The sequence below is a fragment of the Acanthochromis polyacanthus genome, chromosome 10, assembly GCF_021347895.1.
Source record: "Acanthochromis polyacanthus isolate Apoly-LR-REF ecotype Palm Island chromosome 10, KAUST_Apoly_ChrSc, whole genome shotgun sequence".
NCBI classification, from domain to species: domain Eukaryota; kingdom Metazoa; phylum Chordata; class Actinopteri; family Pomacentridae; genus Acanthochromis; species Acanthochromis polyacanthus.
The window spans coordinates 27376010-27448098 of NC_067122.1; the positions used below are offsets into that span (position 1 = coordinate 27376010).

Sequence of the window (72089 nt, forward strand, 5' to 3'; positions counted from 1 at the left end):
GATATACCATGCATTCGAGAATATTGTCTATTTCAGGAGTAATACCACACAGGCAAATCCAGTTTTCAGGGGAAATAAACTGATAGAGTGAAACTGGAGGAATTGATCTGAAATGATGAAATGAAATTGGCCAAATTTGCTATGAGGATTTTAATTAACTAAGGTTCGGTTCACTCTCTCATTGAATTATTGGCTACTGCTAGATAGGCGCAATAAGCAACTGCCACCAAACCTGATAAAGGGCTGTGATTTTGCTCTGCACCAGAATTTAGGCCCTACTGCTAATGGAGGAGGTGCCCTACGGCTTCAGGCTGCTAACTCGGTAATGAAGGAGAAGTTCCATGTGCAGTAACTCCACTGAAACACCCAGGTTGCATATGTGCTACCAGAAATCCTGGAAACCTGAATCCTCTCCATTGGGATTCAGCTTTTAGCCGTGTGTCAATCAATGGATCATGGTCATAACGCTGAAGCTGTGACCACAGATACATTTTTGAGAAACTGTGCCTTGGGCTAAAAAGTAATTTGGTGTGAAAGTAAAGAATTAGACCTCGGAGATGTGGCTAGCATTAAAGTTAGATGTGATTAAAGCTACAGGCATCGATTGGATCTCTGTTACGAGGTACCAAGCCTTGGGATGTTCTGCAGAATAGTGGAATCTCTCTATTCAATTTCGTGATTTTCCACTGTAACACCACATGGTGATTTCATTTGCTTTACACATTTGCAAAAAAGTGGGGGGAAAAAAGCATGATCTCACACTTTTGCTGGCCAACTCCATAGATTCCAAGGATGCCTAATTGATACACGTTAGGTAATGGCTTGGTTTAAATTAAAAACTACAAGTCAAGTGGAACTTTCTCATTTATTATTCAGTGAAGCACATCGTCCTTGCTTAAAGGCTTTAAGAGGCAAGATAAGAGGCTTTTTAATCTGTATATGGGAGACATACCTCTGTTTCAGCTCTCACTAGCAATCAGTCAAGAAGAAGCGAAATCAGAAAAGACAGCTTTCATGTGTGTTTATGTGTCTGCCGCGTGTTTATCCATTTCGCCTGCATGTTCACATTTTCGTGCACGCTTATTGAGAGAACAGAGTGTGTAGGAGAAAAGAGGTATTCTGGTTATTAGGGGGAAAACTGTTGAAGAGGTTAGAGCCCTGCACTCCAAGCTGAAGCCACTTTTGCTTTCATGTTAGCAGCTGTCCAAGCCCAAAATGGCCAATTACCATCATTTCTCTGCTACTGGTGGTAATGTTAGTGAGATAGTCAGAGAGAGAGAGAGAGAGACAGGAGGAGAGAGGCTGAGAGAACCAGGAGCAGATGAGGTAGAGGCAGCCGAGATAAGCCGGAAAATAAAACCATATTTCCACAGCATGGAAATCAGACAACATCCACCATGACAGAAGGTGAATCCATCATCTGCAAAAGGAAATAGATTCAATTAGATGGGTCCCTCTGGTGTGTGAATATACACAGAGATTGTTTTTATGGTAATAATGATTGTAATTGCAACGTTTCTGAGTTCTTTCACATGAATTATACAGTGTAATATATAAATACACGTGTAAGAAATACAAAGGAAAGAAAGAAAGAAAGAAAGAAGGAAAGAAAGAAAGAAAGAAAGAAAGAAAGAAAGAAAGAAAGAAAGAAAGAAAGAAAGGATGTGGTATCTGTGTATATCTGGATGCAAGTGTTATTATTATTACTGAGGGTGAGATGCAGACTGACGTTTCCCCAGAGACTCCTTCACTGATCTGTGTCTCAGTGTCTCAGTCTGATCTTTGCCAGGAGGTAAATGCTGTTAGAGCTTGAAAGATTGCCTATGCATTATTTCTTATGGGAAATATTGCATTCACTTACAAACAGCATGATGTTTTAATCACACTCTCTCACCGTCTAATCAAAACAAGCCAATCGAAGCACACACCGTGAATGCTTTAAAAGTAAATACCACTGAATTATTTTCGACTCCCTCCGTTTTTGATAATCCCTCAAGGAACACGTTGCTTCGCGGGAGGACAACCGGTGCACCTCATAATTCCGCGGAAAACGACAAACAAGCCGCTTCAACCACAGGCAAGGTGCGGGTGAAAGAGACATTTTCAGGTTAGATGAAAGATTTCCTCGTGTCTTTTCATCAAGATTGATAATGTGGCGCGCAGTATTACATGTGGGTGGCTTTGGTTGCTACTGAAAAGGAATACAGAGTCTGTTTTCTGACCTTTCATTCGACTGGCTAGACTTTACCATTGGGTTGACATCAATATCAGGACTGCCGTGTCTGACAGAAAGAAAGAAAAAAGAAGGAGAAAGCAAAAACCTCACACCACTTCGTTGACAGAATAGAACTGTGGAGTTAAGGCAAACAGTGGCAGAGGGGGGCTCGAAAACACCCATATTGGAGAATGAGGAAAAGTGGTAAAAAGGTATTGCAGACCTGCATGACAAAAGAAGACAGAAAGAAAGATAAAGTCCTATGAAATATATTGTTAGTTTCAAAGGCGAGCTGCTGAAAGAGGCTCTGCAGTCCACCCTGAATCTGAGGTCCAGTTAACTCTCATTTTTAGGTCCTGCCATGATAAGTAATCAAGCACTCTTCATGCTGAGTTTATTTTCATTTGATTAATTCTAATGTGGCTGTGCCCAGTCTGTGAATACAATGAGGGTTGCATGTTTCACTGCCTCCATCTGTCCTACTAGAACATGTCTGGGAACACAACATCACCAGAACACCAGAACGGTTAATCTGCCTTATTTACTTCTCCCAATATGGCTGCTTTGTCACACACATCATTTGTCCTCCAGGATAAATATTTCCCCAGCGTCGGTGCACACTAAATGTTGATTTATCCTCAGCCTGTTAAACTGGCCAATCTGCATATGGCGTGTTTGTGTTTTGTCAGGATGCTTCCACTGTGACAATATATACTATAATTATCATCTAAGTGTGGCAGCAGAGCTGGACTCCATTCACTGGTCTGCGGAGACCTGGGTGTGTGTGTGTGTGTGTGTGTGTGTGTGTGTGTGTGTGTGTGTGTGTGTGTGTGTGTGTGTGTGTGTGTGTGTGTGTGTGTGTGTGTGTGTGTGTGTGTGTGTGTGTGAGCTAAGCTGTCGTTTTGTGCTATGCGCTGAAGATATCTCGTTTGACAAAGGGCTGATTTAATAGGAGAACAATTTAATGTTGTCTGATTTCATTGTAATGAACAAGATCTCGACTCATTTTGCTCTCCTCAAAGGGAGAGAAATAAGGGGGGAGTGAGAGCGAGAGAGAATGAGAAAGAGATGAAGATCTGATTCGTCGTCTAGCTATTTATGTTGCAGAAACAAAGAGAATTTGGAGCAGGCCATTTAACTTAATGCTCTCTCTTCTTTGCTAACGATCTGAAGATAATTAGTATTACTAATCAAAACACTTGTGTCTCCTCTCCCCTGTTGTGTCATCTTCCCCCAGGGCCATTGTAAACTGTCTATTGCTATGAAGGGCACTCAATTGTTCCTTTTATGTTTCCATTGGATATACATGAGCACAATCTAATGTATTTCCCATCTGCACTGTTTATTGTTGCAGCCTTGATGTTCCCAAATTCATTGTTTTCGTGTGAGTCACCAAATATCACCTAAAGCCCCTAAATCAACACTAGTTTTTCCTGGTTTGCTAACAAATATATCAGCATTCTTAATTGGATAAATGAGAGTTGAACAGAACCAGATTTCTAGCATTAGCAGGAGAACTATTCCTTCTACAATTCAGCTCAGTGTTGAAGCAATGGCTCAGTTAATGGGTTAAATTCAAATAACTACTCGTCATTGAAATAATTTACCTGATAAAAAATGTATGCTTTCTTGCTTGTCTGTATTTCATCTAATCTTAAATAGGTTTTGCTGCAAACAAGAATTATTTTTTCATTATCATTTAATTAATATAACACTTTTTCAATTAACTGATTATGTAAAAGACAATTCAACTGAGTGCTATGAACTTGTGAAAAATCTCCAGCACAGGTTTCTATGGAGCCCACGGTGACTCTAAAGATCCAAGGACATCTCACACTGGAGAAGCTTGAAGCACATAAGGTTTAACATTTCTGTATGATAAATTACTGAAAAGATAATTGTACTGCACAGTACAGCACATGTTCGCCATAACAATATTATACATATCGATTTTGGAAGGTATAAAGTTCACTATATTTACAATCATATTAAAGCATGATAGGATTAAAAAAATGTTAATTTGAGCAAATGTTGCAGATTCATCCAGTAGCTGTTAAGAATAAATGTTTTTTGAAAGTAGACTGCAGAAAAATTTCACTATGTGAATCAAAACCAGGGTGTTCTTGCTGTGAGGCAGCATTGCTAACAGCAGAGCCACTGATGAAAAAGCATCACAAAACACAGATAAAACAGCACAACTTTAAGCAGCACGGCAACTGGCATTATGAGCTACCAAGCTGGAAAGGACAGGAAACCGAGTGCTGGTTTCTCCAGAATCGGTCTTGTAGCTGTGTTTCCCTGAGATGACTCTTCACTCAGGATGGTGGATATTGGCAGAGTGGAGGGAAATCATTGTGTGTGACTTCATCTCAATAAAATACAGCCTGTCACGGATTATAGATTAATTAGTTTGTCTTTACCTGAGAGCAATGAGTGGGATCCAGTGGTGAAAAGACCAATTTTACACATCTCTGATTAAATAGTGTAAAATTACTTTTTTGGAAATATGAGCCTGGAGGAAATTGTGGAGTTTTGCTTACTGGGCTGTGCTTCCTGAAGTTACAGTTGGAAAGCAGTTTCTATATAAAGCCAATTGATGGAGTGAATTTGACTTAGAAATGAAAAGTAAAAATGCCATATGTGCCTACAAACAAGTGGTCCTGGATATTAGACTGAGGAGTTATCCATAAGACACCCAGCTATATCTTTGGATAAGGTCTTACTTCTGTTTGCAAGGAAAGGAGTTCTGTAAAGTTTTCAAGGTTTATTTCATTGTGAAGATAAGGCAAAGCAATGGCTTCACAGGATGGGGCACTATAGGTCCTTATAGTGTTATTCAGTGAATGTTGAATACCCAAACAAAACTTTTAATGAACCCTCCACTGGCCAAGAAAGTGCTTTTTGTTTAAATTTCATAGTACTTTGAATTCCTTGCATAGGCTACATTATGAATCCTCACCCAGCCACATGAAGCCACCACGCAAAATGTATCCATCCACTGCAAGGTTTTGTCTTTACATATTTCATTTCACGAGACAAATGTGCACAAATTAATCAAACAGCTTCTAAATAATATGAATGATCAGGAATGGAACATCTCAAAAGTTTCTATTGTGCAGTGTTGTGGACTGTCACTAGTATATTACAGTTCCTTTGGAATTATTAAGGTTACAGGTCATGCATCTACTCAAAAAAAATATGATTACTTTAATTACTTTGAAAGTGCATCACTGTCTTCATATTAACACGGAGCAAAACCTGCATGTGGAATGTGAACAGTAGCATTTGCAGTGAAAAACCTACAGATGGAGTTTTAATTCTATTCCTGGTGCATAATATCTGAATCAGTTAAAAGTTACCCGTATTGAATCTTGTATTGAACCTCTTCTTGTTACTTTTCTGTAAAGAGTGAAAACATGCATGAACAACTTTTAGTTTTGCCTGTTAAAATGGTCAATATTATTGGGGGTAGATAACATCAGCTGTAGTAAATTAACCTCCAGTAACAGCTATATTGAACTACTGTCTGTTAATGCTTTCTCTCTCAAAAAGACTGCAGCTGTCTGAACTCTTTCACAAGTTTTGGTATATCTGACCCCAAGCTGATGTGAAATTCTGAAAATGTGAGGTTACTTAGTTTGCTGTTTTACTGTAAGATGTAACAGTTGCTGTAGACACTGAAGATACCGGACAGTAATTCAGTTATAGTCTGCAAACATGCAAAGAATTGTATGTGGAGAAAGTTTGTGTTTGAGGTGGATGACAAGGAAGTTAAAGACAGTCACAAGTCTTGCAAAAAGGGTCACATAACATTTTGAACAAAAGGAGGAAACATTGTAAACTTTTCTAATCATCTCAAAAACATACATCCAAGTCTGTACACACAGAATTTCGACGTTTCACCGCTCCAATCTGTATCAAACTTACCATGCGTGATCAGAGTCTGGCCCTCATTACATCCATAGGTCAAAATGCAGCCACAATAATTGCGCCACCTTGTGGATGGATAGGAAGTGTGCTGCATATCCAGCCTGTACATGCTAAAATTTGCCTAAAATTTTACATATCTGACCAGAATTTGGCCCTGATGACAAGACACATGAAGATTTACCTCACAGCAATACATAATGTACAACAGGAAGTCGGCCATTTTGAATTATGTGTCAATATTTGGATGACTTTTTTTCTCCAATGTTTGCACTTTTTCCAAACCTATAAACTCAATTAGATGATGAGGACGTTATAGACAGTCAAAAGTCATGCAAAGAGTGTCACATAACATTTTGAACAAAAGGGGGAAACACCTTAAATTTTTCTAATCATCCCAAAAACACACATCCAAGTCTCTAAACACGGCTCATTGTGACCATGCCTCAGTTGTTAACTTGATGTTGTAAAGAGGTTTAGCATCAAAATGTTGATGTTCTAAAATGCATCATCATCTATATTGTTGGAGCATTGAGGTGAAGGTTAGTATTACATAGTTTGGCTAACAGACTGGAGCTTATAACATGAGTTGGGGAGTTCTCATAATGTCAGTCAGCCACTGTCATTACAAGCATGGGAATTTTTAAGTAACAGAGTTTATCTTGAAATATTTCCTCAGAGTGGATTCTTAGTCACCCAGGTCATGGTAATCTTTTGTGCATCAGTAAAAAGCAACTGGACTTCTCTTTTTGGTTTTTGAGGACATTTCACCTCTCCCTACTCTTTTTCAGCTCTGCATCAAAGATGCCTCTTGGATCCGAAATGAAACATCTTCACTAACCAAAAAGAGAAACCCACTTTCTTTCTCCTGAAGCTCTTAAGATTGAATTACAATCATTTTATAGATTTTTTTCTCCGGTATTGAGAATCAAAGAATTTCAATGGCCAAATTCCTGGTCTGATGTCCCATGGAGAGATGAATCACTCTGTGACATCCCTCTCTGAAGGCAAGTGACCTGTGTTTTTGTAATTCTGCAGAGGTGCGATTCTTCTCCGGGGAAATGATATAGCTCATATAATTTGCTGCAACACGGGAGATTTCAGGACGACCATTACTTGGATCAAGGAGTTTATGGCTGAAAAATTGAGTGCTGAGGTCAGTAGTAGAGGTCAATATTACAACTGTTATGTCTTTATGTCAGTACAATCAATAGCAATCAACGTTTCATACATATGGCTCCTCATCTCGACTTGTCAGGTTGCAGCTCTGACTAGTTTAAATAATGTTACTACACACCAAAAGTAAGGGGTTTCCAGTCACATATCTGGACTGAATTTTTGGACTGTAGCTATTTACAGGGGAGGACTGTGAACTAAAAACATACTGGCAATTTGTTGTCAAGTGACTCTAATTCAATGCACCAAATTCAAACATGTTTATCAATCAATAAATCTGTAACTGTTTTGTTCTCTCTGCAAGTGTCTCTGGATGTGGAGCTACACATCTCTGATCTGGAGCTACAGGCCTCCCCGACTTCGAAAGTGTTTATTGTTCTTTTATGCATTGTTCGTCTGTTCTCCATCTGCTATTCTCTAACGTTTACCTTCACCCCAACTGGTGGAGTCAGATAGCTGCCCTCCCTGAACCTGGTTCTGCTGGGGGTTTTCCCTTCTTGTTATGGTCCACAGGAGCATCTGAATATCGCCCGCTCGGTGGCTGTGCACGAGTGGGCTACTAGGTGGCCACATGACAGCCCTTCAGACCCTCAGTCCGGTAGAGGAATCGGACAAACGTAGCGGCTCAGTCGCAAATGTTCTCTTTTATTACGAATAGTTCAACATTCAGCCAAAAGTAATTTAAACATTTTACAAAAGTTTCGCAAGGCGTTCGACCTCCACTCCTTACACAAAATGTGCATAAAGTATAAGTCACATCTACTTTATGCAAATGAACTCCGATGCGACCCGCCAACGTAGCTCAAATCGCGCCACAATGCAGTCAACATGCAACGTGGTGCATTTCACCTAGCCAATGAATGGGATGCCAGAAATTGATGAATCCCGTGGACACGTACCACTAAGGGTAGTTTTTACTCCCTATTGTTGACAAGTGCTTGCTCAGAGGAAATTCAAAAGAAACTTGAGGCTTTTTAGGTTTCTCTGTACAAAATCCTGTGTAAATGTAGTGGAATGCAATTTAAGGAACTGAGTTAAACACACAATCTGCTGTTTGTATTTGGTTAAAACGTAAAATGATGAAACAAATTTCTCCAAGGTTTTCCTTGATGTTGTTGATGCGTGTACAGAAAGCAAAAAATTCTAAGTTGAACTAATGTAATGGCCACCTGACACCTCATCTGACTTAATAAGCTGCTTTGATTGTCAGAAATATTTAAAATATTGCAACATACAAATGGCACATTCATTCCATTTCTTGTAATGCAACGATAAATAACTGGAATGGAGTAATCGAACCTGATAATATGAATGATGTATTGCACTCTAATTTACCTCACAGTCACACAATAACGTTCAATAGGGCGGCTTTAATTGGATCTGCGCTGGTTTCTGCTCCCTCCTCCTCCATTTGTTCCCTCTCCAACACAGAATTCTGTTTACCTGTTTGCTTAGATTGTAAAGTATGTAACAAATCATATTTATTGCTCTGCTGGCATGCAAATACACCCTATAGGCTATATTGCTAAGAAGAATTGATGAGTAGTCCTGAGCAAAAATATCAAATTTATATGTTTATTTTACCCATTTACATTAAAAGTTGACAGCCATTATTTTAAACACTTCAGAGATATTTAGCAAAAACCTCTCTAAATGTTTAGAAATGGTCAAATCTGCAGCACTGAAACCCTCATATTAACATAAACATTTAGTTAGTTCATTGAACTGGTTAAGAGATTGCAAGTACGCATGTCAAAGCAGCTGCTCTCTGCCTCCTCCTGCTATTTCTGCATCTTTGCTATTATCATCATTATCATCCACAAGCTGTCTAACTACTACTACTACTACTATTATTAATATCTATTTGTATAGCACCCTTTAAAACAGAGTTTTCAAAGTGCAAAAGTCAAAAAAAGGAGGAAGACCATTAGACAAACAAAAAAGACCAGAGAAGAAAAGTAGAGAAATAGTTAAACTTAGTAACAACATTACAAAATGAATCAACACTACAGGCAGTTTAATACAAATGAATAAATACATACAAGGAGTAAAATATCAGGCCATATTAAAGAAAAAGAATGAGCAGATTAAAAGAAAACAGAGGGCAAACCTATAAAAAAGGAAAATATAACAATAGCAACATTAATAATGGCAAATAAATAGGTAAATAAATAGAAAAGAATTAAAGAGAATAAAACAGAGTTAGTTTGTTGGTCTACATTTATATCTTGGGACCACTTGCAGCTTCAGCCAGCAAAGCCTTTTTCTCCATTTGGCACTTTCACCAGGTGGTCGGCATGGAGTGTGAGATACGTTTAACGAGCGTCAGGCTGAATGTTTTCAGTTGTGATGGCAACGGCTACCTGCTATTACAGCTTCCACCAGCTGTGTTGGGGCAGCTATGATGCCATATTCAACATGAGCATATAAATATACAGTCTAGTAAAGTCGAGGTTAGAAACATATAACAGGACTTGTCCACTAGGAAAATCCACAGACTTGTAGCTGATTATTTATATATTTATTTGAAAATGATGAAGTCTCAATTCAATGAGATTTGATAAGAAATTCAAAAGGATGTGGACTTTATACTCAATTTGTAATCAATAAAAGCTATCATACCCAAGCCAAAGAGGTTTCATCCAATTTTAGTGTTTTTTTTTGTTTTTTTGTTTTTGTCTCTGCAGCAAATTGCCAAGGTATTATTGCAGAATATTACGTTATCCAGCTACATTCAGAAGTTGGTGGAAACCAAACGAGAGAAACTATATAACAAAGAAAAGATTCACAATTGTCACATCGGCAACTGAAATGTCTGCTGGATGTGTAATTTGGCACTCATTGCTAAAATAAAAACCAACAACAAACCATCTAGTTTGGCATTTATGCTTCCTAGCAACTGGAAATGTATGACTTTAGCAGCTGTGAGACATCATTTTTAACTTTTTTTTCATGCCAGCGACATTTATGTGGTCAGCTTCAGTCACACCAGATGCCAAATCATTTCTATCTCTACCAGCAGTTTCCTTTATGCTAATTTCTCCTAAAAAAAAATGGAGACATGTCAATTTTTCTGTTTATTCCTAGTGCAGGTATTGACATGATGCCAAAGAATTAATTTACCTCACTTGAAAACATATTATTATTCATGAGTCACCTTTTGCAGCAAAACCAGTGATCATCCAAAAAAGCTATTGAGGGCTAAGCCTGGATCAAAACAGAACAAGACAGTGAGAATGAGTGCGACTAACAATCCCCTGGGAGAAAGCAACCTTGATGGGTTTCAGACACTGCTGCTGTCTGACAGGGTTGTTTGGTCTCTCCCTGGTGCCCTTATTCATGAAACTTCTCTCTCTCTCTCTAACAAAAAATAAGAAGAAAAAGATCAAACTGGCCTTAGTGCTCTTTGTACTTGATGATAGAAAATTATATCTAAATAAAATATGAAAACCGAGTGCACTTGAAAGTTTTTTGTAGCCGTTTATTGTCAGATACATGCACAGTATGTGACAGCAGAAGAGGCAGCATGTGGGTATTTGAAATTAGAAAAAAAAAGAAGTTTGCTAATTTGAAATCTCATGCATATTCAGTTATTAAGGTAGGGCAGCCTCACTCTTGAAGATGTTTCCAAATGTTCCAGCTTTACTCATCTGTCACACACTTTGTACTATGCAAGAACTCCACTGGGAGGCGGTTGCATATGTTTTGCAAAAGACTCCTTTCAACATGTGCTTTTTGGCAAGCGATCGCCCCCCTTTGCCAACTCAGCTGTGATACGCGAGCTGAAACCAGTGCATAATAAGGAAACGGTCTTAAGTGTGGAAAAAAAATCGTTATCCCTCATTTATCTAGTCTTCTAAAAATCATCCGTACGAGCTCCACCATAGAGGATAGGGTGTTGCCGGAGCTGCTGTGATTATGTACAATATGCACTCATTGAGAGTATATGAATAATTCCCGCTGCATGTGTGTTTGTGTGCTTACATTTGTATGTGCATGTGTGGGTGTGTGTCCCACTGAGACAGGATTAAATGGAGATAGAGTTTTCAGAGTAGAACCGATCTCTCCGAGAAACGGGGGTCTCTGGGCTCTTAGTGCTGAGCCCCAGTGCTCCTCCTCTGCATTTCCCTCCCACTCCTCTCAGCACCATCCTTAAATACTGTGGGGCCTTGGGATGAAACCTGGATACACTACTGTAGTCCCAGTGTTGTGGTTTCCATCTAAAATCAGCCCTAAACCTCTTTTTCTAAGACATGGTGGAAAAAGAGAGAAGTCTGCGGCTGGACAGATAGGAGGATAGATAATGCTCGCGCTTCTGTGGGTGTCGGGCTTTAAAACAACAAAGCGAAAGTGAAGTTTTATGCACAGCAGTCTGTGAGTTGGTGAAGGATGAGCAGAGAGAATGTCCCTGTCATCTTCGAGGCCAGAACACAACAGTGAATACCCATGATGTTTATGTTTTTCATCACCCGACGTCCGTGGGAGAGTGAAGGAGCAGCTTTTTTTTCTCCTCTCCCTTTCGCGCGCAGAGCAAAATTGCAGAGACAAGCAGACATTACCTTGCAAAGTCAAGACCCAACATTTGCAATGTGTATTGACATATTGATTTTCCTTGGCAGCTATTGGCAGAAGGAGTAAGGAGGATGGGGCCGTGTGTGCGGGTCCACAGGAGCTCGGTGAGATCCAGGCAGCATTATGCACACCAAGAGAATGAGGCTTAGCATATATTGAGTGTTTATGCTGCAGAATAGAAAGTGTGGAGCACCTTTGCTTAAACTCACTGACTGTTAAATTGGGCTTAACTAAAAATCCCTCTTACACAAACAGAAAGTGATCCACGTTCTTTTTCTCCCTCCCCATGAATCAGGCATTTTTGTCAAAATACTCATGCCCTCACGTGTCGTTCTGCTTTAGAAGAACATATATAGATATTCGTGTGTATGGAAAAGATCAGGAATGAGTAGATGACGGATAATGTGTTGAAAGAGGTGATCTGGAGGAGAGTGAAGGATATCCATTGTTTGTCTTCTTAAGGGCAGGGCACACATGGGGGACAGAGCAGAAGTGTATGTGGATTAGAGGGAAGCTCTGTCCTGAATATATAACCACGTCAAGGTCTCCTCTCGTCTCCTTTTGTGCATCGACCATTACAGGAGTTGGGAGATTCTGAAATATTCACATCCTGAAAGTATTCTTACTGGACACTTCTTTGATGTGAACGGATAACGAGAGTAACGTCGCACGTACGCAGCTTGTGCAGTTCCATCACGTTTCCTGCCTGGTGTAAAATGGGTCAAAAGTAGGAATCATAGTTTGGGATGCATTTTTTATGGGTTGGTTATGAGAAAAAGCGGTGCACGCCAGGACACATTTTGAGTCAGGATATAAAATGCCTCAAATAGAAACATGAAACATAAACTTCAGAATAAAGTACCATAATGCGAATGAAAAAAAAAATCAGTATTTTTTACATGAAAAAATACAGTGAAATACACTATGGAACATGGAAGAGCGTTTCACTAAACTGCACCTTATATGTGCGGAATATCAAACAGACTAAATGATCAAACAGCAACAAATAGCAAATGCAAACGCAATCACTCATGTAGCTACAGCACTCCCTCAGCTGAGGTTAGGCATCATTGTTAAGCTTTGTAGCATGTTTTTTCTCTCGCTTTTTCACAATCATAAATTCTCTTTGCGGCAGCATGTACAGTTTCTTAAACACCTGAAGCGTTTCTGTGCCATGCATTTCAGTCTGCTCGGTCCTCTTATTTGCTGGCAATTAAGAGCTTAACACAGTAAATCTGTGCTTTGGCTGAGCAGAGCACGCAGATGGCATGAGTAATAAGGAACATGACCGATCATGTTAAATTATTATGACTTTTTTTGTAAAATGTCCAACAGCTAAGACGAACACGCTGGCTCTGCAGTATAACCAGGGTCAAATAGTATATTTTCCACTATACCCACCCCTCACTGACCTCTTGCTGATAAGACTCTGAGCAAATGATTGTGTTCGATTGGTAGCTTGGAGTATTGCTGCTTAGGAGTGATTTAGGCTTGATGGTGAAAGTTACTGCAAACAGATAAAATGTGTGTCTAGATTGGTCCACGGGGTTACAGGCTAATCAGTTCGAATGGTGTAACCCAGGCTGCTAATCGAATGTACACAAAACAAAGGTGTGAGGGAGGGTAGTTGAGATAAAACAACAACAACAAAATACAACAACACTTTCCCAGTACTGTCAAATACAAACTGCAGAACATACTAACACATTCAAGTAAAAACCAGCAAAGTCTCTCAGTGAGGTGTTGAGCCACCACATGCTGCTATAACAGCTTCAATACACCTCGGTATTGATTCTCCAGTTCTATGCGACTCTGCTGGTCTGATAGAACCCCATTCTTCCCAAAGACATTCCTTCATTTGAGGTGATTGTGAAGTCACAGCATGCGAGTCACACCATTTTCGTACCCATCCAACCATTACGTGACCTTGTGTGACCTATGGATGTGCCCATTGTCATCCTAGAAGAGACCACTCCCATCGGGATAGAAATGTTTCATCACAGGTAGAAGGTGATCACCCAGAACAACTTTGTGCTGATTTGCAGTGACCTTTAGTTCTGTATGTGGCACTGTGGAGGTGTAGGGTTCATGTTTTTCCTTTACTTTGTCATCCCTGTGTGTTTTCAAAGTCATATGTTGTGAAGTTTTGCTGACAGTTACATGAGAAGGTTGTTACCACCCATATGTCTAGCACAGCTCGGCTTGACGATTGAGGAAACAAAACCCATTTACCAGCACCTCTGAGGCTCACTATATAACAAGTTACACGTCATTCTCTAGATCTTTCTCCTCGTTTTCACTCTTTACACTAACCTGAGTTACTTGTCTTGTGGGCTGCAGCTTCATATTCAACACAATGATACCTGAGTGGCATCGATCTTTTCAAGGGAACAAGTGTGTTTACCAGAATGTCGAACTAGCGCTTAAATGCTAGAATCACAGCTCAGCAGGATGGTTGCCTTAGCATGCAAGACTACCACAGTGCAGCACTGTGGCTTTATCTGTACCACCGTCTCTGTTTGTGTCCCTGTCAAATACGACTGCATTGGATTTAAGCTGGGATGTGCCGGGTAACACATTCGCTCACACCTCTCATCTTAGTGTTTTCCACATCTCTTCATGGTAGCGCGCACATATTTGGATGCACACAGCGGCACAAGCTGAGAAAGCAACACTAACACATGCACACTGCAGTTATGTTTCAGTTGCTGCTGGAGGGCTGACGGTAAGACACAGCTTACCCCCAACTGAGCAGGCATGACTTCGCCTGAGTTTTACAACTAGCCTTATTGATTTACTCATTATCTTCTTCCCAGGCGATCCCCCTGTAGGGGATCAAAGGCCATCACTCTATTCTCTTCTATTTAGCTCTATGATATTGCAAAAGAGATCTTGATATCCTGACACTGCCTCAAAAAATGAAACCTAATGGTCAGCTCATCAGCAATAACATTATACATTTTTTTCCCACTGGCCTGTGGTGGGATGCAGATGATTTTGGTTTTCTTCCAGAGGTTTGAGATATTCGATGCTGGGAACTGCTTTCTACCAAAGAATTATTAACAATGAATACCCCTGACAGTCAGGTTTATGGATTATTCAGATAAATCAGGAAGACTTCTAGTTTCCAAATGACATTTTTCGAATCTGTGAGAACCCCCTGGGTAGGCAATTAATTGGTCTGAAGGTGATGAGATCCAGTGAGTCGAAATCACTTCCTATTTACTATACAATGGACTACATCCACTGGTCGCCATTTAATTGGAGTGTTCGACTTCGTATTGTGCTATATTATACACTATTTTTAGTGCACTTCAAAATTCCACAAGGGAGAAGTGAATGAGTGAGCTCCAGATCCCTATTCCATTATTTTTTGACATTCCATAGTTTTTTTTGTAGCACATAACCTCTGGCTGTCTCTCTACATTACAGATTTTTACATTTTATGAATGTTGATGCACACATTGACAGACTCAGCTTGAGAATCAATGTGATATTCCTTTGTTTATGCTGATGGTATTAACAGTCAGCACAAATCACATCAGGAAGGAACTGTGTCATTGTGCTGTAATTGGAATTATGCAAATAATGGCAAGGCAGGACTTTGTAATAACCACACTTATATTCATAAATTTCCTTTTTTATTATTAGTTCACTCTGAGGCATGGACTTTTTTTTATCATTTATGTGGTATTCATTATTTTCTGTCACCACCTTATGTTGCTCTTATTGTGTCGACTTGTAAACAGAAGGACATGAAAAAAACAAGTGCATCCTATTGAACAATGAGCAGGGAAACAAAGTTAACAGTCAAAGAAGCTTTTCATGCATAAGTGTTGATTTCTCTGGGGAGGATCAGCAGGCACTTTTTCTCTCCCTCCCAATTCGATCCACTCCTGTGCTGCTGTAAAGTTAGGCTCTGAAGAGACGGAAGAGAAATCCATACGTGTCTCTGTCTGGCCATTGATATTCTCCTTACTCCCTTCTTTTTCTCCACACCTCCATCACCCCATCTCTCCCTCTCTGTTGTTCATGCTTTCTCAGATGGTCCACGGTGGCCAATCCATCCTCACGCCCTCCACTGGCCAGGTCAGGACATCCAATATCCCATGGATTCACATTTTTCTCTCCCTCCCCAGCCACCTGCACCCAAGTAACAGCCCCGACAACCCACCCACTCCTTTCGCTCTGTCTTTCCTCTCTCCTCCAACCTCACATCAATCTTTGAATCCTTTCCCTTTTCACCTCATACACCCTCTGTCTCTCTCTCTCTGCCGTGAGATGTTTGCCGTGCATTTCTTTTTGTGCCCTTTTGCATTGTCTACATCGCCGCTCCTGCTTCTCCTCTAAAAAGCGCGAGGAATACTTACCTGCAGGCAGAGGATCACATAATAGTTCTCCCACCCACCTCCACTTGTGACCTCCACTTAGTCTGAATAATCAGAAGAGCTTTATTTTCCATCGTTTTCTGCAACATATGAAAGCGTTTGCTTTATAAAAGAGTTTTTTGAAATATTTTTTTGAAATGTAAATGTCACCGCAGTAGGCAGCGTTCAGCATTCAACTGTGACACAGAGGATTGCTTTCTTTTTACTCATGTTTGTTTATTGAGTTTTTCATTTGTATTGGTATTTAAAACCTGTAAAATGTGATTGTTTTAGATTTGCAATCCAAATTTTTGTTCGTAATTTCATTTACTGTATGCAAAGATTTATTAGCCCAATAGTGTCATCACCTATAGGTTTCTTGAACACTGGTTTTGAACTTTCCTGTCACAATCTTTCCATTTGCCTGACTTGTTAACTCCAGATTAATCGAACAGATAAGCAAAGAGATGCAGCAAAAGTGCAGCTGAGTCAGGCCATGCAAACATCTCTAATTGACAGATTACCTTATGATGGCACCCACCTGTCACTCAAAATGGCCAGGCATAATAATCATGCAAAACTTTAAGTTTTAATGCCACTTAAATGATTGAATTATATACAACAAAATCACCCCCTGTAGAGTTTTAGTTAACAGGGGAAATATACTTTAAAGATTCCAACCACTTATTTGCACCAGGCTGTAAACACGTGTGCTGTAAAGTTGAGCATTTTAACATGGGAGTCTATGGAGACTGAGTTGCTTTCTGAGCCAGCATCAAGTGGACATTGTGGACATCTTATCTTATCTTATCATTATATTGTCATTATCTTATCATTTTCTTATTTTATCGTAATAAATGTTAACCTGGTGCAGGGACATGACTAGCAGAAATTGGAGAAATGCACCACCCTATACCTCCAAAATCAATGTATTAAACATGCAATAGTCACATAGGTCTTCAAAGTTAAACAGATATGGCCACAATAAAAACTACAAAATTTTGAAAATCCTATGTTTACTCTCTATTGGCCTGCATCCATGTATTGGCAGTGACAAGTTTCAAGGCACATTTCCTTCCCTTTGCTCCATGGACTGTTAATAAAACGCGAATGAAAGCTCCAGATGAGCAAACTTGCCTTAAACTTGTATTCTTTCTAACAGTCTACAGAGGACAACTCCTCAGGTTGCAAAAAGAATTTTGATTGTGTAGGAAGTCTATGAGAAAAGGATCCTAGTTCTTACTTAATTTGTTGCTTCAATTAAACATTTTTCTTATGACTTCATGATTTCATTTGCTAGTTTTATGTCTCCTTCATTACAAGATAATGTGCATTTAATAAATAATGATCCCATTTAGAGGAAAGCAGATGGTGTACCATGTTTAAATTATGTTTATTGGCGGGGAAACTGTGCGATTGACAGGCTGCAACCATACTGTTGTGTGTAGTGTCCTCGGTCACTTGGCCAGATCCAACCTTTGCTTAATCAAAGACATGATTTTCATCCTGGAGACCGGAGTTTTTGTCCTGCATGGGACCATTTTTTGGTGCCTGTTTATTTGCTGGTTTTTTTTTGCTAAAAAAAACCCCCAAAACAACCAACTACTTGGTTAAGTCTGGGCACTGGGTACTGAGTTCAATTTCGGAAAAAATTCAGGTTTTCATTTAAAATGCACCTGTGCAAATACTGATCACAGTTTTGAGATTGCTACAGCTCCTGCCTGAAGAAAACAACCTAAAAAAACCTCTCAAAATCTTACAGCCTTTTTCCCTTAAAAAATACACTTTGAGCTGTAGACTAATGTAGCGTTTACACATTTTGATGAGAAACGAGGCTGCCAAAGTATCGAGATTTTATGTCTTCTATGCAGAATCGCTAATATGAGGTTAGCAGCAAGACACTTTGCATTAGATGGTTTGTCAATAGCTATCTTCAAGGAGTTGCTTTGAAAAAAAAGTCAGATTTTCTCTCTTTATGTGTTAAACGTGTGATTTTTGTCATGTAAAATATAATGAGCAACTGAATTTTAAATAGAAAAACACATAGAAAAAGATAAACAACAAGCAGGCTGATTGCATAGGGAGTCCGCAGTGCAAAATCGAAGCAGAAACAGGGAGAGTAATCACCCTGGGGAGAACGTGTGCAGGTACAGTATTGCACATACAGTATACCATACTGCACAGGCTGATAGTCATAAAACCGATTTATTGTGTGAGATGGAAACAGCATGCCTTTGAGGTTGAAGCATAGAAGCATGCGCTGGACTGTGTTAAAAGCACTCGAAAAAAAATCAAATCAACAAACCTGACAAAGCTATCTGCAGGTTTTAAGTGCGCGTACACTTGAAGCATAAAAAGAACGGCATCCTCAACACTAATTCTGGCCTGCTAAGCAAATTGCAGTGGCTCCACATATTTACCTGCCAAAACTCTAAAACGCTCTGAAACAATCCTCTCCAAAAGTTTTCATTACGCTGAAGTGACGAGTGAAAGTTTGTGGAGGATTGTTTTTTGTTTGAGAGGATTAGATGTCAGATATAAACAAATAATGCGCTTCCATGACGAGCATCTGTTGTTTGGCTCTCCTGTCGCTGCTCTTTTACTGGAGCTATCCTTTTGGTCATGTTGTCGCTAACCTCGTTCTGTCGTAGCAGCACCCCAGTGAAAACATAAAAATCAAACTTAATGTACAATTTAATGCACACATAAACCTGCACCTGGACTGGCTGCTTGTGCTACTGTAACTGGAAGACTGCTAATATGGGGATTGTCTAAATAGGTTGCTCTAATGCAGCCATTCACTCGTCGCCCGACATGGAGGGGAAATTAGACTGCTACACACTGCCACACACAATCTTGGGTAAGTTCCAGTGAAAGAATTAGGAAATTAGAGGGGGAAAAAACTTTTCTAAGTACTATTAAACAATCCAGACCTGACTTAGACAGTACATTTCTTCTGTTGGTTGCCCATTTGGATTTAAATGAGTCTGTAAAAAAATGTTCCTTTTGCTTTTTCTTACATGTAATTAGCCATTCTGAAAGGTGATAACATTCAAATGCAGAACCTTCGGAGAGAAGGGGTCAAATTATCCCCCATAGGATGGACATTAATATTCTGCACAGCATTGCTCAGGCTTTTTATTTTTAAAAGCACCATGAAAACTTCACTCACCTCCCTCCCCCTCCAAAAAAGGGGTGCATCTCTTAATTACTGACATAGAGCCAATTTGCGTTGAGCGTGTCTCTCAGCAGATAATGATAATCATTATAATTGCTTGAAGCGTTTGTTTCATGCAGCAAAAGCAATAATGTTCACTCAGATCTTCTATAATAAAGGCTTTGGCTCAGTACTTGGCTTCCTCCAAGCTGTTATACAGTGGCTGGACGTGAATAATCATTAGTGAAATTGAAATGCAGGGGTAAATACATGGCTGTGTCTGTCCTCTCCTCTGTACTGCCTGTCTCTTTTTCTCAGTCTCTGGGTAGAGCGCCAGGGCCTGATCAAAGGCTGAGTCTGATTCACTCTGAATGATCAAGGAGAAGAGACAGGGAGCTCTGTGATTACTGAACATTGATGTTGTATCAATTTCAATCATTCCACAATACGCAGCTGTCACACACAATGTGTATTATGCACTCTGTCTGATCACCTGGGATCCAGTCGTGTGGGCTTTTATTGATCATGAGGGATATTCTTGCATTTTTCATGAGGGAGAAGAAATTTCGTGATCAAAAGTGCCACTGGCTCAAATCCACTGATTGCCTTCAAATATTAGGGTTTGAGAAGCGAAACAGGCATGCTCTCTCAGTTGCCACGGCTACACTTTGTTTCAAATAGTTTGGCATTCTGGGCGATACAATTATTCGCTTTCTTGCAAGTTAGTTGATCACAATATCATTAGTATAGACAGATGAGCCAAAACATTAAAACCATTAACAGGTTAAGTGTATAGAATTGATCCTCTTGTTAAGATGCAATTTTCTGCTCAGAAACTTTGGGTACTGGATTTTATTTGGGCATTACTTTGACATGTTCCACCTGTAATGGAAAGTTTGCTCTGTGTTCTCAGTATAACCTCTGTTCCAGTTAGGTTTAGCATAACCTTTCAATGTAACCTTTTACTCATAGGTGGCTTGTGGCATGGGAACACGTACAGATTCTGGCCACCATAGGGTGAAAAATGAAGCCAAGGGATGGCTTACCAATGATACAGGCCAGCTGTTTATGGTATTTTACTAGTAGTGGTAGCTAGTTAGATTTAGTCACTAAATAGTCAACTATTTCTTCTAATATATCTGATACCAGGTCCATTAATGATACACATAGTACGTCACGTTTTGTGTACGTCATGCTCTGTAGCTTTCCAGATGTTACAGAACCAGCTTGAAATCATGTCATAAGTTAGTGTGTACTATTGATTGGTACTCACAAAAAGGTATTGTCTTCAGCACTACAAGTAGTAACTTTAGTTTCAACAAATTCCTCTTATGCCTCAGTCCCAATACGTCACGTTTTTGTGTACGTCATACTTTTGTGTTTTGCATATTGGACCTGATTTAGAAACATGCCATATAAGCTCTGAAACGTCACTGGATGATACCCCAGACAACACCCTTTAAAATGGTATATAACATTAAATATTTCAAGGTACTTCATTTTTCACCCTATGGTGGCCAGAATCTGTACGCGTTCCCATGCTACAAGCCAGGTCTTACTTCTAGGTATAGCTTTTGCTTTCTGTTGGGTGAAGATAAGTTAATCAGGACCCCAGATGCATCAGTTTCACACTGACAACTGCAAAAGCAGGAACTTCACCAGACGTAACCCACAAACTCAGACTTGATACCAAGAACTGTGTACTTGGTAACAGAAACTGCAAGGTGTCAGAACAAACAATGTATTAAGTGTAACCTGCCCAGCAATAGCTGAAGTTTGACGTCAGTCACATTTTTTTTGTAACAGAACTTCTGTCCTCTGTGTCAGGCAGAGAACCTCACCAACAGCCTACAAGCTGTGTGTTTGACCTCCCTCTTTCAAGATAATAAATGCCTCAAATACAGATCCAGTCTGATTGAAGCTTTTGTTCCTCACCTTGAGCCTTGTTAAACAGAAAATTCCACAACACACTTAAGCTAAGCCTTCAAACTCACCACATCCCAATCTAAACAAGCATCCACATAACGTACTGGAATAAGCCTGATCCACTGAAGCACAACCCAACAACTCACAGGACCCAAAGGTTCTGATGCCAAAATGCCCGACATCACAGGACATCCCTGGATGCTAAGTGTCCATTCGCCGATTGGACAGAGCTGGTTTGATGGCAAAAAGGGGACCTACATATTTGTTAGGTGGTTTTAGGGATATGACTGATTGGTGTATAGTAAATATTTGGTCACATTTAGTATCTAATTAACTTCTTTAAGCATTCTAGTTAACAAGCAGTTGTAGTATCTTCTTTTGTCTTAATAAAAACTATAATGCAAAAACAAAAAAAGCAACATTGAAGGGGGATATGTGGAATATATATCTATTTCTTAGTTCAGAACCCTGACTGTTTGCACATGCTAAAACATTTCTCATTCTTCTCATCTAAATCTCAGTAAGTCGATGTATTGAATGTTAGGGATAATTCAAGCTTTCCCCCATCTGCAACCATTTGTGCAAGAGTATGCATTAAGCAAATTTTGCTATCCACCCAAGACCCTTTTGGACTTCTCTGCAGATGTCTGAGTGCAGCCCAAAATTTGTGAGGGTAGATGCAACTACCTGTGCACACCAGTCCAATCCTGTTGTTGTATGAATACATTCATGTCTGTATCCGCAGTTTGTTTTCAGTCTTCACTAGTCTATGCACGTGTGGAAACTGGAAAAGTCGGAAACCCTGAACTGCTTTCTGACGATGCATCTTCAAGGGTACTCATGATGTAGATCTTGTCATCTGCCAAAATCTGAAAGACTTAAGCAGATGACTGCACGAAAAACCTGCAATTCCACACCTATCCCCAATACAAGCATGCCTACTGCACATGTTCAAGGAAAACAAATGTGCTTAAAACCAATGTTTAGGATGAGGAGAGATGGTCTAAGATGGTTCACCCACACCTTCATAATTCATCACTGACAGAGTTGTATATGAAGTCAGCACTGCTAGACTTTTGTGGAACTTTATGTTGTACACAATTTAAAAGAATGTAGCCAAACAAATTAGGAAGTTCTAGAAATCCTCTGCTATGCTTGCTCTCTGTGCTTGACACTCCTCAGGAATAACCATGGTAACATGGTGCTGCAGCCCAATTTGTAACCAGCTGCTCAATCCTTGTGTGTTTTTCGATATGAGTGGCAATGCGACCGTCCTTGTAGCAGACAGTCCAACGCATATCTATTGTAGTATGGCTACAACTGTGTTTGGATTTGTTCTCCGCTTTCAAAGCCTGTATTGGTCTGTACATATGGATCTAGCCCTCACTAGTCAACTGGAAAAGCTTGTTTGCTCAACTCATATAAAAAAATGTTGATTTTATGGAACATCATGTTCCAAATTATTCATGACTGGATGTTCCCCAGATTCAGTATTTGTGCTAAGCTATCCTAACAGGCTATTGGATGCATAAGTGGTGTCAAATTTCTTATGTAACACTCAGTAAGATAGCAAATATACAATATCTAAGAAACATTTTTATGCAAGAAACTTAAACTTATGATGTTGCTTAGTAACTGCAGAATAACACGAATACATTGAAGAGATGTCAGTAGTGTCACACTTTATCCCTGACGTCTAAAAAATAGGAATATATTCTTTGTCAAATAGAGTGGCTAATAGGCAAAAAGAATATCTGATTTAAAGCCTGTGAAATGGATTCACCTGTCACTGTGGTTGTTCATGGCATGAGGATCGCAGCACCACCGCAACAGAGATGTGAGGTGTCTTATTTCAACAGGGAAAGTGGTTCTCCCGAGGTGGCTGAGCCATTTTGTTTTGGTTGTGGTCTAACAGTTTACTGGATTCCACATTCATGGCAATGAATAAAACATTTGGACCTGTTAGAAGAGGCACCTTGGCTGGAGGGTCAGCTGTCCAACTGCAGCAGGAGACTACCCCATCAGGGAAAGTGCGCCAAATCGCTGCCGTTTGATGGAAAAAGCTGCAGGGGCAAGATAGGGAGAGATTGGGTGCAGATTTAAAGCCCCATGGCACATATCCAAAGGTAGGCTGCGACAGGGTAATACCCTTTGTGGATTACATCAATATTGGAGCTAAACATGTAATCATACACTGAGGCCACACTCTGGATCCATGAGGATAACCTTCAGTCCTATCACAACAAACTACTTTAACCGGAAAGAAGGCTCTTGGAATTATTCATCGGGGAAGCTGATGAACATCACAAGACATTTGAATTTAATCTCAACATGCATGACGGAGGATAAATTTTTAAAACAAAACAGCGATTGTGCTGCTCAAGACTTTCCCCGTGATGGCATAAAGATGAACATGAACAAGAAAATGCAGTGTAAAAACACCGCTCTATTGTGCTCTTATATGCCATGACCAGCTTAATCACTGAACCTGAGAATCAACAGAGCCTATTTGGAGCCCTCATCTCAGGCATGAAGTAAGCCAAATGGATTTAAGATACAATCCTGTAACTTTCACTGTCACTTAATTGCAAAACTACTCCTTTGATTAACTCTGTGTCGTTCTCGCTCTCTCTCTTAGTTTCCCTCTGGGAAATAAAAAGGGGGGCACATAAGACTTGACTGACAGCTCATAGTTTATCAACAGCTGCCCAGAGCTCTTCTCTACCATAGCAGATGTTCTCTTAAGGATTATATCTGCCTAAAGAACATGATAACTAAATGCAATATTAGATCACGTCTGCAGTGCTCCCTGTAAAAACATGATTAAGTAATTCAAAGTTTTTCCACTTGCCATTGCAAGTAATTATCTTATTTAGGTGGTTAAGAGAGAGAGAGAACCTATCATTGAATACAGTCAATGTAAAACTGACATTTTTGGATTTTGGTTTGGAAAAGTAGGGCTGTGTCCTGTGTCCTGTTCTGATTGGAATGAATAGTCAGACATCTACTGCAGAATCTTTGCAGAAGGTGTGGGTACTTTCTCACTTTAAATGAAGCCGATTCTCTATAAATATTGATGGCACTCCCTAACCAAAAGGCGATCCTACCATCACTTTCAAGATCATTATATTCAAGTCAGAGTCAGTTCTAAGACTAGGTACATTTGGTACATGAGCACATCTAAAAGGGAAAGAGACAAAGTGAAAAAAATTGCCCAAATCCAGCCCTCAGGGCTTAGCAGAGAAACAGCAGCAGCCCCAGCGCTTCATGTGAGTCTACACAAGAGGCATTCATGCACATTACTGAGTAGTAGGTCACCTCCATTTTGGCTCTCAGAGTCCAAAAAACAGTTAGTTACACTCTTAAGATGCAGGAAAAAAGGCCTAAAGTGTAAAAGTATGCTTACTGTCATGTCTATGATTATATACAGCGAGTCTAAAAGCGAGCCTCTGTAGACAGTTGGAATAAAATATGTGTTCTGTCACACGTATGAGACGGATGACTTAAAAATGTGGCTGTGTGGTGAAATCAACATGTCAGCAGAGCAGCAGCAGCAGCAGCATCTCCGGCACTAACACCAAATAAGCAGCAGTGTGTTTCCAAATGTACATATGTGGCTTAGGGATTTTAAAGGGGTAGACAGTACTTCTTGGCATCACTGGACAAGAAAATCCATATTAACCTTGTAGCATATTGTAGTTCAAGTGGTCTGATGGAGAACAAGAGTTGTGCACTGCCTCCTGGCTCCGATGTCCGGCTCTAAATAATCCAACCTGTGACAGGGGATTTTAGCCAATCACAGGGCTTTCCACCCAGAGCAGATAAGATAGTATAAAGAGCAACACAGTGAGAGCAGGATGTGATGGTTCAGTGAGGACTTGGAGTGGGGTTTGAATGCTGTTTAAAGCACAAGTGAATGTTGACTTTTAGATGGACCATAGTTGCATATCTGAAGCACGTGCTTGTGCCCATTCTCATCTGGTAGGAGAGGCTTCGAAAAGGAGAGGCGGGAGGGAATAGCTTTTCTTCTCCAGATGTCCATCTATCAAAGCTTTGAAAAGAAGAGCCACGAAAGTTTACTCAGATATAGTACCTGAATAAATCCATTAAGATACTTTCCAACTCTATTCTTTATTGGCTAAGAGAATCTATCTATCTATCTATCTATCTATCTATCTATCTATCTATCTATCTATCTATCTATCTATCTATCTATCTATCTATCTATCAGCCATACCAAGGGTTAGCAAAAACAGAAATCTATATTAACCATAATCAAATGCTGGAGCTCTGTGCTAATCTTAACCATACAAAATTCGCACATGGAGCACGTATTACATGCATATTAGTGAGCTGGTATCTTTATTTCTTCTAATTAAAAATATAAAACAATATAATTTTAGAAGTATTCGCCACCCTCAGGTCAGTATTTAGTCGATGCACCTTTGACCACAATCACAGTATTGAGCCTGCGGAAAGGTTTCAGTGAGACTTGTACATCTGGATATTGCAATTTTATCCCATTCTTCTTTGCAAAAATGCACAACTTCTGACAGGTCATGCAGCGTTATTTGTAGAAATCTGTTTTCACTTTTTGGTAACCCTTTTGTGGCACAGCAATAAAAGGAGTCAAAAGGAATCACTTCAAAATACTTTTAATAGGCACTGTATATGTAAATCCTTTAAAGTGAAAGTCCTGTATTTATAATTTAACTTGAGCAAAAATATAAAAATATTAAAGGAAAATAGCAAAAAAAAGGGAAGTAAATAGTGTAATTGATTCATTTTAGAGAATTGTACTATTTTACTGGATGTTTACTTATGTATGGATTATAAATGGCCAGAATTTTAAATGAAAGTAGAATAGAATAGAATAATACTTTACTGATCCTTCACAGGAAATCACTTGTTACAGCAGAATGTTAATATGCAGATAACCCCCAAACCCGACAGAACACCAACACTAATAGTCATCAGTATGACCATATACATAGTATATATTAGAAAAAAAATAGAAAAGTTAAAAACCTATGCACAGCATGTAACTCATAAGTTAGAACATTAATGTGAATTACGGTGAATTGAAAAGCCTGATTGCAGCTGATAGGAGGGACTTCCTGCTGTGCTCAGACCTGCACTGACGGTGGATGAGTCTGTGGCTGAAGGTGCTTTGCAGAAACACCTCCAGATTATGTAGTGGGTGAGAAGCATTGTTCATAATAGAGTTCAGGTTCCTGAGCATTCTCACACCTGCAGGACTGATTCCAGCTCAACTCCAGTTGTGGAGCTCACCTTCTTGATCAGCTTATTCAGCCAGTTTCTGTCCCTTCCCCCCCAACGCACAACCATGAAAAGCATAAAGCACCACAGTCTGGTAAAATGTACATAAAAGAGGCCTGCTGATGTTAAAAGACCTTAACCTTCGCAAGAAGTGAAGTCTGCTTTGGCCCTTCTTAAACACCAGCTCCATGAGTCTGGACCAGTCCAGCTTTTCATCCAGCCGTACTCCCAGGTACCTACACTGTAAATAGTAGTTCAGTGGTGAAGTTCCTATTACTTCATTTTACAAAACATATCTGTTCCAATAAATCAATTTAAATTTTATTTTGTGTTTCTGAAAGTCACAGATAAGTAATAAGTGTGAATATTTAACTTAGCTTACAATTTTCTATCCTAAAATTGATTTTACTGAACTTCTCAAAAAATTGATTAAGCAAATTCAATTTTAAAGAGTTTACTAAAACTAAAGCTTTCGGACGCACCCACATCCTGCAGCACGAACATGTCCGGGCATCATTCAAACACTGGCGCCTTCCTTCGGTTAACTTGGTCTTCACAGACAAGCTACAGACATGTAAGCAGGTGTGAACTAACCGTGACGTCACCCGTTGGTTTCAACACCGAGAAAATGAAGCCCGGATTTTGCTACTTCCTGGTCACTATTTTGGATTTTTTGGAGCCAGTGACGTAAAAAGCGTCATCAAACCAGAGAGCAACTAGGGGCAGGACCAGTCTATGGGCGGGCCAGACTGAAGCCAGACTGCTGAAAGCCTCGCCCTAAAGGATCTGTCAATCATTCCAGACAAGACTGTCTATCAAGTATAGCCACGTCCCCTGGCTCCGCCAAATTTAACCATTTATTTAAAATTCAGTATTGATTTATTTTAAGATCGGCCACCTGGTCTCTCATTTTGACCATGAAAACTAACGGGAAAAAATCCTGAGCTGTAGAAAATCAGTCTATCAAATTTTATTTTTTCCGGTGATGAATTGGGGTCTATTGAGCAAAAGCTTTTTGGAGCCAACCCTAGCGGACGGCGTGATATTGCAAGTTTTTGACACTTCCGGGTGGGCTTCATTTTTGGAGCCAGATGCTATGTCCATCTTTATATACAGTCTATGCATTTAAGTAACCGTTTTCATTGCTCAAAAATAGGTTTTAGGCCGAACGAACATGAGCCTGCTGCAATATTCAATCCTGACTTCAATGCAGAAGCATGGCTTGTCTTGTTTTCCCACTATGTTAGCCAGTATTGTAGGAAACAAGGTCAGTAATGTTGCTTAATGTGGTGTAATGAAAAACGGCTAACCTTACAAAGCATATTTCGTAGACAAATGAGGTTTCTACTGTATATTATCCTCAAGCGTTGTCTTCATAATCGTTTTCTAGTAGGATTATAATTATTTTCATTCTGTTACTGCTACTGTTATTTATTTTTTACTGCTACTGTAGAAATTCCAGCTAGCAAATGTAGCTGCAAGGGAACACAAGCCAGTGTCTTATTGTGCCGGTCCCAAGCACGGATAAATACAGAGGGTTGTGTCAGGAAGGGCATCCGATGTAAAACTTTGGCCAAATCAATCATGCAAATCAAATGTATGACTTCCATACTGGCTCGGTCGAGGCCCGGGTTAACAACGACCGCCATTGGTGCTGTCGACCTACAGGGTGCCGGTGGAAAATGGACTACTGTTGGTCGAAGAAGGAGGGGAGGAAGGTGTGCTCGTAGGAAGAGAGAGAAGAGGAACACCAAGAGTCTAGGACTGAGAGTAGGGACTTTGAATGTTGGAACTATGACAGGAAAAGATAGAGAGCTGGTTGACATGATGCAGAGGAGGAAGGTGGCTATACAGTGTGTCCAGGAGACCAGGTGGAAAGGTAGTAAAGCTAGAAGTTTAGGAGCAGGGTTCAAGTTGTTCTATCATGGTGTAGATAGGAAGAGAAATGGAGTAGGAGTCATCTTGAAGGAGGAATTTGTTAGGAATGTCCTGGAGGTAAAAAGAGTGTCAGATCCAGTGATGAGCCTGAAGCTAGAAATCGAAGGTGTGATGTTAAATGTTGTTAGTGGGTATGCTCCACAGGTAGGATGTGAGCTGGAGGAGAAGCAGAAATTCTGGTTGGACCTTGATGAAGTGATGCAGAGCATCCCTAGAAGTGAGAGAGTTGTCATTGGTGCAGACTTCAATGGACATGTTGGTGCAGGAAACAAAGATGATGAGGAGGTCATGGGCAGGTTTGGTATCCAGGAGTGGAACGCAGAAGGACAGATGGTGGTTGACTTTGCAAAAAGGATGGAAATGGCTGTGGTGAATACTTTCTTCCAGAAGAGGCAGGAACATAGGGTGACCTATAAGAGTGGAGGTAGGAGCACACAGGTAGACTACATCTTGTGTAGACGGTGTAATCTGAAAGAGATCAGTGACTGCGAAGTAGTGGTAGATGAGAGTGTAGCCAAACAGCATAGGATGGTGGTGTGTAGGATGACCCTGGTGGTGAAGAAGCTGAAGAGGGCAAAGGCAGAGCAGAGGACCAAATGGTGGAAGCTGAAAAAGGCAGAGTGTTGTATGACTTTCAGGAAAGAGTTGAGACAGGCTTTGGATGGTCAGGAGGTGCTTCCAGATGACTGGACAACTACAGCAAATGTGATCAGGGAGACAGGTCGGAGAGTACTTGGTGTGTCATCTGGAAGGAAAGGAGATAAGGAGACTTGGTGGTGGAATGAGGAGGTGCAGGAGTGGATCCAGAGAAAGAGGTTAGCTAAGAAGAAGTGGGACACTGAGAGGACTGAAGAGAGTAGACAGGAGTACAGGGAGATGCAGCGTAAGGTGAAAGTAGAGGTGGCAAAGGCCAAACAAGGGGCTTACGATGACTTGTATTCTAGGTTGGACAGTAAGGAGGGAGAGACTGACCTGTATAGGTTGGCAAGGCAGAGAGACAGAGATGGGAAGGACGTGCAGCAGGTTAGGGGTAAAGGATAAGGATGGAAGTGTGTTGACAGGTGCCAATAGTGTGATGTGAAGATGGAAAGAGTACTTTGAAGAGTTGATGAATGAGGAAAATGAGAGAGAACAAAGAGTAGAAGAGGTGACTGTTGTGGACCAGGAAGTAGGAAAGATTAGTAAGGATGAAGTGAGGAGGGCATTGAAGAGGATGAAGAGTGGAAAGGCACTTGGTCCTGATGATACATCTGTGGAGGTATGGAAGTGTCTCGGAGAGGTAGCAGTAGAGTTTTTGACTGGGTTGTTCAACAGGATCTTAGATAGTGAGAAGATGCCTGAGGAATGGAGGAGAAGTGTGCTGGTGCCCATCTTTAAGAACAAAGGAGATGTGCAGAGTTGTGGCAACTACAGAGGAATAAAGCTGAATAAAGCCACACGATGAAGCTATGGGAAAGAATAGTTGAAGCTAGACTAAGGGCAGAGGTGAACATCTGTGAGAAGCAGTATGGTTTCATGCCAAGAAAAAGTACAACAGATGCAATATTTGCTTTGAGGATGTTGATAGAGAAGTACAGAGAAGGTCAGAAGGAGCTGCATTGTGTCTTTGTAGATCTGCAGAAAGCTTATGACAGGGTGCCCAGAGAGGAACTGTGGTTTTGTATGAGGAAGTCTGGAGTGGCAGAGAAGTATGTTAGAGTGGTGCAGGACATGTATGAGGACTGTAAGACAGTGGTGAGGTGTGCTGTAGGAGTAACAGAGGAGTTCAAGGTGGAGGTGGGACTACATCAGGATCAGCTCTGAGCCCCTTCTTGTTTGCTATGGTGATGGACAAGATGACAGACGAGGTAAGACAGGAGTCTCCATGGACTATGATGTTTGCAGATGACATTGTGATATGTAGTGAGAGCAGGGAACAGGTGGAGGAGAAGCTAGAGGCGTGGAGGTTTGCCCTGGAAAGGAGAGGAATGAAGGTTAGCCGCAGCAAGACGGAGTATCTGTGTGTGAATGAGAGGGACCCAAGTGGAAGAGTGAGGTTACAGGGAGAAGAGATCAAGAAGGTGGAGGATTTTAAGTACTTAGGGTCAACAGTACAGAGCAATGGAGAGTGTGGAAAAGAGGTGAAGAAGCGTGTACAGGCAGGCTGGAACGGCTGGAGAAAAGTGTCAGGTGTGATGTGTGATAGAAGAGTTTCAGCTAAAATGAAAAGAAAGGTTTACAAAACTGTGGTGAGACCAGCCATGTTGTTTGGTCTGGAGACAGTGCCCCTGAGGAAAAGACAGGAGGCAGAGCTGGAGGTAGCAGAACTGAAGATGCTGAGGTTCTCTTTGGGAGTGACCAGGATGGATAGGATCAGGAATGAGTACATCAGAGGGACAGCACATGTTGGAGGCTTTGTAGATAAAGTCAGAGAGGCCAGACTGAGATCGTTCGGACATGTCCAGAGGAGAGAGAGTGAATATATTGGTAGAAGGATGCTGAGTTTCCCACTGCCAGGCAGGAGGCCTGGAGGAAGACCAAAGAGGAGGTTTATGGATGTGGTTAATAAAGAGGACATGAAGGTAGTTGGTGTGAGAGAAGAGGATGCAGCAGACAGGGTTAGATAGAGGCAATTGATTCGCTGTGGCGACCCCTGAAGCAAGGGCGTAGGTTTGGTCTCAACATTGGTAGGGATGATATAACAGCATAACCTGCATGTACACTTTTTGCTGGGGACGGGACATTAATAAGACCAAACAGATTGGGTGAACGGGGGTCAGGGCTACATTTCTCACGAATATGAACCTAATTAATTGATAAGCTAAATGATCAATGCAAAATAAATCTGTATTGACTTGTACTAACTTCCATGTGTATTGGTTCAGGTGATAGTAATTAAATACATTTTAATTAATAAATAGATGCCCTAATAGGTATTTGGTTTCAAAAGTGTAAAGTCACAACATGCTCTACCCTTCTTTCCTTCTAAACCAGGCCGTTTACAAGAAGAAAAGCAGCAGCATGTGTTTTTTTTTTTTTTTTTGACTGTCAACACTTTCCTGTGAAACACAGACTGGGACCTCCCTCTCTAAGCAGCTTCTTGCTCACGTTTTTCTGGTTCTATATTTTCCAGCAGAGTTCACTACATTTCTCACAATTTAATTAACGTTAACAGTAGAAAACACGTACAGGAGGACAATTCTCTCTAAGCAGCTTCCTACTCGAGTTTTGCAGGTTAGCAAGTTCACACAGTTTAATGTTATGCTAACTCTGATGTAGGTCGGACTTTCAGTAGCAACATTAGTGGTGTGTTCCCCACGTCCACAACACTGACGTCTTTTTACATTACTTACAGTGTTGTCTGCTGCTGCTGCTGCTGGCCAAAAAAAACTTCTACTATCCCTCCTCTTCGAAGGGGGCGGAGAAGGCGGCATGTTTATTTCTTGTGTATTTCTGTCGGGGCTGTGTGAGTGTGCGTGTGTGTGTGTGTGTGTGTGTGTGTGTGTGTGTGTGGGGGGGGGGTTTCAGTCATCAGCCAATCAAACGCACATTTGATTGGACCGGCACATTCAGCAAGTGAAAAGGGGTAAATGTAAGTCTGAACCTGGTCTGAACATAATGAAAATAATTCACTTAATAATGGTAGGGTCAATTCTATCCTTACAACATATGGGAAGACAATCAAAATTACCTATATAACTGAACTCATTATATAACGCAAATAAGGTTGCTTAAAAGTTGGTGGGGACAATTTGACCCTCTTGAAAAGTTGGTAGTGTTATGTCCCTACCATCCCTACGCAAACCTACGCCCTTGCCCTGAAGGGAAAAGCCAAAAGGAAAAGAAGAAGTAGAAATTCCAGCTAGCAGCAAGCTGTGCGCGGGGCTAATGCTAACATGCCAGTTAATCATTAGCAGCGCTATTTGTGGCTGCAGAACAGCTGCGGACGGGTGGCGTCTGCGCACACACTCACAGACTTAGTACTTACTGCTGTTACGGCAAAGAAAATTACTAAACGGCAGATAAAAACAGCTCTCCCATGGATAGGGAACGGCAGGCATAGGTGGTGTGGTCTGTGGAAATTTTTTTTTTTTTTTTTTTAATATTCTAATAATCTGAGATAATGGATGTCAGATTTGCATGACCTATTATCATTAAAATGTACACAGACTTGAAATATTTTACTGCCCATCTAAGTAAAATAGAATATATAAAAGTATAATTTTTAACCAAATTATTAAACTAGTGAACTTTTCACAATATTACTATTTATTGAGATTCACTAGTAGACTTTTAATCCACTTGTTATATAGTAATATTTTTTTATCAGTTGTTTCTTTGCATTAAAATCCTTTTTGATGTTCTTGTCGCTTCTTCAGAAGACCTTCGGATCAGAGAAATACAACCCAGAAGCTCTGTGTCAACATCAGGTGCAGCAATTTATCCTCAAGTAAATCAACCAGGTTAGAGGCTATTGCAGTACATGGTTTTTGTGTTATACTGTAATTTACACACAGATTTAAGGTGTTCATTTATCTCCTCACCCCTTATGGATAGTCAGGTAAAGTTAAATAGTAAATTTTAAAGCTTTACAGGAAAACATAGGTTAAATAATTTTCAGCATTCTGCTGAACTGTTGCTACAAAGTGGAACTTTTGTTAAAACCTTTACCCATAGTAATACCTCTCTTTATTTTGTTCTGACAGATGGGATGGCCCTGTAAATTATAGTATTAGTTACATGATGGCCAAAACATACAGCTACAGAATAATGGAAGTGATTGTGCAGTCCCCAGGAGTGGCAGAATTTAAAGAAAGATGGCCTCCCCTCTTCGAACCATTCAAGGTAAATAATTTCTCATTTTACTGTTCCTGAACCTACACTTTTTTTAAACAGTAATAATGATTGCAAAAATTCAAAGGCTGTGTTTACACCTCCTGAAAGTCCAAAACACCTGCTGTCTTTCAGATCAGTGAGGAGTTTCGTAGGTGCACTGCAGTTCCACTACAGTCAACATTGATGTCCCAGCTGGACAGTCCAAAGCTCCTGCAGCTGTTCGATGCAACGTCAGAGGGTCAGCACATCAAGAACATGCTGATGGAACTGATACAGGTAAGGCAAGAGGGGTTTATTAAGCCCCAAAACATACAACCACACTGAAATCTCAAAACTACTCAGACATGACGGGGTTTACTTTCCAAATGACAGTAAGTTTAGTTTCTGTTTTGTTGGTTTATTTTTGTTTATTTTTATTTATTGTATGTTCCTTGTCTCCCATCCCTCCTCCTTCTCCTCCCTCTACACCTCTTCTGTCCCTCTCAACCTGCCCGACCAGCAGGCAGGTGGGTCCCCCCACATAAAGAGCCAGGTTCTAGTTGAGGTTTTTTTCCCTGTTAAAGGGTGTTTTCCTTTCCACTGTCGCCTTAGGGCTGCTCTGGGGGTTCAGGCATATGGGCTCTGTAAAGCGTCTTGAGACAATTTGACTGGAATTGCTGCTATATAAATAAAATTTGAATTGAATTTATTTATCATTTCAACAAATGAGACATTTCATCCTGTGTTCTCTTTGTATGTCACACAGGGAACAAGAGAGACAAATATACACGAGGAACTGAAAACTCAAAGGTTGAGAATCTACACTTGCCAGGAGCAAGATGCTGCTGGTATTCTCATCGAGGATGTCCCAGTGCTTCCTGGTCTTGAAACTCCAGCAAGAGTATGCTGCCTACTCCTCAGATTAGCATATGCCCTAAATCTGGAATATACACCCAAACTCTCAGACATTTGAGGTCTTCTAAAGGTTTTACTAGACTTTCTGCAGCCAAAACCAACCGCAGCTTCTTGCCTAAGCTGGTCCACCATGAACAGTTTTAGCTCCTGTTCAACAACGTCGTACCTGGGTTTCAAAGACAGCTGTGGAGCTTAATGGAGAGCACCCACCAACAAGTCAATTGTTCTTTTGTTAATTGTCCTTGTAGACAGGTGTAGGTGGAGTTTATGAGGAATGTTTTCACTGTGAAGATTTTATCAGCTGCAGGTCAGAATTTGTATTCTGTAAATTGTTGAAGTGTTCGAATATGAATCTTAAAAATCAAAAACTTTGTTTGTTATCATACCCTTGGGCATATGTGCATATGCTAAAACACTGTTCTGTTCAGCACTTGAAGATCAGGTCACAGTTTACTTTGATCTGTTTTAGTTTTTAAAACGGAAATTGTATTTAAACAGCTAAGAACTGTGAAGTTGAAGAAAATGCTTTTGATTAATAAATGTTGGACACAAATACTTTTCTTTCTTCAGTGTACCAGATTTTATTGTTTTTTTCATACTAATTAATTAATTAATTAAATTAATTTAGAATTTCAAAACATGCAAAATAATTTTATTAAATCAATAAGATTGAGTGTATGACATCATCTTATTTTATTTAATTAAGTATGATGTCATTAACAGCTGACTATTTTTTAAGTTAGTTCAACTCATTTTTTTGGCTTTTTCTTCAAGGCTATACTCAAAACTTTTAACTTGGTGAAATACACATTTTTGAGTTTTCCTAAATCAAAAAAGAGAGAAGTTCACTAAACTACTGAAAAGTGCTTGGAAAATGTTGCCTCATTTTTTGAGTAGGATCCAAGCAACAGTTTTTAGCTGGAGATAACCTCCATCTCTGTGCCAAGAAGGTGACCACTGCCGGTGTGGACTTCTTCCTCCTGAAAGTCAATCACCATTTCATTAGTTTTAGAGGTGTTCAGTATAAGGCGAATACAGCAGTGATTTAGTATTAATCTTCCAAAAAGTACAAAACAAAAGAAGATGCCTTGTCATATCTGCAGCAGGAGTGGCTGTAATAACCTGAATTCAGTCTCTGTACATTTCTTATTATGTAATTACCATTATCAGACCTTTAACCGGCATCATCCAGTAATTAAAGAACAAGTGCATTATAAATATGTTGTCTCCATGCCCAACACCATAAGGGCTGTTTTGTCAGACTAAATACAGCTCCCCCAGAGTCACTGAAGACCTCATTCAATAGCTTTTACTGGCTGATTGGTGCTCACTGCTATGACTAGTAGCCTGACCTTTATATGTCAATTCAACAAAGATCCACTTTTAATGGTGTAGCTGGTGGAGGAATAACTAATTTTAGCTACTTTTTATACTGTTGGATAGTTTCATTTGTAGCAGTGCTTTACATGATATGATCAGTTTTACAAGAAGAGTATTTATCTGCTAAGTGAATACCTACAGCATTTAAATGAATCTGTGTAATAGAGCTAGAAGGCAGCAGAAACATAAACATAGTGAAGTGAGGTAAGAAGTGAATTGTACTTCAGCACTAGCCTAGCCACGACCCAGCTCTTAAGACACAAGGGTCTAGGAACGCTCGACAGGGAGGGAGGCGGGCTAAAAGGTTGTCTTTCAAATCACTCTGCAGCAATTGGGTAGGTATACAACCAATCAGCGCAACGAATAGGCTGACGTAGTTCCTAAGAGCGCCGGATTGTGGCTAAGTCCCATTAGCTTCCCAACCAGCGGAGCCAACTGGTATATTAAGGATTTGCCATATCCCGTCGGCATAAGTCCAAATACGTCTGTCTTCTCAATGAAACACTTCAGTGCCGTCCTTTGTTTATCTTTCAAGTTGAATTTTATCTTTCAAGTTGAATTTTAGCTTCAAATCTTTAAGGGCTGTGGTCAAAGCCAAGTCGAAAGATAACTGTTTATTGTGCTCTGGTTGTTTCTGTCAGAATCGTCATGCCTCTGTCGTCACATAGTTACGCCCGCCTTCTGACTCTACACTTCATGGTGATTCGTCCGGCCAGTTTTAGGAGCATCCAACCTCGAGCCTTATGGAGGGTAACAAGACCCACCCTGGCAGAGAATTAAATTGGTTGCCGTGGGTTGTCTAGCGCGGCTAGGCTACTTCAGCACAGTATCTGAGAAAATACCCTTAGTCATTGTCCGCCTGTTGTGCTGTGGTGACTCAGCTGGTCCGAAAAAGATTCAGTAGATGAACAGCAGCTGGACATTTATTAATTTTACATGGCAAAACATTGGGCAGGTATCACTGCCTGAACCTGTTTGTCGCCCCAGGAAGAAAAATCAATGAGGACGGCTCATGTGCAGAAAATTTAAATGTATGGGCTTAGTGTTCTGTTGCAGTTTTAGTTTCAGGCAAAAAGTCCAGTCAACGTCAGATGAAGGATAAAATGAGGATTTTTACATAAAAAATGAATTTCAATTTAATATTCTGATCAATCTTGGTGGTAATATTTAAACTATTCAAACGCCCCAAAATATAAATGTTCAAGGAGAGAATGTGAACAGCCTTTGCCTCAGGTAACAGACTGCACTCTATTTTGCAGCAACAGCAGAAATCGCACCTCTAACTTTTTAATCACACCCTTGAGAAGTGCAGTTGACCTGTACAATGATATCTGCCTGTCTGAGCTTGTGCCCCTCAGGCCAACTTCAGGTCATCCTGTCCGCCCTGGACCCCTGAGATCTTCTTCTCAATGAGGCCCGGAGTGCTGATGGAGTCTGGAAGTGTGACCCATGGAGTGGTCCAACCTTCGCCTCTTCATAACAGAGGAGCTACTCCTTCTCTAATTTAATCCTCTGGGCTTCGAGACTGAAGTAGGCATGTTTCACACACACATGTAATGGATGGGTTTTTTTTTTCCTCTTTTTTTTGTGGTATTATGTGAGCTCTTTACTTTGAAAAATAAATCAAGATGTGTTTTTATGCCAATTTGAACTCCAAAACCCATCGTTTCTCTGCATATCTTTTCATCCACTTGTCTTGTATATAAATGTAATACATAACAGGTTAAGATGTGAATATATATGATGTGTCATAGAAGAGGAAAAACAGGTTGTTTTCCCCTTCAGTATCTTGTTCTTGTCAGTATTCATCTCTTGTAGATGATCATGGAGCTGACTATATGCACAGATTTACAATATGCAGACTTGTTTGGGTGTGTGTGTGTGTGTGTGTGTGTGTGTGTGTGTGTGTGTGTGTGTGTGTGTGTGTGTGTGTGTGTGTGTGTGTGCGCATTTGCGGTCGCGGTTATGCATTGCTTGTGTCTGCAGATAAATCCAGGCACTCACTTTTGTTTATGCGTGTCACCTCATGCATTTGACTGTATGTTTATCCACCAGTCCACGCCAATTTGCATCCACATTTTACTGCCATTCAAATCATTTATTCACCTCCCAGCCTGCAGCATGGCTTCTGGCCTGCAGCTTTGTACCAGCAGCTGTGTTGCACAGCTCTTCCCCAGGCTTCTCCCACCATCGCTTGCTTTTTATCATGCATGGCACACCGCTGGACTACTGCAGGCGCAGAGCACTTCATCAACACAGCCTGCAGAGAGAAGCAGAGACAGACTGGAGGATGGGCTCAGGGTTCAAGAAGACCCCTATTAGGGTGGGATATCCCATAGGCTGGCAGGCTTAGCTCCATCAATTTTTGCCCCGGTTTCAAATAAAAAGTTAGGGGATGATGGGGTAAAATGGGATCTGCTCATGCTGTAAAATTTTTGGCAAATTTCTTGGTGATAAGGTTGCGATCAACTTTATTTTAATTCGCTCAAACCAGCAGGCATTTCCCCACTTTAAATTCCAGCCTAAGGGGATATCTTCAGCTAACAGCCCTGTAGAGGGGTTTCAGTGCCGAACTCTGTCAGAGGACATCTCCGCTGAGAAAAAAATGTTGAGTTGAAACAGAGGGGAGCGGAGGAGGGAGACTGTTTCCTGGTGTCAGCTCTAACTGGGCTGGGAGTATTCTAGCTTCTCTCAGGTACGCTGATATCATCCCTGACTGCCTGCTGTGGAGAGAAACAGTTGCACCAAGGTGTCAGCTTTAAGTGGGTAGGGGAGTTTTGTCACCGATCAGCTATCAGCATCTCACAGTGACTCCTCACTGAGGTGTTCTCTGAGCCCGCTGGATGTGGATCATCATTTCTGACTTTCCCTCCCCTTTTGTTTTTTTATTTCTTTTCCTTTCATCTTCATCTTCATCTTCATCCTCTCCTCTCCTCTCCTCTCCTCTCCTCTCCTCTCCTCTCCTCTCCTCTCCTCTCCTCTCCTCTCCTCTCCTCTCCTCTCCTCTCCTCTCCTCTCCTCTCCTCTCCTCTCTCAGGAGAGTAAATAATCTCTCTCAGTATCATGGATAATGGCTGCTCTCTATAACAGAGCTGTCTCTCCAATTCATCAGGTCTGACCTTCAGGATGCATCTTGATGAGTGCCGAAGGTAATGACACCGCTCTACTCCCCGACACTCGGGCAAGAAAAGTACTCATAGTGGTGAAACACCATAATCAAATCAACTTTGCATCTGATGTGATTGTTACAGTGATGACACAGACAGACAAAGTATTGGTTTTCTGGTATTTCTTTATTAGGAGTTATGCTACAATGCTACATACACCTGGGCCTCTTATTTCATTTGCCTGGTATAATTTTCACTGCATCTGAAGAGAGAGAGAGAGATTTGCTGTTCAACAAAAGCATAGCAAAATGAATTTCTCCCTGTTTCCAAAATGTATTTTAAAGGGTTACAGTGTCCCTACAGGCATCGGGGACTGGAGGAAAAAAGTGGTGGCCGTGTAGCAGTGCAGGCTGATCTCCATAGAGACTTGTCTATTGTCTATCTGTACGTCTGTTCTGCCTCCTGCCAAACCGCCGCAGAGATACAAGCATGAGCAGAGTCGCTGCCTCATAAAGGACATTCTCTATGCGCTCCTGGTTCTGGGCTGCCGTTCAACCGTAGGCAGACTGCTTCCTGCATGTGTGGGTAGAACAACTCTATATCATCTGTTGGTTTGAATAGACAGCCCTTTGTAGAGCAGCTTAGCGCATGTTTGTCACAGACCCAGCCAACACATGTTTGACAGTGATCAAATGTTTGTGGTGTGTGTGGAACCTCCTACTCAAAGCAGTGAAGGGCAGCTCCACCAAATCAATACATATCAGTTTTAAGGGATGAAAATGATGATAAATGGCCGAGGGGATTGATGAGCAATGGCCTGTTGTCTCCTGGCTGTGCACGCTATTTTCTCTGAGGCTGCACACCCAGGTGCTGCCGTGCTCGTACATGTACACACGTGGACAAAATTGTTGGTACCCCTCAGTTAAAGAAGGAAAAACCCACAATTCTCACTGAAATCACTTGAAACTCACAAAAGTAACAATAAATTAAAATTTATTGAAAATTAAATAATCAAAATCAGCCATCACTTTTGAATTGTTGATTAACATAATTATTTAAAAAAACAAACTAATGAAATAGGGCTGGACAAAAATGATGGTACCCATAACTTAATATTTTGTTGCACAACCTTTTGAGGCAATCACTGCAATTAAACGATTTCTGTATTTGTCAATGAGCGTTCTGCAGCTGTCAACAGGTATTTTGGCCCACTCCTCATGAGCAAACAGCTCCAGTTGTCTCAGGTTTGATGGGTGTCTTCTCCAAATGGCATGTTTCAGCTCCTTCCACATATGTTCAATGGGATTCAGATCTGGGCTCATAGAAGGCCACTTTAGAATAGTCCAACGCTTTTCTCTCAGCCATTCTTGGGTGTTTTTGGCTGTGTGTTTTGGATGGTTGTCCTGTTGGAAGACCCATGACCTGCGACTGAGACCAAGCTTTCTGACACTAGGCAGCACATTTCTCTCCAGAATGCCTTGATAGTCTTCAGATTTCATCGTACCTTGCACACTTTCAAGACACCCTGTGCCAGATGCAGCAAAGCAGCCCCAAAACATTACTGAGCCTCCTCCATGTTTCACCGTAGGGACAGTGTTCTTTTCTTCGTATGCTTGGTTTTTGAGTCTATGAACATAGAGTTGATGTGCCTTACCAAAAAGCTCCAGTTTGGTCTCATCTGTCCGAAGGACATTCTCCCAGAAGCTTTGTGGCTTGTCAACATGCATTTTTGCAAATTCCAGTCTGGCTTTTTTATGAGTTTTTTTCAGCAGTGGTGTCCTCCTTGGTCGTCTCCCATGAAGTCCACTTTGGCTCAAACAACGACGAATGGTGCGATCTGACACTGATGTACCTTGGCCTTGGAGTTCACCTTTAATTTCTTTGGAGGTTGCTCTGGGCTCTTTGGATACAATTCCAACGATCCGTCTCTTCAATTTGTCATCAATTTTCCTCTTGCGGCCACGTCCAGGGAGGTTGGCTACTGTCCCGTGGGTCTTGAACTTCTGAATAATATGAGCCACTGTTGTCACAGGAACTTCAAGCTGTTTAGAGATGGTCTTATAGCCTTTACCTTTAAGATGTTTGTCTATAATTTTTTTTCGGATGTCCTGGGACAATTCTCTCCTTCGCTTTCTGTTGTCCATGTTCAGTGTGGTACACACCTTTTCACCAAACAGCAGGGTGACTACTTGTCTCCCTTTAAATAGGCAGACTGACTGATTATGAGTTTGGAAACACCTGTGATGTCAATTAAATGACACACCTGAGTTAATCATGTCACTCTGGTCAAATAGTTTTCAATCTTTTATAGAGGTACCATCATTTTTGTCCAGGCCTGTTTCATTAGTTTGTTTTTTTAAATAATTATGTTAATCAACAATTCAAAAGTAATGGCTGTTTTTGATTATTTAATTTTCAATAAATTTTAATTTATTGTTACTTTTGTGAGTTTCAAGTGATTTCAGTGAGAATTGTGGGTTTTTCCTTCTTTAACTGAGGGGTACCAACAATTTTGTCCACGTGTGTACCTTGGAACACTTCAGTATTTCTCAAATCCTGATTAGCAGGAGTCCTAATTACAGAGACAGGATTATTTCGCTGCATAAGCAGTTGGGATTAACTGTGAGTAATCTGATACTTTGTCACTGTGTTAGTGCACATGTCCATCTCCAGCAGTCAGGAATAATTTCTTCCCCTGGAGTGATCACTGATGGCGCAGACAGGAGTCTTCTATCTCTGAGTTAATGAAACCATCCTGACACATCATTCTCCCAACACTAACTTTTATCTCCTGTCCTCCTGCAGACTGCTGTAAAATGACCATTATTCTTCCTATGAGCGTGCCTGTGTGTGTGTGTGTGTGTGTGTGTGTTTGTGTGTGTTTATGCCTATTGCCTATGTATGCGTGAACAGCCCTCTCTATTCATCAAGGTGTCACCTGTAATGGCTGCTAAATTAACCATGTGTTTCGGGGAGCAAAGCTGGCTTGATAAATCTCTCCGTGGCGGGAGGTGTGTGTGGTCCACTCCCATCCACCTCTACAGTGACCTTCCTCTACTGGGGGGATCCTCCACTAAGGTTACTCACAGTTAATCCAAACAACATCTCCATAAAAAGAAGAAAAAAAACCCTGTGGTCAGTCAGTCTACTGCAGCAAACAGAAAACAGAATGTTCTGGAACAGAAGCAAAACAACTTCATTCAAATCACCATGTGACAACTGCAGAATACTAAAAACTATGACATGATTTTAGTCAACAGTACATTGTGCCACAAAATCACACAAAACTTCCATTGTTCAAAAGTTATTTCTGTACAGCCAGTAATGTGTAGATTGCAGCTTTCTTAATATACCCTCCAAAGAAAAAGAAAACGAAGTTGTATACTTTGTTAACATTTCCATAGAGGTTTTTTTTGTTAAATACAAGATGGAATACATTACAAACGAAATAAGGTCACTGTTAAACAGGTTCACTTTAAAACTGGAATAAAGCTGCAATGAGAACCTCAATAACATGGCTTAAGACTTGCAGGGTGGGACTTTCCAGATCATTATCCTTCGGAATTCTGGTTTGAACATGACTGAATTGAATTAAATAACTCCAATTGGTTTTACAAAATTTGAGCAGAGTTGTAGATAAACAGTAGGTGTGCTCCAGCAGCAGTGAGGAGGGGAGGAATAGATGGAGAAAAATGTGGTCACTTACATAGATCTGTACATTTTTAAGGAAGCAACAGTGTAGAGTTACATCTAAGCCACTTTAAGGCAAGAAAACATTATTTTAAAGCATGAAACTTTTAGATATTATAATGTTGACAAATAGAAGTAGCTGTTGAATCAATATCTGGAGAGGATCATTAATTAACACTATTTCCCATGAGCTCACTATTGACTGTTGCTAGTTAAACATCACCAGATCGACAGACTAAGGCCAGTTGAGTGACAAGCAAAAGACACTGGACAACGTGACTATATTTATGTGAAAGGTATGATTCATACTGATGAACTCTTAGAGAATTATTACCAAACAGCAGTTCTTCGTAGCTCTATATAAAGTATTAGCATCTTTTTAGAGGCCACAACTTTGCCTCTCCACTCTGAGCAACCTCATTTGCAGCAGCAGCAGCAGCAGGCAGCTGTTTTCAGCAATCAAGCTCTGATAAATTGACTGTATGCTGCCTGTCTGGCGTGAAGCAGCATATAGACAAAAGTGACAAGGTTGGGCATACAGTGGATTTACCATTTAACTGCAGGAGCTAGATGTTTCTCCCATGAGTCTCTGGAGACCAAAATAGAACTAAAAGAAGCAGAATTGGAGTTGATTGTAAATAATGCTCTATGTGAGTGATACTATTACAGTCTATGTCTGCTGGGTGTGAAAATACCGTTTGCTAACATGCACACCGTAAAACCTAAGATTACAGTATGTCAGTCGGTTTATTACGGTTAACACTTTAAATGTGCAAAATTGTGGACATGAATAATAACATTAATGTAGCAGCACACGCAGCTATATGCCACGTAAAGGTACAGCCTCTACCATACAACACAATAGTATCCTTATCAGAAGCTGCACTTGAACTACCTTTGTACCTACGTTTTGGTAGCTGGCTCAACTGTGTGCACGTGAGTCCCTCCCTTTGAAACTGCTGGCTCAACTACACACTTAAAATCAGACTGAAAATGACCTCCCACCCTGCACGGTAAAATTAAAGTGTGATACAGTGTTTAGTCAGTGCCCCCAGTATTTTATTTGTGTTGATTACCCAATTTATTAAAATTCAATTCACTTAAGTGTCTTTAATGCCGGTTTGAAGCATTGTTTATTACACTCTGTTCTTTGTGTCTCCGTTTTTCACACATAGGTCAGCTCCAGTGTGTTCACAAGCAGACCCGGTAACCCAGTAATTTTTACTCCTGGAAAGTAATATGAAATTGGCATCATTCCAGCTCAGAATTATGAGTTTTCTCAGTGTAGTCTTGGGTAAAGCTGTTCATATTTGTGTGCTGCATCCAACTTCAAGTTCTCAGCTTACACATGACCTTCAACTCCTTTTTGAAAAACGGGTATTATTTATTGTGTTAAATGTTCTCCTTCGTGACAGAGTGTGCTGTATTGCTACTCTAGCAGTCATAATAGGCCCAAGGACACAGGTCTGAGTCGTCTGAAACACATGTACAAAGACACATTGCACGCTGAATTCTTTCATAATATAAAAACACGGATGTCTGGAAAATTGTAAAGTTGTTCCAACACACTGTGGGGAGTACATGAATGTAAGGTGATAATGTTTGTTTTAAAAAAAAAACTAATTTGATGTGTTTGATATCTTGTAGTATATATCAAAACTATACACTGTCCTTGATGCTGTCCTGTATTGGGCTGTACCTCTTCACACATCTTTGGATAGATACAGATTCACAAGTGGAGAATCTATCAACCACCTCCTGTCCATGGATGACACCTAGCTTGAAGAGTGAATGTGACTTTGAGTCACTGGTCCACGTCACCAGGATATCATTCACACTGAACAAGTGTCTGGCTGCAAGGTGGCAAAGAGTGTGAAGGTGACCACGAGTGAAGAGATCGAGTTACCAGAAGGTGTGATAGCAGACTTACATGGTAGATACAAGTGTCTGAGTATCCCACAGTCCAATGGGAGCCATGATGAGGATGCAAGGAGGTCAGAAACAGCTGAATACCTCTAGAGAGTAAGACAGGTGCTGAGAAGGCAACTCAAAAATTGGAAAAAGATCCAAACTAATAACATGTATGACCTGCCAATCATCCAGCTGAAATAGTGAGCTGGCCACAGGAGGAGATATATGCCAGTGGCATCAAGGTATGAAAAAATTCCTCACAATGCATGCCATCCAGAACCATGAGACTCTATGAACAAGGAAAAAAGGAAGGAGGTGAGGATTAGTGCGTGTCAGAGCCACTATCCAGGATGAATCCATGAATACATCAGGAGGATGGCTCCCCTGGGGATGAACTGCTAAGAGTGTGCCTCGGGCAGCAGAAGAAAAGGATGATGAAGAGGAAGGGGAAATATTGTGTAAGACCAAGCCCTTCAATGGGATGAATCATCAGCAGATAGACGAGGGGGTTGACATCGGAAATGCTACCAGTGGCTAAAAATGGTGAAGAGCAGCGCAGAGGCTCTGATCATGGCAGCACAAGAACAGGCCCTGAGCACCACATGCAATAGAGGCAAGGGTCAACCACATCAGACAGGACCTAAGGAGCAGGCTGTGCAAAAAGGCCCTTGAGACAGTTCAGAGTAAAAGGATGTAAGATGCAAGCTGGGACAAAAACACAACCAAAAGGCTGGGATAGTGTACAGAAACATCTGTGCTGAGTATGGGTTAGAGGTCCCCAAGTCCCACTGGGACACACCAACAAAAGAGGTTGGAGAACAACAAACATAAGACCCCATGGGACTTTAATGCATCTCAGCCACATGTCATATTTAACCACTTTAAAATGATGGCTCTCATTTTATACAACGCCTATCGCTTCAATTCTTTTCTCCATGTGTGCTTGCATCCATCTCAGGTGGAGATGCAAAGAAAGGAGGCAAGGAAAGGAATCAAGGATATATGAACTAAGAAATGAGACAAAGAGAAGTCTTTTGGTCTCCTCATGTCGCCTGAGGTGTGTTGCATCAGTGGTTTATAACAAGCGTTGTTAGACTTCAGCAGTGAGTCTTTGGTTTACAAAAACGCATAAACTTTACGTGAACCTTAGGAACAAGTTTCAAGTTACAAAATGAAAGAAACCCTTAATGAAAGATTGCACTGAGTTACAGAAGCTATGTGGTGAACATCTTTACAGAACAGCCACAGAAGTAGTATGAAGTAAATCAAACATAGCAGAACAAAATACAATTCAAATGCCGTAACGACGGTGAGGAGGGAGAATGGACCAAGGTATTGCACTATAATGATTTTTGGCACAGCTTCAGAAAAAAAATGAGAGAGGATTAAAGTAAAAGAGAAATAAAACAACGGCCCTGTAACAGAGAGCAAAAACACAACAAAAGGAGCAGTATCCTGGGGTGCAGATTGATTCCTATCAGCTGGTACATAGACAGTGACCTGCGGGGAGAGCTTATCTCGGCTCATGCTCTGTCTCTCCTACATTTTGATCCCACTGCTGTAGGGTGTGGACCAGTTGGGAGGAACAGAAGGAGAGAAGTTGGACAGATAGATATGAATGATGGAGGAATAGCTTTATAAATGTATGGAGGGACGATCTAGGGCGGATGAATGAAAGAGGGGAAGTGAAGGAGAGGAAATACTGAAAAGGGACATAGACAGGGATAGAGAGATGGAGCGATTGTGTCTGGAGAAAGTCTGATAGATAGGGGAAAGAGTGGGGAACATCAGGAGAGAAAGGACGGCAAGAGGGGGAAGAAGCCTCCCTCTGCAGAGTAATCAGGGCATGATCAGCAGATGGGAGGGCAGGGAGAGAGGAACGAGAGGGACAGCTGGAGAGATGGAGGAGATAAAGGAGAGATGGGGAGAGAGAGTTGCAGAACAGAAGCATGGAGACTGGCCAGGATGCGAAAAAAGAAAATAGAAGATGAAAATGGCAGAGCATAGACGTGGAGAAACAAAGGGGGTAGAAGAGCGGACGCTGACAGAGAAAAGGATGATAAAGTGTTCACTTAAACAGGCTAACACGCTCACTGCAGGATGGAAGGACAGGCAGTCACGTCTATGCACATGATCAGTCAAATGCACAGAGGATGAGAGGATGGAGGAGTAGATAGTATTGCTTCTAACCTCACTCTAACTCAACAAAAAAAATGGTCGTTTTACGATTTCACTTTTTACTAATGCAGCATTGGTGTGGAGGCAATAATCTTGAGAATATTCCCTGTAGATAAGACACATTATTAGGTGGTTTTTCCTCATTCTTGATGCAAGTTGGACTGGAACTTTCTTTATTTCCCTTTATATTAATTAGCGAGATCAGTGCTGATTCACTGAACCTGACCTTCCCTCCCAGCTCATTACTCCTTCACAAGTAGATGCAGTTCACCGTCAATTAACTAACTTTTAATGAAGAGAAGGGCTGTTGAGCAAGACCTACAACTGTTCTGGTGGTAATGTAACACACCACTACCTTTACAGCTTTTAATGGCAACCTGCGAGTCTATCATCACACAAGAATACAGTTTCAAGAAGCAGATAATAATGACTGTGAAGGGCAGGTTCAGAAAAGTGTTGGGAGAACAGCAGTAATGAATATGGGCACTTGCATGTTAAATATCCATAGTTTCCTCGCAGCAGGTCATGCAGGCTGCACGTATGTGGCATGGAATTGCTACTTTATATAGAGTACACTTTGCTTTACAAATGTAATGCAATGCTATTATTTTTAAGCACTTCACTGCCCCATAAAATAGCCCACTGAGATGCTCATGAAATGATTCACTGATTCATTCACTGCAATGGTTATGTTTGTCCTGTAATGTCAGGACACTTTCAGCACTGCATTTTATTGCACAAATTATGATAGTAGTATAATAATACACTTGATTTATATGGCACCTTTGCAAATCAATGTTACAAATGGCTATCCAACAAAAATACATCATAAAACCTAAGATACAAAGATAAAACTTTTACTAATTAAGAAATTGTTTTGCCAGATATTGCTCAGGAAACAAAACTGTGCTGTGAAATGCAGTCCATTGTAGAAAAGAAATAATAAAGAAATATGTATACACATATAGGTGTAGAACCGTCTTACCAAAATGTCCATATCACTAAAACTAAACAACAACAAAAAAAAAACTGAGGGAGATGTATTATGTTCAAGATGAGATATAAGATCTATTATGCATAAGATAAGATAAAACTTTTATTAATCCCAAAGGAAAATCTTTTACAAGATATTGCTCAGAAAACAAAAGTGCATCAGGAAATGCAGAGCCTAGCAACTAATCAATACAATTTTAACCTGGTATTACACTGATAATAGAACAAGCAAGCTAAAACAAGGCTATAGAACAGGAAACTAAGAATTCATATTGGCAGTGATACTCAGGTACTAAAGTAATATCACACAAAATGAAATATTGCACACGAAATTGGAATATTCCACATGAAAAATTAAATATTGCACATTACATTGACATTAAGAAGATGAAATAATTTCAATAGACATACCAATTATAAGTTAAGAACAGACCAGATGATAAAAGATGATACTAAGTTCACCTGCCTGACATCTTCAGGTCTCACAAAAATTAGGTTCCTATACAATAAAACTGCATTCTCAATTTTGAGGGAAACATATTACATTCGTGACATACTGAATATTTTTTACAAAGGGTCGTATTTTAACCCAAGCATGACTAACCACACTATTTTGGTGCCCAAATCTTACCAAACTGCGAGCGAAAACAATACTGAACAACACAAAATAAACTTAAGTCTCCTGGGTGAAAGTCCTTTTGAAGGCCATGCTGAGAGGCCTGGTTAGCAAAGGCACGAAGAATTAAAGAAAAGAACAAGCCAGAATTGAGAACCATTAGTAAGGCCCTGCCAGAGGATCTAAAGCAACTATCAGGCTCACAGGGTGTTAGCAGATTGCAGATACAGGCAGGGGCCAGACCATTCAAGGCCTTAAAAAACGAGCAATAAAATCCAAAAAATTCGATTCTGAAACTCACTGGTAGCCAGCGGACTGCAGCACAGATTGGTGTAATATGGTTGTTTCTCTTAGTACGTGTTAAAAGCCTGGCAGCAGCGTTTTGTATCAGCTGCAGTGTTTGGATGTTTCCCCTGATGGTACCAGAGTAAAGTGCATTGCAAGAGTCGAGTGTGGAGGAGATAAAAGCATGGCTGACCTTTTCTAAGTCTGGAGAAGAAAGAAATGACCTGATCTTGGTTAGGCGTCTCAGTGGGCAAAAAATAAATAAATTCTATGCATGCTATATATAGGTAGCAGGCAGATTTTCAGCTACAGTACTCTTTCATTTCCACAAATTTTTTAGCATAGCTCTCTTTGGTAGCCAGAAGATGTAGACTTTGAGTGGGAAATGATCTGCACTTAGATAATGCTTTTCTACAGTACTTAAAACACTTTCCAGTGTTTTCTCATTTTCATACACTCTCATGCACCGGTGGTAGTTGGAGCTGCCATGCAAAGTGCTCCCCTGCCATTAGGGGCAACTTGTGTCTTGCCCAAGGACACTTAGGCACTTAAAAAGGTCAGGGATTACAACGCCAACCCTGCAATTAGAGAACAATCCACTCCACTACCTGAGTCACGGCCACCCACTTCAGTGACGCTGTGACATTTCATCTCCTGACAGCATCAGCATTTGACATTTTCAACTTCAGTTTACGGCCAAACACCCGCAAAACTAATGACCTTCGCATCAGCCTCATCTGTAATTGGTGCAAATATTAACATGCCAACATGATGCGCTAAGATGGTGATACAGCAGCGTACCATCAGCATGCTGACATTAGTATTTACCTCAAAGCTCACCTCTGTACCTGCAGTCTCTCACAGAGCAGCAAGCATGGCTGTGGACTCATTTTATCCAATTTGTCACTTTTAAATCACAATCTCGCTGCTGTTTTCAACCACAAACTCAAAGTTTTCTCTACTCGGCACGTAGAGCAGTTACTTTTACCTTTAGCGCACAATAGTTGGTCTGACCTTACTTGTCATCAAGCTTCAGCTGAGAAGTCTCAGTACTTTAAGCAATGTGACTTCCACACATTGAATTCATATGTGACCTTGCAGGTTCCTCTTCTCTGCGCAGCAGAAATACTGACACGTGCCCTTCTGATGATAGCAAATAAAAAAAAAATTTAAAAAAAATCTGTTCTGTGCTGACACAAAGTGTACATTTTTGCTCTTGTTGGAAAGGGAATAAACGAGGCCATCGCCTCTTCACCCTGAAAAATCACTGACTAATAATAAACTTGATTAAAAGCTATGGTAATATGAGGATTTTCAGGTGTGAAATTACAAAGCATGTCTCATGGCTGTTATTTTTGTACTGCTCTCTGAAGACCTTGTGTCGCCTTTGTTGTGAACACTCACCTCCTCATCAAGAGCAGACTGCTTCTTTCACTTTTGTGCACTACTGACAAAAGCTTGCCTGGAAAATTTCAAGTTGACTATATGAGAATCCTGTCATACATTAGGCCCTTTTTATTTTTTTTTTTTACAAAATACAGGTCTCGTTATCATGGCGAAAAATAGTGGGGTGGTGCAGTAAGTAGCACAGATTTTGGTTTTTAATCCACTGACCTGCGGCCGTTCTCTCAGGAGCTTGCATGTACTCTCTGTGCCTGTGTGGGCGGATGGACGGAGTCAGCATTTAAATGAAGTTTTTGTTAATATTAATTTTTGAATAATTTCGTTAATGCTGCACATTTTAATCAACCTTTCTGCACGGCCGGAACCTGTGACTTTCTATTGTCTCACTGCAGTGATCAATGCGGCTGTTCACGCTGAACGCCGGCACCAAAGCTCCAGCTGCTTTAGTCTGGTGACACTTCAAATAAAGTGTATTCTAACAAGACGGCTTTGTCTTTGATAGTGACAAAAACAGAATACATTCATTTGTGTAGCTCCACTGTTAACAGAAAATGAGAAGAAGAAGAAAAAAAGAAAGCAACAGTCCTAAAAAGAAAAATATGGAGCTGCAGATAGCTTGAAGATACAGATAATAATCAGTCTGTCCTTTGGTTAAGGTCACCAATATATCACAGCACAATCAAGACTACGGTTTTAACCGTAATATGCAAAATAATATGTAAAGTATTACAGTTTATAACAGCTCTTTTCACAGCCACTGTTGATAAAATTAGACTGTGAAACTTTTGACCGAAATAGAACCAATTCTCTGAAAGCCAAATCGTTCACGCAGTTAATCTGGAGGACCCAACTTCAACTGCACATCAAATGACACCCTGGCTATCTAATACAGGGTTCAGAGTATTAGTGGCAGTTAGGCTACTGCAATTATAAAAGCAGTTTTGTAGCAACCGCAGCCACAGTTAATATCTTTGTCATTTTTCCTCACAACATGTTTTACTGCATAGTTTTTTTCTGTTTTGTTTGTGCAAAAATATCGCTCAGTATATTCGGAATTTATCTAGAAACAAGAAAAGTACTCAGAGAGCGCAGTACTCCGCCAAGGCTGCTCAGTCGTACAATTTCCGACAGATAAGTCCTGATAAGTCCACAGTGGTAGATCTGTAGTAGGATAGCAGTCATGCAATCGTCAGCAGGCAGGTGACGTAGCGTTCACTTCTTGTCATAGTTGCAATGACACTGTGTCGCTATCTCGCAATGATACGGAAATCCTTAACAAATCTGTGAATCCAGACTACAAGCTGCATCACTGCCAAAATCTAATCACTTGGTTCTTGTGTCATTTCTGACCTTCCCTGAAAATTTCATCCAAATCCATGAGTCCGTTTTTGAATAACATTGTGCACAGACGCCGATCGTCACTTAACTCCACCATGTTCCTTGGCAGAGTGAAGACTCATCATAGCATCTAGTGCATTGGTTAGCACTGTTGCCTCGTGCAAAAAACGCTCTGAGTTTGAACCTGCTGATCGGCTGGGGCCAGATGTTCTCCCGGCGTCTGTGTAGGTTATTTCGGAATGTTCCAACTTCCTTTCACAGTCCAAAGATGAGCTGGGTAAGTTAGCTGGTCATTTTAACTCGATACGAGCGTGATCTGTGCAGAGTTTATCCCACCTCCTGCCCAATGTCAGCGGGGAACAGAAGCATTATGGCAAATATGTGTGTAGAAGTAATTTTCGTTAACTCAATGTTTATAACAATTGCTCATGTTCTCTTGAACTGCTGTGAAATCATAAGATGGTTTAAAGAGAAAAGTCCAAGAATTATACAGCTGATGTATGCATAACGAATTAGTTGTATGTATTTTGCATCCTTTGCAGTTCATACCGGGTAAACACAGGTAAAAAGAACGCTTATTCACCCTGATCTTTTCATACTTGAACTCAGCTACTTCAACTGTCGCCTGTTGAGACAGCGGATGTACTTACATTTTGATTGGTTGACTGGTTTTCTTGGCTGGTATTTTGCTCAGAATCCATTATCCACTCGGCGGAGGCAGACTAGTAGAACAAGGACAAGAGGACGGCTTGAGTGAGTCAGACACCCAAGGCTTTTGCTTAGTTAAAACATGCTGGGTTGCTGTAAGATGCATAATCTGTCAGAAAAACTAACACACATTTCATTTAATGGACACTTATCCCAAAAGTCAGGATGAGTGCCGACATTTTTAGCGTGCCAGTCTCAGTGGGACCCAAACCCTTGCTCTCTCGCAGAAGTACAGAAAACCAAAAAGCTGGTTCTTGTTCACTACAAGCTGACCCCATGCTTTGAGAAGAGGCTCTCAGGGGTTTGTTGATTTGTTGTTGCTCTTCTCCCCCAAACCGAAGAAGCTGTTCCAACATTTTAGAAAACTTGTCAAAGAAAATAACCAGCGAAAATTTAACTTTCAGAGTCGATACATGCCTTTCACCCCAGAAAGTAAATTGCAATATTCATTAGAGTTTTTGGCAGTAATGTGAAGAAATGTTTGTTTTGATTCAGACAGTATTAGATGACTGGGTGGAGGGAAAACAATGAGCACATGTGATGCTACCTACAAGTGACATCTGTTGGTGGTAAAAGATTAAATCTACATTGAACAGTGTGAAACTCAATTTGACGGAGCACAAATTTACCTTCTCTCGGAGATTAAAAAGTAATGTTTATATCTGATGCAATTTCTTCTGCTGGAAAAATAGCAGACAATACATAAATGATCTAAGTTATCCCCATGCAGAGCAGACTGTGTATGGGTTACATCAGGACACGAATGAGTTCAGGTTAATTTTTTATGAACTGCGATATGCTCTGCTCATTCATGTTCTAGGAGACATATTTATACAGTGACATCCAGGGTGAGATGAGGATGCTGGGTTCACCTGTTACACAGGTAAGCATTTGTTCTTTGTGCCCATAGTAAGGAGAGATAAAGTACATGTTTTGCTCGATTTGAAGGGTTAGTGGAGGGCAAAAATCATCAGCATGCACAGAGTGTAAAATATGTGTGCCAAGATTTTGTTTTCTGCCTTCATTACACCCTTAACCTTGACCTTAACTCTTCATATTTCTTTCAACAATTTCCAAACTTTTGAAGCTTTGACCTTTGTAAATATTCATAAATACAACAAAAATATTTGAACGGCACAAAGAGTTATGGGGGAGTTTGGGTTGAAATAAGTTTGGGGGCAGCGTGCTGGGAGGCAAGGTTGTGCTGTGCTACTTGCTAAACTCTCTGGCTTGAGTAAAGTGCATGCTTCTGTGTGAACACTGTCTGCCTTGAGTTTCTGCGCCGCCGTATTATCTCTGCATGTTGGATGGGAGAGGTCACAGCTGGAGGCTAAGCTCTGCTATTCCATGTGAAGAGGCTGCTTGTTGTGGACCCCAGCCTGCTGCTCTAATGAACTCTTTCACCTGCTAGTCTTCGCTCTGTTGTGAGGAGCTGAGGGCCAAACTAGACCAGAACAGCGTGATGTAGTATGAAACTGCATTAAGCGGGTAATCAGCCACAGAGGCGACAGCGGCGACACAATTTTTTTTCTAGGGAGCATATTTGTCACATGTTGTAAACACCACTGAACAGAGACGTGCTATATATATTTTTATTCTTGCAACTGTCCCCACCAGAAACACAGTGGAATTGCTTGCTCGAACGCTTCAAATGAACTGTGTTTATGTTTTCATGACAAGCGACCCCTTGCTGTTTCGTGAATAATGATTGTCCTCTAACAGTACCAGAGGCAGAAGTGGCATGATGTTGATTTAAAACAAAACAAAACCTCTTCAAGAGGAGGTCATGCCGGCTTACTGGGGAAACAAAATGTGTGATTTGTACACAGGCAAATGCGTTCACCTTCTGTTTCATACCAAAAGTCAACATTCCTTTTCTTTAATCATGAGGAAGATGTGTCGCTGAGTTTAAACCCACAGTGCAGGACTTTTCCATATGAATAAACATTTGTTACATTCAAGCTCCTGCCAAGCAAGCGAACAAAATACTGATTAGTGTCAGGTAAATCTCTGTTTTGCAGAGTTTTAAATCTCTGCTGAATGATCGGGTTACAAGAACTAAAGAGTGGAGCAGCCATAGCAACGGGTATGGTGTAAGCTGCGGTAGAAAAAGCTACTAAATTTCCTAGAAACTGAGTCTTTTATGCTCCAGATACAAAAGAAACTTGGCGTTCAGAGGAAGAATTGCAGTCTAAAACAGAAAGTAATCCATTGTGAGGCAAACATGCATCATAAGCTTTCATCAATAGTGTCTTTGTAAGTTCTCTTGTTGCCTGAAGAATAATTCCACACTGCAGGTTTAGCCATGGCCATCATCTTTCACCATCACTGACAAAGTAGTTATCCTCCACACAACTTAAACATGTCACTTATGTAAAATTCCATCACCTGAAAAGTTGCGATGAATGGGAAAATTGCCTTTGGAGACTAAAAGTATGTTTTTAGCCAGCTGTAAATGTGGAAAATTGTGCTTTAAAGTTGGACATTTTAACATTGGGATCTATGGAGGTTGATTCAAGTTTGGCAAAAAGCCTCGAGTGGACATTCATCGAAATGCACTGGCACTTCTGCACTTCCTTGTTGGTTTGATTTCTCAAGCTTAGAGGTTGCTGCTTGGTTTTTAGTTATCCATGCAGTTGGTGTACATCACAGATGCTGGATTCACATACAATGCTTGTTGGTAAGATCAGGCCATTGTTAGTGGTTTAACTGTTAATATTTTTAACATAGAAAACAATACAGAGGATCACCAGTGTGATGCAGCACATTGAAGTTATTAAACTGCACGTATTTTATATATGTACAAACTTGTGAGCGACACGGTGGTAACACTATTTTAACCACCGAGGTTAAATGATAATGGGTACTGAGCTTGTGTCACGTCTGTACACTGGACTTCCGTGACCATGTGTGATTGGGTTCATGCATTTTTATTATATAGCTAATTTATTATATTATGCTTTATGTTCTAGCTCAGTGTTAAACCAGCTATCATGACAATGTTCTGCTAAAAATAGGGTCAAGTCTGTTTATAGATTTCTTAAATTGCACAGAAATAAACGGAAGTCAATGCTAACCTAAAATAGCATTTAAAAATAAAAAGAAATTTAAAAAAATAAACTTCTGAAAACTGTATAGCTTGCCTTTTAAAACAGAAAACCAACTATTTTGTCATACTGGGTTGACATCTTGTTGGTCAGAACAGAGACACTTGATACAATTGGTCTTATTGAGGCTCTTTGTATCTCAAGAATCTCAATACTAGTGACAGAGCAATTCCCTCTTGTCTGTGGCTTTTCTCTCAGGCCTTTGAAAGCATCACCGATATTTGCCATTGTCCGAAAATGAATGTTGAAATGAAGCAAGATTTCTCCATCAGCCTGCCACATCTGACAAGTCAATGAAAGTCAATAGGTGTCAATGAGGGGCCAAAACTCAATTGAACCTCTCGACTACCCTGCTTGTCTCTCACATATCAATAGGGGTTTGTAGCTCCACATCAACTTTAATGAAGTCTGTCCCTTTCTCTGCTCACACCTTTTAATCTTGTATTGACGTTTCTTGCCGGCCTTGTGATAACAGCTTATAAGTCACCTTTATGGAGGCAGCAAATAAAGTGGTAACTACAGCTGTTGAAAGGCCGTCAGAAACAACAGAGCTAGTAAAAGTAAAAATATGTAATAGGATTCTCTTAATTCCTGATGGTGGAGAACTGCTTTACAGACAACTATTGAGAGAAAATTGAGGTGAGATTGAAATCGTTTTTGATGTCGTTCTTTTCCCCATCTTTGATGGGCGAGGTTTTTTTTTTCCTCTGCACATTGTGAGTACATGCAGTCTGCCTGTTTTTTTTGATGGTTGGCAAGCAGGAGCTGGGCTGGAACCGCAGGTGCAGCACAATACAGAACATCTGCATCTGTGTCTCGGTGGGAAAAAGCAGGCATTAAAACTGAAAAGCCAAAGCAAAATGGAACGGCATCTGTCCTCTGTGTTTAATGCGAGCCGACCCCTCCATTGTGATGCAGATAAGCGTCACCCCAGCAGCACCTCAGGTGATTAACCGCACTGTATTTGTGAAAGATTGTATAAACAAACAGGTGTCCTCCACTCCCTCTGCAGCTCATTATAACTCTGCTCATTTTGCTTTGCTTTATTTTATTGCATCTTTATCAACTGAACAGTGTCTATTTTGAAGGAGCAGCACACTCACTTAGTGACTAGCTCATGTGTGTGTGAGTGCGAGTGTGCATATGTTCTGCACAGACAGTCCCAGGCTTATTGGGGCTATTTCCTTGCCTCTAATGGGGTGTGTAGAGAACAGTCTCCCTGCTGTAAAATGTGACTCAGGCAGACAGAGCATGTTGGCTAATGGCAGGTGAGAGATTGAAATGCTTCACGAAAAGGACAAAAGCAGGACACTCCGGTGTGTTAATGTCAGCTTTTAACATACACCGAACAAAAGACGGCGGAGAGAAATGATTTGGGAGACAAAACAAAGTGACACCTAATGTGCTTCATAGCGAACACAGACAGAGGAGTATTGTTAAGCAAGCGAGGTAGAGTGTTACAGGAGTTCTGGCTGATGCATCTACGTGTGTGTGTGTGTCTGTGACTGTGTGTTTGTGTGTATTGTATGTGCTCGCCTCAGAGCTTTTGTGCGAGTTGTGGAGTGGGTGGCTTTGCAGCAAAAACCTCTGCATCAGCATCTTCTCTCTAGCGACCAATTAGCTTAGACATTCAAAAAAATTTTCAAAATAACTTTTCTCCATTTGCATCTTTTTCATTTGCTTATCTCTCATTCAACCGGCAGCACTTTCTCTGCCTCCTAGGCTTTCTTCAGCTTCAGTGATGTCACACCTGCAAGATAATTGGATAAACTCAATTCAAAGAAAAAAAGCTCATGGATACCAAGACAGTGAGGCACCCATTTAACTAGTGCAGAAATGGGGCACTGCTGAATACATTCAGGATGGAAATGTGAACCTGACACCTCTTATGAACGGGGAATTCAAAACCTATCATTATATTTTTAATAATCTAATTCATCCTGACATTAGTGTGTGATTATTTAGCCAGTAGAAATAGTGTTTCAGGGGCTTTTTGTGCATGTTTGTATTGAGTAAGTGCATGCATATGTGTATGTAAGGAAGAAGCTGCACACCTACAGTATTTATGTGCAGGAGCGATTCTCCAACACTCACTATTGTTAAGACTCTTCCATCTCCGTGGATCAATTCCCTCTGAATCTGGATGAATTATTAATGCCCACATTCTGTTTTTTTACTGATGGAGAAATCATTCGAGATGGATTTTTCTTGAGCTCCCAATGAATTCATCGGTGGTTTAAGGTGTCAATATTATTTCCTGATATTGCTCCGGTAGAAAGAAGCGCTGATCAGGATTCCTGACATGGTGACATTGCAGCTCTGACCTTGAGCCCAAAGCTTAACCCAGCACTCGTCAATACATATTCATTGATGCCATTTGCCCGCCACGTACCACCAGGACAGACACATTTACAGAGGACAGTCTTGCATTGCGTCACGTTACTATAGCTTAAAAAAGCAGCTGCTGATGTTTCCATCTTCATTTTTGTGGTTTTTATGACATAATGCAGGTCCGGATCCCTTTAAATGACTGCTGTTAGCAAAACCAGAGCTTAAGGAGGTTTATACTGCTTCCACTTCAAGTTTCATTATGACTTAATTAAACTTTAAATTTAATTCTGCATCTTTACAGGCAGAATGAAAGAGGATTCCCCACAACTGCCCCTATAATTCTGCAAGCCTTAGGAGACAAATGATATTGTTACCTTAATGTCAAGGGAGGTGCCAACGCTACTTTGAGACAGTGACTGACAGCTCTGTTTGTGCGAGGCCTCAGCCAGAACAGGCTGAATAGAGCACAGTTAAGCGTTGCCAGCTGAGATCAATAGGCTACAGTCGCAGGTAAGCACTGTGGCTTCACCCTTTGGGCATTTCCTGAAACGATGATAAATGCGCAGCGTTGGTTGCTTTGAAATGTGATATTTTTCATTTGTCACATTATATCATGTCACATCAGTGATTATACAGGAAAAGAAATGAGGAACGGAGGCTACTGTGAGACATTATTCCATTATCTCATAGAATAATGTTTTGCACAGCCTCAGTGGACCCTGATAAGGCGAGGCAATATCAACACCAGGATATTAGAAATCCATGTTAAAAGTTTCCACACTTCAGTTTCTTGTGGCGAAATATCAAAATAAACCAGCTATATTCAGGTGTTGTCAGCATTGTATTCAAAATTGCCCCATGAGGTTTAATGTGTTTCGTGCAGACCTAATAAGATGATACAGGGAGACACGCATTGCATGTGGAAAAGAGGAATGAAATTTTGGACAAATCTCATTGCAACATGACCGCCTGTCTGTTGGAGCAGCAAGCTAACCACGCCGGCTCCCAGGGGAACCATCAGCATCTGCGGCTGCAACAAATGGCATCACTGGCCGGTCCTGTATAGCGACCACTGAGGGATTGGGGCTCTGGGAATGACCTGTAAACCAAACACATCACCGCATTCAGTCTGTTGCCTTATTAATCTAATCAACAGCTCATTCAGCGCTCCTCAGAGACAGCCATCACAGCACGGCAGAGAAACCAAAACAGACAATGACAGTCAGGTCCACTGAAAACTGTTTTGAGGTTGAGCTCCTTTTCCAATTACAGTTTAAAACAGAGAAGGGATTTAAAAGTCAACTGTGCTTTTGTAAAAACATGTTTTACGAAGTTAAACACCGAAGGCACTGCCTGTTGCCAGTTGCAAAAATCCATCAGCTTGCATTTACATAGAAGTAATGCAACGAGGAGACCTGGACAAATATACACAATGTCTCTGCCACCAAAAATTAAGACTGCTGAGAAATCTTTAATTGCTACTTGATTTATTTGATCATTTTATTTCACTAAGGAACAGAACAAAATAAACATTTTATCAGTATTCTACTTTCTTTTAACTGAACCTGATGATCGTAAAGCCTGAATTTGACATCTTCAAATATATTTTTTTTCAAGCAATCCTCAAAAGCTCAAGGATATTCTATTTACAATGATAACAAAAGATAGAAAACTTTTTGAGAATCAGAAACAGAGCAATGTTTTTTAAACATTTTTATATTACTTTAAATTATTTAATAAAAAAAGTATTCAATTATTAAAGTTGTCAGAAATTTTGAAGGTCTTTACAAGTGGGAGTATAAGATATTAACACTGACATGAAGGAGACAAGATATGTATGAAATAAAAGATTATATAGGCCTAATTATTTTTTTCTGCGTGGTTTAAACAAATAGGTAAGATCCTTCCATTGGATAATTACTGCAGTGATGAATACGATTAAGCTGCTTATGTAGTGAGGAGCTTCTCATTTTTGAAACAACCATGTTGGAAGACATATTCTGTGGTCATGGAAAGGATGCTAATCTGTCTCAGAAGAGGCAAATTATTGGTCTGCATCAAGCAAAGAACACAACAAAGGAGACTTCTACAACTACTAAAATCAGGCAACGCATTATTAAAACCTGAAGGGTAGTGGAGAACCATCATCTTTGAGGAACAAATGTGGTCGGTTATGTGGTCTGATGAGTCCAGATTTACCCTGTTAGCAACATTATGTTCCCAAAGAATGAGGTCAGCTGACTACCTGAATATACTGAATGACCAGGTCTTTACATCAGTGGAGTTTTTCTTCCCTGATGGTCATGGGGCTCACACTGTGAAAGAGTGGTTCAGGGAGCATGAGACATCATTTTCACACATGGATTGTCCTCCACAGAGTCCAGACCTCAGCCCCATTGAGAATCTTTGGGATGAGCTGGAGAAGAATTTGTGCAGCGGTCCGACTCTCCCATCATCAATACAAGATCTTGGTGAAAAATGAACGCATCTCTGGACAGAAATAAATGCTGTGACTTTGCAGAAATTTATCAAAACGATGCCACAGTGAATGAGTGCTAAAGCTAGAAGCAGTCCAACAAAATATTAGAGTGTGCGACTTTTTCTTTGGCTGGGCAATGTATTTCAGAAAGGTTTGTGTAGAGGAACTGGGGACAGGTAAAGTGTTGCAAAAAATGTCTCATGCACTTGCAAATATCTGAAAAACTGAGCCGTGGATACATCGAGTATATCTGTCAACTGGATGAAGAAAGCACATAATACTAGGGACGGCTGGTATAAATGGGCTAACAGGGCTAAGTCCTCTCAGGCCAACACAAAAAAGACGAGAAAATTATTTTTCAAATAACTTACAACAGATTGTTTTAAGTTTAGGTGAAAACAAAGGTAGCAACAGCACCAGTCAGTCAAAAGAAAAACGTAGAATATCTCTAAATGGGCTTATTTTTTACAGCCCCAGCAGATACAGTCCGCTTGCATTCATTTCGTTCTTGTAAGTGATTGACATGTGTCATGTCCCGCCTCCGTGATTTACTGATCATTTGGGCTAACTTCAGTCAGCCCACAGGCCACTGACTTTTGACCAATAGCAGCGAGTTAATACAGCGGTGGCTTTCATTCATTTCATTCTTGTAAGTGATTGACAGGTGTCATGTCCCGCCCCCGTGATTTACTGATCATTTGGGCTAACTTCAGGTAGCCCACAGGCCTTTGACGCAGCGAGAAAAGGTTAAGCTATGGCGGGCGTTAGCATGAACGAGGTGGATTATTTGCTTTCATGTCCATTTTCCTCAATGTCTGGAGGAAAAGCTGGAAGTTAAGAGACTGGGATCACATCGGCCATCGATGTGAGCTTCTTTTCAAATAAGGTAGGCCCATGTTGACCTGTTAAAGGACTGTGACACCTTGTTTTTCTGAGGTCATCTGTTGTGCTGAAGGCGTGTTTTGCACTACATGTCGCCAAACAGTTGTAATAAGACAGTTGCAGCAGGCTATCTGTGGACAGTCATTGCAGTTGGAAGACATTTTGTAGTGGTGTGTGTGTGTGTGTGTGTGAGTGAGAGAGTGAGTGAGTGAGAGAGAGTGTTGATGTAGACCACTAAAAAAGTATAGTGTACCTGTAATTGATGTAACTGTGTGTATCATAGGTGATGTTGCTTTTGCAGCTGTGTTAACCATTTAATCAGTATTATGCATTTGTTAGCCCACCCAACAAATTTCACCACCAGCCGCCACTGCATAATACAAAGTGCTCCAAAACAGTTTCATGTCTGGATTTATAAAAAGCAAAAAGCAGCTTCATTTAAGGGCTGCACAGTGGGTAGTGGTTAGCACTTTCGCCTTTCAGCAAGAAGATCCCCGGTTCGAATCCCAGGGTGGGCCTGGGATCTTTCTGCATGGAGTTTACATGTTCTCCCTGTGCATGCGTGGGTTTTCTCCAGGTAATCCGGCTTCCTCCCACAGTCCAAAAATATGCTGAGGTTAATTGATAACTCTAAATTGCCCGTAGGTGTGAATGTGAGTGTGGTTGTTTGTCTGTATATGTAGCCCTGTGACAGACTGGTGACCTGTCCAGGGTGTCCCCTGCCTTCGCCCGAGTCAGCTGGGATAGTCTGACTCGGGCAGACCCCCCGCTACCCTAGTGAGGATAAAGCAGTGTATAGAGAATGGATGGAGAGAGAGAGAATGGCTGGATAGCTTCATTTAAATTTGACCACCATCACCTTTGAAGTATTCTCCTTGTACTACAGATGCCCTGCTCCAAGTGTTCCTGCCATACTTGGAACGCTCCCTGGAATCCCTGTTCTGTAAACATGAGAAGAATCTCCTTCACTGTGTCAAAACAATAACCCTTAAACTTGGATTTCAATTTGGTGAGGAGAAGGAAGTCGCAGGGAGTCAGATTAGGTGAGCAGGACAAGAAGGAGGCAACAGTTGAGTTGTAGTGGCCAAAAAATCTTGGCTTAATCAACATGCTGCGAGTGTGTGCACAACACCCCTGGAGCACCCAGATGCATGAATGCACTGAATGTTCTCCCTCAGACACCTTTTAACAGAACTCTGTGTTGACTCTCTGACCCTCAGGGACACATTCGATATGCACAACCCCATAAACATCAAAGAAAACAGTGAGCATACTCTGAAATCTTTCCACTGTGAAGACTGCTGATAATCTTCAACATGAAGTTTGCCTAATACGGTTACATGACTCAGAAAATTGTATTTGGTCTCTGGTCCAGTAAAAGTCTAGAGTAAAATTGTAGCAAGAAAAACACTCAGAGTGCAGCACACCGCCAAGACTGTTTATTCCCCCATATGATAGTGTCAGAAATGCAGAATTGTTTTGAGAAATGTAGCCTTTGTTTATTCGTTATTGATGATCAGAAATCACAGCAACTTAGAATGTGTCCATTTAAAATAGATGCACCTATGAATAAAATTACCTTGTGCTGAGCACAGATGTGTGTGTTACATGTGCATATTATGTACGGATACTGAATTGCATGACCTCAATATGTAGCGGGCGGCAGGAACTGATGGGTCTCAGAAACACCCCCACAATTGAAGAGTGAAGCACAGAGCACTTTATTGATATGACAATCACTTGTAAATTATAGAACTTTGTTTTTAAATGATTAAATTTTATTTTTAAATTATAGTATTTTGTTTTTAAATTATAGACTTTTGTTTTTAAATTACAGTGTTTTGTTTTAAATGATAGAACTTTGTTTTTAAATTGTAGAATTTGTTTTTAAATTATAGTATTTTGTTTTTAAATTATAGACCTTTGTTTTTAAATTATAGTATTTTGTTTTAAAATGTAGAACTTTGTTTTTAAACTATAGAATTTGTTTTTAAGTTATACAACTTTGTTTTTAAATTTAGAACTTTGTGTTAGTTTTATTGTCTGATTTTCTGTTTGTTTTTGTCTTAGTCTTTGTTGATGCTGCTCTTCATGCTTTTTCAATTGCCCCTCGGGGATAAATAAAGTGTTTGAATTGAACTGAACTGAACAATAATAATAATGAATTGTTCTTTGTATCATTTCCAATGGATAAGTCCTGATAAGTCCACGATTCGTAGTTGGATTGCAATCATGTGATCATCAGCAGGCAGCTGATGTAGTGTTCACTTGTAGTCATAGTTACAGTGACAGTGACATCCAGACGATAAGTCGCATCACTGCCAAAATCTAATCAGATGGCCCTTGTGTCATTTCTGAGCTTCCCTGAAAATATTATCCAAATCTGTTTTTTTGTTTACTTTTGTGTAATGTTGCACACAGACAGAATAATAGACAAAAGGACAAATGTACGCCAATCGTCACATAACTCCGCCATGTTCCTTTGTGGAATAATTATGCACCTCTCAGTGGCCACGAAAAGGTAAGGAATGTAGGTCCTGATGTTAATTATGCCCTAAGTAACACTGAATCCTTATTCTTGACAGTTACTGTGTGCACTTGTTGCCAAACTCGCACCACAGTCTCTGAACTTTCGGGCTGAACCTTGTTAGCAACATTTTCAAAATATGTTTGTAACCCTTTAACCAATCCTGGAATGATACAGTTCCGGTAACATACATTGATAACCTGGTTAGAATCTGGAAGAAGGGAAACAATCCAGTTATTTTTATTTGGAAAGCACATTTATAAGGAAATGCAACAAAAAAACGGTTAGTTACAGCTCAACTATGAAATGAAGAAGCCTGACTTCCATTTTTTTCCAAGCTGGATACAAACCTGATGGGATTTAATAACCCTTTTGTAACAGACTAAGATGTGACACAGTAAAATGGTAACTAATTAGACTGGACCACATGCAGTAGCCTTCAAAGAGACTCCGAGTGATAATCCAGTTGAACGCGCATTGCTTGTTTTCATCCCTATAGAAAAATGTAAAAAAAAAAAAAAGACTTAAAGAACACTTCTCTACAGATAAAAATGTGTACCATCCCAAACACATCCTGAAAATGGATTTGCATATTTTAACAGAAAGCAACTTTGTATCTGCTGACAGAACTACACAGTTGCTTTTTGTTGTTTCCACCGGCGTTTTTATGATCATATATTAAAAAGAGGACACTAACTTTTTTTGTCAGCACGCTCCGGTGTTTGGTAAATCCCTAAATTCACCAGCTGCTCTCACTGTTTTATCCCACAACTAAATAATGGCTCTGGCTCAGGCTGTATTTACAGGGTAATGAATGGGTGCAGCTCTCGCTCTCGCATGCTCGCACACAAAAACAGCCAACAATCACCTCTAGGCCACACTCAAACAAATATGGCACACACACACACACACACACACACACACACACACAGACACACAGACACACAGACACACACACACACACACACACACACACACACACACACACACACACACACACACACACACACACTTGTAATCATAGACACACACCTGTGAAAGTAATGATCGTAGTTTATCTGTTTGCGCTCGCAGGGTTCATGTTTGTCTCATTTAGCCACTATTGTGATGATAGAAACTGTACGCAAACAGATTTGAGAAGGAGACATACAGTCAGAGGAGTTTGGATTAGCTATATGAGCTCTCAAAGTCTGAAATGAAATTACAAAATGACAACAAATTAAATGTTAATTTGTTGTTGCGACACACTTAGTCCATTGGGATTGGTTTGCTCCAACTCCACAACTGTGTTTAACAACTGTGTTTAGTTTCACCTAATTAACCAGTTTGCTTAGAGTTAGAACAATGAATCAAATTTTCCACAAAAATGAGTTTCGTGTTGTCGGCATTTAAGATTGGGGTGAGTGCTTCCTGCATCATTAAATTGATTTTCATCAATTAATTAGAAGTGTTATCTAAAATAATAATAATAAAAAAGAAAAACAGAATCCTTTAAACTCAGGGGAATTATCAGTTAGGTGTTTTTGTGCTTGAAGTTGAGCTGATAATCTTAAAGCGCTCCTCCAGTCACGTTAAAAACAGTATGAAACATTTCAAACGAACCTTGCATGTACATCAGAGGCTTGTAGCGTATAGTGGATGAAAGAAGCGATGGCCCAACAAGTTAGAAGGAAGAAGATAAGGAGGGGAAGCTTGTGGATATTAATATTATACAAAGCAATGTATTAGATACGATTAAGAACTCAGAATAATAACAATACTATGAAGGGTATGGTAATTATATATTTGCATAAAATTCTGAGTTGTTTGCATTGATTTTAACAGAACGGGAAAGCCATGAAACTGGTAGAAACAGACCTGCAACAAAAAGAAGACCAGAAACAGCATATTCAAAAGGATTTAACAATGGTACAATCAATATATCTTTAATTTACAAAAAACTATAATCGGTTCATTAGTATTTGCACTCGGTTCATATCTAAAATGCCAGTGCTATTTTTCAAGCTTCTCCTGCAGAGAAGGCAACAACTCTATAGTCTGATGACACCTAGTTTGATTTTATAATCTGTTTTTATCAGGAGAATTGTTTAAGATGTCGTGGCATACCTGCTGTTCACTCTATTCATTCTAATGCAACAATAAATGATTTGAATGAAGTCCAGCCTGATTGTGAAGAATGATGTATAGTGCTCTAATTTACCTCACAGTCAGAATAATATTCAATAGTGCTCTTCTAATTAGATCTGTGCTGGTTTGTGCTCTTTCCTTTCTTCCATTCGTTTCCTCTCTTGTTTGGAGCTGTGTTAACCTGTTTGTTTGGATTGTAGAGTATTTAATAAATCACTTTTATTGCTGGGCTGGCTGTCAAATATTATGTGACTTATGGGCTATAATAAAAAAGGAGTTGATGAGTTGTCGTGAAGAAAACAAAGCTACACGTTTACTTCGCCCGTTTGCAGTTGAAGTTGACCATTTTAAAAAGCATTTCGGAGGATTTAGCGAAATCTTCCGCAAATGTTCGTGCACTGAGTCTGAAAGCTGAACTCTAGAAATGGTGGAACCTTCAGCAGGACTCGAGCACTGTAACCTCAAGGTTATTAAGAAAAATGCTTTTTTTTGTTAATTCATTAGGGCCAGCTAGTTCACAGCAGGAAGCATGAAAGCAGGACAAAGCACCTGCTCACTGCTCTCTGAAGTTTCTGCCTCTTTACTGCCGTCCTCATTATCACCTGCAGGCTGCCTGAATACGTTAGTTATACCTTTAGTGGTATCAAAACTAGGACATTTTAACAGTAGCAATCATGACTGCTTTAAACAGTGAAATACCTATAGGAAACATTTTCTGATATATGGGACATATTATTAGGCAGCACAGCAACAATTAGGGTACATTTCCACAGGATCTACACATTAAACACTTTCCATTCCTTATCTATGTGCACTCTGGTAGCATCATATTGTATTTTGAGCATGTTTCCTGCTCCTCATTTGGATCAAGTTGAGGTCTCAGCTACTTTATGCCTCGCAAATGCTAATTAAACCTCTAACTAATCATTGTTAAACTAAAAATAAGAACAGATTCAGCATCTGCATAGCTTATTTCAAATGTTTTTAGAAATACATTTCAGTGCACTGTTTACATAAAAAATGTTGTTTTACACCTGTATACTTGATGTTGAAAAGCAGTGCAATGCCTCCCATGTAAAAATGTCTCAGTGGACACGTACAATCAGTTCTTGAAGTTGTTGTATTGCCGGAAACAAAAGACAAGGAGCAAATGATGATACTAAACAGCTGGGTCGGAGCATCTCTAAAACGGCAGGTCCCGTGTTCCCTGTTTGCAGTGGCAATAGGCTTCATATACCCAAGAAGGGCAATCAAATCCAAAGCTAATTAATGTGCAAAGAGAGCAACGGCTGGATTGGTCCCACAGAAAATTAACAGAAGAAAGCAAGTCAGAGAAGGCAGTGTGATGCTCTGGATAAAATTCATTGGGAAACCTCAGGGCCTGGTATTCATGTGGATGTTACTCTGAAATGTACCACCAACCTAGACATTGTTACAAAAGATGGATGCACACTTCTTCATGTCAAGAGAATTCAGATGCTTTTTTTTTAGGATAATGCTCATCACCGGACTACAGACATTCAGGAATGGTTTAGACAAACATTACAAAGAGTTCAAGGTGTTGATTTGGCCTCCAAACTTCCAAGCTCTTAAACTGATTGAGCATCCGTGGGCTGTGCTACAAAAACAAGCCCGATCCATTACTGCCCCACATCGCAACTTACAGGACTTACAGGATCTGCTGCCTGGTGCCTGATGCCTCGTGAGTTCATGTCTCAATAAGTTAGAGCTACTTTGACGACACGAGGCAGAGCAAAAGGATATTAGACAGGTAGTTTTGATATATGTATATACATATTCTATATTTTTCTTTTTGTTAACAAATTACATATACAGACAAAAACCAACAATGAACTGATCCGTTGAAGAATTGTCTCCAGAGTCTAAAGTTTAATATTGCTTATTCCCGTTCATCAGCAGTAAACATTCATAAGGAGGGAAATTATCCAAATGGCATCAAAACTGCATAAAATACAATTGGAAGACCAGATGAGGTTAGAAAAAGAATAAAATTATTATTTTGTATGATATTATCAGAAATAGAACATAAAACTAAGGGCGCACATAAGACCCTGCTACACCTAAAAGACAGTAGGAAGGCCTTTGATAAGCTCCTCACATATAAAGTAGAAGGAGCTTTAAGATTTCTCAAACAGAGATACTTTGAGAAGAGAAACAGAGGAAGTCGCTTGTTATCTTTTCAGCTCAGTAAAGCCCAGGCTAATCGTGTGGGTTCTAACATTGTACATCCCATACTTTAAAAAATAACATCTCATACGCACAAAAGAAAATAGCTGATGCTTTTAGATCATTCTGCAAAAAAAATCTGTACGAAGAGCCGAAATCAAAAACACTAAGCGAAAAACCTGAGGCCTTTTCTTGTCTGTCTGCATTTACCTTCATTGTCAGAAGCTGAAATATTGCGAATGATATGAGATGATACAGAGGCTGAAAAATGGCAAGCCATTAACGAGACTAGAAAAAAAGAGAAACAAATCTCCAGAGATGGACAAACTCCCTGGAGAGTTTTATGAATACTTCCCAGAGATTTAATGCCGGTATTGCCTTCGGCTTAAAATCATGTCCCCTGCTGTTATAAGGGGTAAAATTAAAATCTGGAGGCTATGTTGGTCACTGCTGCCTCTGGGTCAAACAAAGGGTCGGAGACAGTATAAGAGGTGTGGACAGACATTTGCAACGAGGCCACTACCTCATTCAGAGTGTCCAAACAGCTTGCAAGTAGGAGTTAGTGTTGTTGTTGTCTTTAGAGAAAAAGCTCCATCAATCTTTGTGAAATTCGATTCAATAAATTATTAGTCCAGATTCACAACATATGCCATCTCACAGCGCTCAGGATAGTGAGGTACAGACCTTACGAATTATGAACAGAGAACAGAAAACCCAACAATCCAAAGTTTTCTTTGACATTCCCTGTGAGCAACAGTGGGAAGGAAAGAAAAATCTCTAAGACAGAGAGGGGAAAAAAAGACTCCGACAGAACCAGGCTCAGGGAAGGCATCCATCTACCTCAACCGGTTGGGTGAGAGTGGGGATAAGGGGGTGGGGACAGCAGGGAGGTGCTGGGGTGGATATAGCAGGATGGGTAGGTGGTGAGGCCAGCGACTGCAGACATTAATTAATTCATATCATGAGCCAGGTTAGGGTGTTGCTTGTAGAGAAGGTAAAGACCCACCATTATTGTCAGACCAGCTGCTGCTGGGCTCTGTTAGTGTTCTTCCCTGCTCTCTCTCTCTCCCTCGCCACCTCTCTCCCTTCCCGAAGTTGATCCAGCGGGCAAGAGTGACAACAGGTGTTCCCTATTTGCAGTCATCATTAGCTGGGGCAGGAGCAGCTGGGAGCATCCAATCAGATCCTCACTTCCTACAATATAAGCAGACACCAACCACCTCTCTGTGCCGGATAGTAACATCACCCGTAATTCTCTGTTGTCAGTTACTCAAGTCACAATCCAAGTTTGCCATTGCTCTAACCTCGCTCTCTGCTCTTTGTCTCAGCACTGGGTCCAGCAGCTCCAGCCCGTTCCATGTTCCGAACCACCACCTCCCCCTCAGACCGGGGCCAAGGACAAAACCAGCGTCCGTGAAAACACCTTCCTTCAGACGTTCCATCCACTCCCCTGTTGTCGTTGCATCTCACCTGTCACCGGGACCACCAGCCAGCAGCCCTCCGTTCCACCAGACCCGCTGGAACCTCATCCGAGCATCTCCGTTCGTCACCTGCTTAGTTACATAGAAACTCGATTGCTTAGTTTTGTCAAAACCCTCGTTGAGAGTTACTTAGAAGTAAGTTTATTTTCCTGCAGTAATGGCAGCAGGATTGTGTGAGCTCCGTTATCTTAGTTTGGTACATGTGATATAGCTTCGTTGGTTCAAGAATGCTTTGGTTCAAAGATTAAGAGTGTTTGAGATTAAGTCTTCCAGCCCTCTAGTTGTCGCGAGTTTCTCAGAAGTTTGGCCAAAGGGGCCAGATCTTGTTACTTCCTGTTTTTGATTCGCCCTCTGGAATTTGTAATTTATATTATTTGTAGACAATAAACCTTATTTTCCTCACTACTCCGTCTGTGTATTCCCTGCATCTGAGCTCCCTCGAAATCATGACAGTTATTTCCTACTGACCAACATTGTGGCCACATGATGCAACAAATTCTGGTAAAATCGAAAAATCCACATCAGACAGGCTTCGTCCTCAGCAAACAAGAAGCTAATAATTCAAGGAAAATGTTAAATATTGCATCAAATGCTAAGAAAAATATCCACAAGTAGTAATCAGTTTGGATCCACAGAAAAAAAAATTATTCCATTAATTGGCAATTTTTGTATGAAGAGGTTTATAAATTGGAAAACACTTCCAAAATATGTACAAATCCAAAGTCACGTGTTTAAATGAATGAATGATGACGATTGCTCTTTGCTATAGATATAGATTTACTAGCAGCATTAATGAGTCAAAGCGAGAGTAAAAATGTATAAAAGATGAACGAGAAACACAACACAAGGTTTCCCACTATTCAGGCCACATGACATACGCAATGTCAAAAGATAAACTAACCAATCAGTGGTGTTGATGGGTCACTAACCTGCACAACTGGCTGAAGGATTCGAATTCCACCGGTCTGCCAAGGTTTCAGATACTTAGTCATAGTTGTTGTCATAGTGTGTGACACATCGCAGCTGTTGAAGGACAGCTACTGATGAGTGAAATAAAATCAGACTTCACAAACTGGGAAGTGCTCCCCTACTCAGTAACAGGAGTGGAAACAATATGAATGAACATGTTGCTGATGGAGAAATAGCCCACATATTGTCACTACTGTTACATGTCACCAGACTCATTCTTTGATACTGTCTGCCATACCCCTCTTACCTCCTGTTATCACACCTTTCTGCCATACCCCCTGTCTTACCTCCTGTTACCCAATTGCCCTTTTGTTCTGTTGTTTTACATTTATTTACAACCCCCTCCCAATCCTTTTATCCATCCTCTGAAATGTCCCTTTTGTCTTATCCTCTGTATTTCCATACAGCCCCTCCCGACCCTTTGATCCATCTTCTGACATTCCTATAAAATGTGTGCCCTGAAAATGCTCTGGGTCGGCCTACCTTCACAGGCTCATGTTCTGTGTTGGTAAGTCCACCGTATGCCGGAATACCAATAAACACCCCAGTACAGCAAACTTTGCAGAACCAAGAGTGAAATTTCCTCAACATTGCCAAAGGCTGATCTTTATCTTTCAATCACTATCCATAGAGGCCCCCATTTCTACAGTCAGAACAACAATGGCCCTCTAAATTCTGAGTTGAAAAGTACTTGAGGGTCTAGATTTATCTCATCTGAAAAAAAAATTATTACTGAACAGTATATTTCAGGTCAGTGGTTACATGGAAGTGTTAAGATCAAAACATCATATTTGTTGGGAAGGAGCACCAAGTCTGCTCAAATGTGGACTTAGACAGTCATGAATCCAGTCACCCAGACATTCATAAAATTAGTAACCAATGGGTAAAAAACACTAAACTTATGGTCAAAAGAGAGGTAGGGTTGAAAAAATGCGAAGAAATAGGTTTTGTCATGTTGGGTCTGTTGCTTTAGGGAACAGACCTTTGAAGCAGGTTTAACATAGCCAAGCTTTCTCTGCGTTAGCTGGTTAAACAAAACCTAAAACTCAAATCAGAGACAACAGAGGGCTGTACTACGAAGCAGGATTAGAGGTATGTTGGGCCGGAAGTCAGAGTTTCAGTATCACAAAGGTGGCCCTCTTTTTACCTGGCTAGATCTCCATGGTAACTGATGCCGTGGAGCTAACCTGGTTAGGAGCAGGTTATGTTCAGAGTGTCAGATTTCAAGGAGCATCTCCCTTTAACCTAAGCGTTTCCTGACGATTCTTTAGCTGATTGAATATGTTGTATCATGCTGAGTTTTACGTTATTAAAAAGTTACAGTATCACACATTGTATGCACCATGTTGCTATGGTAACCTGACAAGTATTTATTTAGTGATGCAGAAATCGCATAAATATGTTTATATGTTTGATCCAGATTTGCTGTAAAGTCATTTACATTGCTGGTACTTATTAGTTCATTAGCATTTATTGCAGACACTATTCAGTCAGCAACATTAACTTCCCTTTGCTTTGGCCACTGTCCTTTATAGTCCTGATTGTTCTCCATTTACACAACCTGTTGTGACTGAAGCGGTTGCACACGATCGGTTCATTTTGTGCAGAAGAGAGTCAAACGATGCGTTAAGCGCTCCCTTTTGTGTGAACACGCACACAATCTGAAGCAGAAAGCCTGAGTTGACAAAGAAATCTGATAACTACCTTTGTGATACTGGTTAACTCTGACTGAGTTTATGTAGAGCCGTCTTTCACAAGAAAAGCCCAGCTATATAAAACCTGCCTTCTAGTATTATGCCTTAGGTATCACAACAGAGGCAATCAATTGCATTTGTAAATCAGGTTTTCCTCTTCAGGTTCTGTGCTCACATATGCATCATTTAAATCTTCTCCTGCCCAAACTGATCCGATCATAAGCCACCTACATCAGGTTCAAGAGGAACATGTTGGTATGATTGGAGCATTGTTAAGAATATAAAAATGTATTGCAGTTTAAAGTGTCAGTATTACAAATGATGCTGATGATTGTTATTCGTGTAAGTTAATATCTGTTTTTTTTACCAATCAATGGTTTTTAAGAAGTGATTCTAGGTCTCATCGACACTGATATCCTTATTGATTT

General features: G+C 40.5%; 1 long non-coding RNA gene across 1 annotated transcript; it reads left to right on the forward strand.

Annotated features, from left to right (window-relative positions):
* The first annotated feature begins 1985 nt into the window (after nt 1-1985).
* On the forward strand, nt 1986-34807 carry LOC127535929 (uncharacterized). Its single transcript, XR_007944862.1, has 5 exons — nt 1986-2107; nt 32917-33000; nt 33244-33382; nt 33506-33649; nt 34119-34807. It is a non-coding gene; the product is annotated as an uncharacterized LOC127535929 (long non-coding RNA).
* Nucleotides 34808-72089: the final 37282 nt, after the last annotated feature.